General features: G+C 39.9%; 1 protein-coding gene across 1 annotated transcript; it reads right to left on the reverse strand.

Annotated features, from left to right (window-relative positions):
• Positions 1 to 15,711: 15,711 nt before the first annotated feature.
• Positions 15,712 to 57,237, reverse strand: tmem8b (transmembrane protein 8B). The gene is made up of 13 exons (XM_058637326.1): positions 56,888 to 57,237; positions 51,996 to 52,185; positions 51,417 to 51,624; positions 47,613 to 47,746; positions 46,895 to 47,163; positions 43,952 to 44,334; positions 35,157 to 35,253; positions 34,168 to 34,291; positions 31,524 to 31,666; positions 30,161 to 30,339; positions 28,784 to 28,930; positions 20,403 to 20,519; positions 15,712 to 16,879 (listed from the first exon to the last, which is right to left on the reverse strand). The coding sequence occupies exons 1-13, from the start codon at positions 57,183 to 57,185 to the stop codon at positions 16,544 to 16,546; spliced, it is 2,625 nt and encodes an 874-aa protein (XP_058493309.1). The 5' UTR covers positions 57,186 to 57,237; the 3' UTR covers positions 15,712 to 16,543.
• Between the last annotated feature and the right edge of the window lie 4,785 nt (positions 57,238 to 62,022).

Below are 62,022 nucleotides of genomic sequence, written 5' to 3' on the forward strand. Positions count from 1 at the left end.
CACATATGACTTGCATCACGGTATGTATTTAGTTATGGAATTGATGGTAAATAGATGCTGTGATTCTCAAGCAAAAGTTGGCTGGTCTCAGAACAAAACACACTGAAGTGGAACATGTGCATGATGTCTGCTTACAGAGGAGGGCGTGGGAGGATTTATCAGAACTGCAACAATGGAGGGTCGAGGGAATAAACAAATGCAAAAAAGAATGTTGGCATTTCATAACAATACAAAATGACAAGTGAATCAGACAGAGCAAATGAAGAATGACTGCAATGATATTTAGCTAATACCAGTGGCATGACAGTAATGAACCATCACATAAGAAAAAATATTCATGTTTTTTTTTTTGTTTTTTATCTGCGGGGGACTGAAGTCAATTCTAATATGCATGAGCCCATCTAGTGGCAAAGCTCAATCCAAATGATGTGCATACAGGGCATTAAAGAGACTTTGGGGGCCTGAGGCACCAAAGAAATACACCACCCCTACCCCAAAAGAAATACACCATATCAAACACAAAACGAAAGTCACTTAGAACATCTGCAATTTGATTACACATGCAGAAAAAAAAACCATTATGCTAACTAAACTAGCATTTGCATTGAATTATTATTAGAGTTCTCAACGGGCCTGAAAATTACAAGTCGATCCGACCCGGCCCCCAGGTCTTTAAGCCCTAACCCGACGCATGGAGAACGGTGATGGACTTGGCCATTTTTTCTCCCAACCGGTGCGCATGCCGTTGATGCACTGCTGCCATTGGTGCAGTATCGTTGGCATTTTGCTGGCAGTGATGTCTTAGTCGTTCTGCCCATAGCAGCACAAGATGTAGAGTTGGATATTTGTCCCCCTCCACTTCACGCTGAGCATCATAAGAGGGCTCCAAAAATGACACTAACATGCACAAAGTGTCGGGGGTTACGCACACAGCGGCGCCAGGTCGGCCCCTCTCCATCAAGCAGGCAGCCAGATTTACGAAGCCGGCCCGAACCATTTGCATATTTTTTCGGCCCAACCCGTTGAGAACTCTAACTATTATTCATCAAGAGGAATCTCAGTCCCCTGCTTGTCCTACCGTGTACCAACACCCTATGTGCTTAGCATCTAAAATATATCTACACTTCTGCGGTAAAAACATGCAAATGCTCTCTGAGCCATGATGTCACCTCATTCATATGCATACAAAAACAAAAGTTTATTTTACAACAGCAAAAATAATGTTTTAAAAATGTGAACTGCAAGTGAAGGGCAGCAATGAAGTTCATGGCCTTGGCTTGCTTTAAGACTGAGGGATGATTACTTGTTGTGGTGGTAACATGAACAGAAGAGCCTATAAATAGTGCAGCCTTGTAGAGTGACAATGTGATTACAGCTTTGGCAAGTCAAGATAAGAAAATTGTGTTGCTCTAAATAAAAGCTTGCTTTGGATTCACTTGCCTTGACCTAAAAAGTTCACTCTCCCACTCATTCAAACACTTATTTTCCCTCGAGATTACACTCTGAGGCAGCGGGTCCTTCGCTGTCGTCAAATAACCCGATACTCACAGTCTTTTTCACAGATGATGTATTTTTCTGGAACGACTCAGTCAGAATGTGAAGATTAGAGTGTTTTAGATGAAACTGGTTGCCAAGAGAAGATAATCTGTATACACATTTGTGCACCCCCTCAAGACATTCGACAAAAATGGTGGAAATTCATTTCCAGCTCAGGGCTCCATTTGAGTTCTGAGAAACTGAGACCTGACCCTACGGTTGATGGAGCCTCATTCTGCCACAGGACTTAGACGATTCTGCCGCTACATCCCCACCACTAGTCTACATCTGCAATGAACGTGTGATTCGCCTAAATAGGAGAAAGTTTGGAAATTCTGCATTTTAATTTGAAACCTTCAGATCTGTTTTAGACTGGATTAGCAGAAACAGAGAACTTTGAAAACAATAAGGCAGTTTCACACATTTTACTTGCTAATTGGTTCTTATCAGGTGATATGGCACATGTCACCTGAGATGAAAATAGATGTTAACACCTCAATGTAGGTTTCATAAATGAAATCACCTCTCAGTTTATGGAACTCAGTAAACAAATACAGAGAAGAAAATCTGCTTCAGTGTATGCATGGATTTTGTGATATGCCATTTTCAGCAATGAAAGTATAGATGCTAAAATGGGAGTCAATACCTTCATAGATGCAGTATCAGCTCTGATCAAGTGCAGGCTACATTACAGTTACGACAGTTATCACAGTTTACCAATGCTAAGGGTTTATTTTATTGCAACCTACATGACTGTCACCAAAAGTAGACTGCCACCTTAAAATCTGCGATTGATTATGTATTATGAGGACTGCAATGATGCCATGGTTAAAAGCCCTCCAACTTGGCTGGATGCTACAAGCTTTGGTTTGGTTTGGTGCAGGGCCACTAAGCAGCAGGTGAGGACACATTTAAAAAGCACATCAAAAAGTGCATTAAAATATAATTAAAGAACCAGCACCTTAAAGTGCATAAAAAAGTGCAAAGTATTAGCTGTAACTATTTTAAATAAAAATTTGTTTGTAATCTCAGGTGCATGAAAATCTAAAAGGTGCACAATATTAGCATTTGTTTCTCTTTGAAATGAGGTAAACCTGTGTCATATTCAACCCACAAACATCTCAAAGTGCCTTTAACAGTGTTTCTGGTGGAACCACAGGCTGGGCCACTATGAAGCTGGTTATGGGCCCATGAGCCACATTTGAATAGGCTGCTCCTAGACTGAGCTTTGAGTGGCAGTAATAAGCCTGCTGTAATGAAATGAGAAGACGTGTGGGCCTGACAGGCTCATTCAAGACATCAGCATGAACCAGTTCCTGGTCTGTAGGGTTGTTAAGTCCCAGTCGACTGGTCGATTTATGAGTCAATACGTTCGGGTTCGACTCAAATTCTGATTGGTCAACTTTTTCCTGTGTTAATTTCATACGGTCTATGGTTAATTTGATTTCATCTGGAGGAAGTGCTAATGGGGGTGTTTTCAGAACACCCCTGTTTCACAGGTAACAGCGTGTCTTCAGAGAACACCCCCCTTGTTTTCAGTATTTTGGATTAGCCCAAACCACAAGAGACTGATAGATTTAAGTACGTCCGGTGTTTATTTAATTTTGAGCGTTTCATTTTAGGCTATACAGTCAGTCCTCCTCTAACATCCATGTCAAAGACATCGGCAGTGTGGCAGCATTCGACAAAAATAGATGGTAGGAAAAAAGTAAAATGCAAAGTTTGCAAGTAACAGTTTGCACATCACAGCTCGACTACAAACATGGCATATCATATAAAAACGGTAAGCTAACGTGTTTGTTATGTTGCTCCGTCTGTTTTGAGTAAATGAAAATATCAGAATTGACATATTTCAATGTCTATTTGTGTCTCAGCCGCAAAGCTGGGCTCCTATGTTCAGTCTCGCTCTGTGCGAGCACATGCACAGAGCCAAATAATCTAAATATTCCTCAACAGTTCTTGATTTCTTGTGCCAAGAATTTCTTTGGTTGATTACAGCCCTACTTGTCTGACTTGCAAGTGGCAGTACACAGTTGCAGTGGCAGTTGAGAGTCACCTGAGATTGAGGCCTGCTTAGAGAATATTTGATGATTTGATGTTTGTGTGTATGAGTTATACATGTCTAAAAATAAATGTTTAAATGATGTTTTATAAGCAATTATGGTATTTTTACGAGGGCTTAGTACAGGTGATGAGGGTGGGGAGGGATGGTGAAGGGCACCAATAACCTTATTTGCCTGGGGCCCCCCCAGAGTCTAGGATTGCCTCTGCTGACAGCATGGAGTATGACATGAAAAGAGGCTGACCACAGCAAAGGTCATACAATCAACCCAGTTCCTACGGCAAGAAACACACACATTAAAAATTCTGTTAAAACAGCAGAAGTGAATCCATTCAGTCAGCTGAAGTGATCCCTAATGAGCTGTCGTCACTCACAATGACTTTCACCCTTTTCATGAACATATGCAGTGTTTCCATCATGGTATGGTACGGTTTGGAAGGATAAAGCCCTAGGTCAGCCTTGCATTTCAACTGAGAACAGTACCTTTACTTAGATTGCCTTATAGTATCAATGCAAGACAACAAACAGCAATATTGAATGCGACACAGCAGACGACAACAACACAACAGACAACAATGGAGGACATCCAGCAGGTAATTTTTTTCCTGCTTGGTTTGTCTCCACAAAACGTCAAGCTTTGAATGAGAATAAACTGCGGGCGTTAAAGAAACACCAGTCACAAAGGAGTGACGTTTTTCTGTCACCCAGTCAGCTGACTGTCGTGGGTGGAGCGGTCTAGCTCCACCCACCATACCAGACTGTACCATACCATTTTTCACTGGTACCTCAAGAGAAAGTGTGCCAAAAATGGAATGGTTGGGGTTGGTTATTTAGATAATATTCCTAATGGAAATGCAAAAAATACGTACTGTACGTACTGTACAAAGCTATAGTATTGTTTCCATTATATTGTCAATTCACAGTCAATCTGCAATAATTAATTAATAATTAATTAATTAATTAATTAATTATTGTTAATTAATTAATTACATATTAATTAATTATTAACTTCATTTACATTACACAAGATATCAATGTACAGTAACATACAGTATATCACTGATTTATTTAGGCAAACTTTTTTAATACTGTTGCATTTTTTTGTGATAAACACATTAGTTGATACACAGTATCTGTACTGACCATGTGTTATTAGATATTTTAATTGTTTTCATCAGGTGCCATTTCAAACGAAATGTCAAAGTCCACTTATCTGTCCCATTCAAAGCCACTGCAACTTTCCAAAACATGCGTTTGATTGAATGGGCAAGGGCAAAAGGTCAAGGTCACACAACAGTTTAAAAATAATATATAACTAATGCTTAGATACACCTGAAGACAATGTCATTACATGTAGCACAAACATTCACGTAGACTCAAGGATGACTTGACTTTGGTCAGTGAAGTCATCAGAAGAAAACAGTGATGTTAGGTTTTTCCCCTTATGGGGAATACAAATAAGCTAAACTACACCTTAACATTTGGCAAAGTAACAAAAAAATCTTTGGACACAGTAATTAACTTGAGCACAGGAAGTAGCAGAGTTAGCGGCCCTTGTGGAGTTGGTGGACACAACCGTTACATCTGTCACTCTCATTTCTACCATCAGTAGACAATGTGTCTAATTGTTACACTTCTACTTGTGAAGACACCATCTTATCAACAACTCCAGAGAATATTATTGTAACAGTTATAGTTCATTCCAAAGCCCCAACCATAAAAATAGCAACACAAGTCTCATTAAATAAAGCTTCAGCAGGTAACACAAACAATTAAATAACACAGGTCAATTCCAATGTTAAAGTAGCTGGTGTCTCTATAGGTTTGAAAGCAACTCATCGTCCAGGTAGGCAGCACAAACTAAAGAAATAGTGAGTGTAGCAAAGCAAGTCTGTTCCTAAAGTGCCAAACAAGATAATCATATGATATAATCAAAGCAGCAAACAACCAAACAGGCAGCAGGGCAGTCATACGAAGACCTGGAGCATCAGGTATGCCTGAAACATTGGTGTCACTGTGATGTCACATCACAGCTAGCATCAGAGAGAGAAGGCTCCCGGCAAGGCTAGCTAGTTTGGGAAAAGCAACAAGTGTGAGAATGGATGACGACCTCAAACACATCTGAAATGATGATCCTTGACAGACGGCTGATAGAGCTGGATAGTCATTTCCAGGAGGATCAGTATGGAATAATGAAGGCAGCAGCAAATTTTTTTTGTCTAAGACATTTGCACAGAAAGGGTCTCTGTCATCACCTTTCAGTTGAGGATGCTGCATTAGCCAATGTAATTTCCCCCCTCTCATTGCAGTATTGCGTTTGCAGCTGGTTTTGTAAGCCCTAAAAAGCTAGAGCTGTTGTTATCCTCATTTTCAATACTTCATATGTGCGTGTGAAGTGATTTCAAGTTAATTAATGGTGGTTTGTGTATTAATTGTTTCAGCCAGGCCTGCTGTTGATGGGCTACATTGTTTATTTTAAACTAATTGCAGATTGTTTCGCACAAAAGCTATGTGTTGTTAATTTAGCTGAATAGCAATTAAGGAATATGTTGTTCTTTCTTAATTCAAATAATGCTCTGCTGAGTGTTTTCATTTTTTGATTTCCTTTAACGACTAATTTGTGGAAACAGTTGCTTGTGCATTGGCTGTTGTTCGTGAGCTGACCATGGCACTGAAGGAGCAATGGCTGTAATGAATGCACGAGGGATAGCAGATGTGTGCGATTTATGTGTGATGTATGCTATCTCATGTTAACACCTTCTCTGCTGTTTGGGTTCATCAGCAGTGTCGGGCACTGTTGAGTGATGTGCTGCTAGTTCCGCCGGCCTGAATAAGACGCTGTGTACAGTCATTATGGACTGTTCATTGAGCATGTATAGGCATGTGTTGCTGTTGTTGCTTTTGCATTTTTCAACTTCTACTTTTACTTTGTCAGCGAGAAGATGGTCTGCCCACATTTCTACTGGCCCATCCAAAATATAATTTCTGCCAACACCATTACACTGGCCAACAAATCTTTCTAGACTCTGAAAACTCTCTCGCTCTCTCTGAAGTTTCCATTTGCCTCATTCTCTAGTGACAAATAAGTCATTTTGTGTTATTACACATCACGATAACAATCTTATACCCTTGATTCAATCTGAGCAGCTTCAGTTGTGGCAATTAAACTGTTTGCAAATGACAACGATGACAATAATAATTATAGTAATAAATGCATTTAATATGTTTAGCACATATCTAAACACTGTTAATAATAATGTACAACATGGGAATGAAATTAACGCATGGGTCCGAATTTCCCGTCAAGTTTGCTTTTTTATAAATCCCATGTTTTGCATAGAAAGTGGCATACTTCTTCTTTTGTGCATATGCAAGCTTTATAAACGAGGCCCCAGGAATTGCTGAGGTAGCTGTCATGGTCAAGGACAGACAGTTGAGGTTTACCAGGGGATTGGCAACATGTTCAGGTCAGAGGGAGGCAATGTCAATAACAGGAGATCTGGCCAAAGAGAAGTCCCGGGGACTCTTGCATGGAAGATACAAACTGGCAGAGAATTAATGAGCAGGAGATGTTTTTATGCTGGCCTAATTGCTGATGAGATGCAGCTGGAAGTACAGGTGAGTGAGATTGAGCTGATTAGGTGGGAGTGGCTGACAGCAGGCAGCAGAAGATGTGGAGTGGACTGTGACACCGATGCACCAAACAGTGGCTCAAATATTCACTTATTCTTCATCTTCATTACTTCATTAGATCATGGTGGATTGTCAAAATTCAGTGCTTAACAAATTAGACTAACACCCAATGTAAGGTTTATGTCACAGCTGCCCTAAATTAACAGAATTGGCAATTATCAAAATCCTATTTTATTTATTTTCTGTAATGGATAATACACCAGTATGTAGAAGTTCTTTAACCAAAATGATGTGTTTAATGCTGAAATATCATTATTATTTTTATCCACGAATTTTCGGTACTGTTTTATAATAGTTGATCATTTTAAACACAATTTTCAGGGATTTCTAAAATATGTATGTCTTGGCCTCTTAAACATTAATTGCAAGTCAGAAAGTGCTTGTTATGCTGGATGTGAGACTAAAAATGTATTAGTCAGAAGATAGTGATTTTTTTGTATGAATTACATTTTCTACTGTTTGTTATGCATCAAACGTCAAACTTTTACATTTCTGTCAGATGAGTACTTCCAGTGAAAGCTTGTACTTGATGAGATTGAAGTGATTAGTCACCCTGTTAGTTTTCTGTCTGTGAACCTAAATGACACCCACAGATGGCAACTGTTCCAGAGCTGTTTAATGTGCTGGTTTTTAATGACCTTGTCTATAAGCCTCATCAGTGTAGATTTCTTACGAGACTTGATGTGGAAATCTTGCTGCAGCAGTTGTTGCTAATACTGTATATGTACACACAGTACATGTGTTCTCATATACTTTTATATACCCACAGGTTGTGTATACTGTATACAATATAGTGTGAACCTTCTTGGGATATTTAACATGTTGTGTTTCTGATGTCAGACTTTATTTTCATCATTAATGTTGCATTGAAATCCACTTAAATTTTTCTTCACCACTCTGTTAGTCACACTAACTCGTCTCGGTGAAAAGGGCTCATCATTATTCTGAGTTCCCTCTATCAGTTAATGATGCAGTCCCTATCGTATTTTGCAAAGCACTCATGAGTAAAATGTGAATGTAGTGAAGTGAATTAAGGACGCACCTTTGGGGTGCACCTGTGTTCATTACCACTGCAGACAATGTGAACGTATCCTTTCTGCCAGCTTGTTTTCTCGCAGTCAAAAAAGGGCTAAAATCGAAGTTAACAAAGTGTCTGCATGTAGTTTTACTTGTTTAATAAACAGCACACGGTGATATCTGAATCTGGTAGAAACCTCCTGCAGAACCACAATTGTGGGTTAAAGCGAGTGAGGTTAAAGTTAATGCTATGGTTCCTAAGGCAAGAGTGAGTTTTTTTTTTGTTTTTTTCTTTAATCCTTCATCAATCAGCTTTTCTTTTACTGTTGGTTTGTCTTGTGAAAGAAGGATGTGCTGGATCCATGACATCAATCCATAACATTGATAATTACTAGTTATTCTATTATTAATGTGCTTAATGATACTAATCTTTTAACTTATCTTGACCAAGTTGTCTTTGTGCCTAAACTCGGAAAGAATTTCACCAAATTATTATTATTTTTCAACAGTCATTTTAAATGAGTTTTGACAGGAAAACATATTTTGGAGCATTTGTCATTAGAGTGTTACATCTCAAGAGCCCTTAAATGTTTTCAGATGATTCATTCTAAGAAGGAGCAATCCCACTGGAATTCCTTTGCCTGTTCAAGTTAGCATTCTACATGGCAGATCATGTTTCATAAAGAATTTTGCATCATTTGTGGTTGAATTAAAAAAATCCAAAAATCCCTCTTTTCTTAGAGTTAAAGGGACTGAACTGAAAATGAGTCTTCCTTGACATGATGTCTTACCGCTCCACAACATTTCGAAGGAAAAAATAATTGGCAAACATAAAAACTCCCATCATCTTTTCTGCAGTATCATTTCAGCAACAGCATCCTCATGAATTGGACAATGAGCTATTAATGAACATGTGTTGTCTTCATTTTTGTTTTTGCCTCCCACTTAACTCACCCTCCTCTGTCTCTTTCGTTCCTGGCTGCTATCCGACTTCATTTCCACCTGTTCTTTCAAACCAGATGTCACACCCTCAGCTAAAGTGTTTTCCAAAAAAACATCCCGAACATCTCTGACGGCCAAATCCAAGTGAACAAGGACATCAAGGCCTGCATGGGCTGATTACATGGAACAGACCCAATCTTTTAAATGTTTTGCTCTTTTGATGCCAAAAAAAAAGTTCCATATGTTTCAGCTAAAGTGGATGTTGTTGGTGGCTCAGCTTTGGCAAACTTCCAACTATTAAAAAACTGTATTTGCTCTCTATGAGCCTCTGATTTTACAGGATAACAGCATCATCTCCACTGATCAATAAGGAATACGACATGTTCTATATACACTGTACATCCTGTATCACAGCATCTCTACCAAAGGAACCACAAAACAAACTGTTCAGTGATTGACCCAACTTCCCAGGCTCCCTATATGCCATCACCTTCCAAAGCAATATTGCCAGTCCCTAATTGGGAAGACTGTTGGCTCACTGCAACGAATGAGCCAATCAGGATGCCGTCTTCTCCACGGGAGTGGAGCTGCATGCTGGCTGTGGAGCTTGTTAAGGCATTATTGTAGCATCATGGGAGGTTCAGCACACAAAACAAACACACACTAGCCATACAGTGCAGTTACACAAACCACCAGCTGTCTAGAGAGCACCAAGCCAAAATTGTGGTACATTTGAGGAAAGTACAAACACGTCATTTTGTAGTGCAGTAAACTACCTTCCAAATCTGTCAAATTAACCATATTTGGTGATGCTGAGAAAACATGCGGCATTGACTAAAGGTCAATGAAACAAAAGATAAAAAGAATGTTACAAGTGACAGTTGAAAGTTGAATTGTGGTTATATGAGGACACATATGATGTTTTTTCCACTAGTACCACCTCCCTTTGGCTCGACTCTACACTGTTTGGTTGGTTTTCCAGTACAATATTACCTCCTCATTGTGGACACACACAAACTAGTGACTAGTGAGTTGTAAAGCAGTTGTTTTGTACTGAATCATTAAAATCAGTTAATGAAAAAGATTCAGTACTTAATCCATGACCGGACACACTCACTGAATACAGCGTCAGGGTTTATGATGCGTCTCGCCACTCACGATCCGTCGCTAAATACACCAGACTCCTCTGTTAAATGATGAGATTTTAGACATTTCCATGCTAAATGTTGGAGATTAACCCACGATTTCAGGATTGTTAAGTCTTTTTGATTGATCTACAGTTCGGCACTGTTTGGTTTGATTCTTGTGTCGGACGTCTTGCTCATGCCTCTTCCTGTGATGGCACTCTGACCAATCAATGCACGGCAATCTGACGATGTCACGCGTAGTATGGGCTCACTTGGAAACTCGCCTGAAAAGTACCAGGTACCAGGTACTATCGCTAATGGAAAACCAAAGTAGCCACGCCGTGCTGTGCTGAGGCGAGTCAAGTATAGCACTAGTGGAAACACGCCAATATTCGGTGTCTAAAGCTCACAACAGAGTGTTGACACTGAGGGATGATAATTAAATCACTTTGTCCAGCAGCAGTCAAACATCAGACTAAACTACAAGGACAAGGATCTTACAGCGAGGATCATTAGCACTCTACAACCCAAGGCTTTTCACTTTTTTAAAAAGTCTGTCTTCACTTGACGCTGAATGAAGAATGTCTGTTTTAGACTACACTCTTGTATACATAGCCATAGCAGAGTTTATTCAATCTCTCAGCTCCAACACTCAACTGTTCCCTCTCTACACAGCATCTCAAATGTAGCATGACCTTTGTGGTCTCCTCAGACTGTTAGGCTGTCTGCTTGATGTGTTTGGGTCCACAAGAGTTGACAGGAATCCGGGGGATGAGAGGGACGCAGCTGAAACAGATATGTGAAGCTATTTATTTAGATTGGCCTTGTTTTGACAGTTTTCTATCCCTTTTCTGCTCTAAAAACACTGTGCTTCTAAAATTTCACTTGTCATTTAACAACCAGTATGTAAAATATTCAGCGAACCAATCACCCTTGTCCTATGAAGAATTTGTGATACCACTATTATATCTGAAAGACCCGTGTTTACGGTTTTATGTGAAACTGGTATCTTATTTTAGTTTTTGGTGCTTGGGGCTGATGCTTGAAGGATTCTAAAATACTATGTACCAATTGAATCATGGAATACTGTTATGTTGAAATGGAAATCATTGGAAAACGTCATTTTTAAAAATAAATAAATATATTTTTTATTTTGGGGTAGTCAAATCCAAATATTTTTTGATTATTTTAATTTATTTGGTTTCATTAATCTATAATCCCCCATAAATTAAGAACAATGACCTTAATGCCACTGTGGTTGTAGAGTGGCTCCAAATAAACAATTCTGAGTCTCTAGGGAGGGTTTTTTCTTGTGCTACCTGAGGGCCAGTGGAAACATGCATTATCACTCCTTCTTCCCTGGACATCAGTGAATAATACACAGAGTCCACATTTTTGAATATGAGGCGCACAGTCAGGTTGTATACAGATATTTAGTTATAAACTAAATTATCAAGCAACAAATTGTTGGTCCAGTTGTTGGTCCCAGAAAAATGTCTTTATTACTGACCAGCCAAGAGCTGTTCCAAATTAAGCCAAATTAAGAGTAACACATAGGTGTGCAGACACTTTTTATCTTTTAGTTATGTAAATTCCGCCACTTACTTGATTTAAAGATTAAGTAAGACGACAACTTCATGAGGAGGACACATTTCATTATAATTTGACCAAAATGTGTCTCTCTCTATATGTATATACTGTATATTTCACTGACTGAGTCACAATCTCAGAATGTATCCTCTAAGCAACTTATATCTGTGTAAAAAAAAAATCAATAAAATGCATGTTTTACTTGTAATATTTGAGTGTGAAGTGAAGGTCAGGACATGCAGACCAATACACCACGGGGTCAAGCTGTTAGCGTAGGTGAAAACTGAATAAAACATGCCCAAGAGACACATTTAGAGGTAAAAGACTTACTGTAGGGCAGATGGAATTGAATATACATGTAGCAGGGAGATCAGGAACACCAGGATTTAGCCATGGTTCTAAGATATTGATTGGATGGTCACTGATGCATATACTGTGTGGTCAGATTGGTGGGTAGTGGCTCTACATTGTGAAATTACTGCCATTAGTGATAAACGACAGGGCGGTGTTCACTTAAATTGACATCACGCTGTGATCCACTCCAACCATCCGAAAATCACAGTCTTCTAATATGTAGTTGATAGTATGATAGTTTTTCCATCTGCTGTTGCCAGTATGTTCACTGCTTCTTACCTGGAACAGTATTTAACCTGCAGCCCTGAGTTCAGCAGCTGAATTGAAACTAGAGAGTCTCTGAGCTCTTTGCTGTTGCAGTTTTTAAAAAGCCCCTCTCTGCCTCCTCCGACAGAGCCATCGCAGCAGAGTCTACATCATTTTTGATTTGCTTTCCCTAATTTTAATCCTTGTGGATCTTCACTAATCTCTCATTTATATTTATGTCCCAACCTTGTGCAAAATGTCTGGCTCATGAGGTAAATGAGCCTTGTTACTGTCTCAAGCTCAATTTAAGTGAGTAATTACACTGTTATGCAGGAAAAGCTCAACTCTTGCCACCGTAGAACGACCATGACCTCTCCATGACAAAAAAAAAAGAATAAGTAAACAACAATTATTGTATATTTCCTGTGATATGTCTTTCAAGATGTAACATATTCTTTATTAACTTAATCTAAACTAACATCATTATGGGACATTGTTTGCACCCTGAGGGACATCTGGTCTTATACAGTAACCTAATATTTCCAGGTTGCTATGCATTTGTGCAAAACAAACATTGGTCTCTCACTAGATGGATGGCCATATATTACACACATTATAAATGGACCAACATGCTTACAGGCACATGACAGAAATTCTAGCTGAAATACATCCTTCTTTTTCTTCAAATCTGAGTCAAAGGAGGAACAGAATATTAGTCATCCATCAGTCAGCCCGCCAGTGCATCTGCCCTTTAGATCAAAACATGCATCTTGGAGTGCTGGCCTTGGACACAAATGGTGCTAAGATTGCATGTCTGTAACAATTCACAGGTTTTGGAGACTTGATGCGTTATATGTGAGGTGGAAATTCAATTCTGAAGGGAATGCATTTCAAGGCTAAGCAGGCATGTGTTTGGAATAGGTTATCACAAATTTGTCACAAACATGTCTCTGTAGCACTCAGTGGTTTTCTGTTCAGACTGATGTTGTCTCTCTTTTTAAGTCTGATGATGAATGCTCACTCATATTGTCTCAGTTGTACAGGTATGTACTGGTAATATGTTTTTTGTGTGGTTTTGGTTGATTTAAATTCAGTCCCTTTGTTCACATTGTGTTTAGCATTTTGTCTCAGTGTTTAGTGCGTCACAAGTATTTATTGTAGATATGCTTTTGCTGTTCTTCTAAATGTTTTAAAACTTGCTCTGACGCATTACAATGAAAGCAAAACACCATATAGTATGTTTCACGTTATTGCATCTGTTCTCCTCCTTTCTGAAGGTTTTATTTATAACAACGTACAAACACTGAATATGTGGTGGCTGATGGTAAAAGACTTGTAAGTATTTATAAATAAATAAAATGTTGAGGTTATCACATTTTAAGACAAGATCTATCACTGTCATTAACATTCATACTGAACATCACTATCACCATCACCCCGAAAAACAGATACTGTAAATACCACAAGCTCAATGAATTGTCCCGTAATAGCTTCAATTATTTTAAAGAGAAACTAAACAACTACAAAACTTAACCTTGACACATATTAGATTGTTGTTGCCATGTTGTCTGAAGAAAGATGCCACCGCAGTTTGATAACCGGCAACAGCATCGCAGTTTATACATTGTCTCCTTGGACACTGTGGAGGACATGTTGGTGCATGTGCAGAATGCCAAGTCTGACTCCAGTCCAATTAAGAGTACACATGGAGGAGTAATCGGGCTATGAATCACATTATCCAGTTATATTAGTTTGACTAAGACTAGTTCGATTTTACTAACGTGTTTACATGACATTAAGAAAAGGGAATTATTGTCTTAGTCGGACTAAAGTCAGACTTTTAACTTTTAAACACACTGCATGGTGTCAATGCTGGCCCAAACATCTGGTTATGTAAGTTCACAGATGAGGGCTGTTGCCTGATTGCACATTAAACAGTTAAACAGTTTTTAACTTTATTTTCTCTCTTTTGTGCGTATAAAAGAAGGATTTTAGCAGTGCAGAGCAGTAGCATGGAAATGAAGTGCCTGTTTGGTAACATGTAGTTTTAACGGCCTATACTTCCAGTCTATACAAATGGTAGTCCAACTTCTTAGTGCTAGAGAAGGGAGTGTCTTTTCCAACAGAAATACTAAGAAATAACTCGAGAAAGACTTATCAATGTCCCTCAAATATCCCTACAGTAGCACTGACCATGAACGTAGCCTGATTTGATAGAATTGATAGCTCTTTTGCGTATTTAAGTTTTTTGGGTCATATATGTGACGTTAATGCTGTTGCTAATATTGTGCACCTTTTTGATTTTATGCCCTTTGAGTTGCACCTGAGTCAAATATCACTTTGAGGTGTGCGAAGGACAGGACAGGTATGGTGAAAATAGTTATTTTATTATTTTTTAAATGCACTTTTTGATGTTCCTTCCATATATTTGCGCTGGTTTTAAATTTGTCATCACCGGCTGCTTACAGGCGGCGGCCAAATGTCTGGCCCAGCTAAATTCTTTGGTTTGAAAATTCAGCCCAGCTGAGTTTGTAATTGAATAGTCCTGGACTACACGTTCTTTTATCTGATAATAGAAATACAAAAAAACAAATAAATAAATAACATGTCACTGAGAACAGCTTTGTTGGGAGTTCAGCTACATCCACAGTCATACACCAGGTTTTGACCTCTTCTCGTTTATGTGTGTGATGTCAAGGGCTCCGATGATAGCAGATGTTGTATGTACAGTACTTTTGCGAAAACAATGATTTATTTTATCTTCTCTGGTAAAATCTGATAAAAAAAAAAAAAGCCCCGGTGTGCATGCAGTGAGGCAAATATCGAAGGGCTGCTGATGGATCACACCTCATAAAGAAAGAATAAAACTAAGAGTCATAAACCTCTCAGCTCTGCTTTTCTCTTACATAAAAAAAACAGAGAGGATAGATATCAGTATGCACTGACACCACCTCCGTGCTGCTGTGGTGTAGGAGAATTATTTATCTCTTGCTCTATTCCTGTGAGGACGCTGACAGCGTCTCATCTCACTGTCTGAGTACTACTGGCTTCCATTAGGGCCAGGAATTGCAGTATGATGTCTTTGTAGGAGAATGCACCAGTTCCACTAGATTTAAAAGCTTCAAAAGCAGAAGTGACACTGAGGCAAAGAAAGAAAACATTTATTGTTTATGAATGTGGTGTCACACAGGTCCTGTTGGAAAGGAACAGGGAGGGAGGGAGGGAGGGAGGGAGGTCTGGGTTTGAGGTCTCTGAAATAATTCTGCCTCCCCCCCACACACACACACACACACATTCACACACACTCATCTCTTTCAACAGACAGCTGGACTTTGGAATAGTTCCCCAAAAGAACAATCAGCACACTTGTGTAAAAGCAGTACATTACAGTTGCAAAAAAGACATTCTACTTGATTACTAGGTTTTACATTTGTGACGCCCACTGTCGTTGGTATTGTTATAAAAATGTACAGAATGACATTTTTTGTGTCTCAGTGCAAAAGATATATTCCAAAATAATTTGAAAAAAAGCCGTGCCCTTGATAAATGCCCACCCACCGTGTCACTATGTCAGCCCCTGACCTGTGCCCCACAGTAAAATAATTGGCCTGTTCACAAGACCACCAATAAATAACCGACAGAAGCAGTTTTACAGTCACCGTCAGATAGCAGCAGTGTTTCAGCTTTGACTTTAAATACATATTCACAAACAACAGTGTGCCACTGTACACCTACGATTCATCAGAACAACTTTCACTATAGATAATAATAAGAATTACAGTTGTGTTGATAGTAATTACCATAACAATAACAGCAAAAAAAAAAAAAAAAACAACTCCAGTGTGTTACATACGCATTAAAGTATTTACATTGCTTTTTTTTTTTTTCAAGTTCTGTGGCTTAATTTCCCGTGTGTGAGTTTCCCAAGTAAAAGAAGGCAATGAAGTGTCTCTTAAGGTCAAAGGCTGGGAAATTATCAGCTGGTGCAGATGCTGTTGATGGAGATGATGGCAGGGTCCACCAGGCCAAGCTCCTCATGTTCATTCACACACAGCTGATAACCACAGCCCCGCCTACGCTTCAGTGGGGTCACCTTGGCGTCGGGCTTGGCACGAGGTGGCAGGAGGAAGCCCACGCTCCCTGCGATCAGCATGTGCCAGATGCTGTGGATGTAGAAGTAGTTCTCCTCTGTCTCCACGAAGGCATAGAGGGCCACAGCGGACGTGGCGATCATGGTGCCAGGGAAGAGGAAGAACACCCAGCGCTTCCAAGTGGGCGGGTAGCAACGCCGCCGACGGATGGTTCGCACCGTCTGACAAGCCAACGCACACACACACACACACACACAGAGCAGACAACAGAATGTGTTTCAACCTCAACACCGACAACAGCTTTAAATGACATTATTGATGGTTCTGAATGAACTCTGACACAACTCAGAGTTTATTTCAGTTTATATCTATATCAAACCTTTGATTTTGAATAAGAAAAAAGTCCAATTCAACCTTTCTTCCAAAGCCACACCTTTAAAAAGGCATGAAGGCATGTGTGAGTAATGGAAACAGCAGCACAACATCACTGTGGACTGTAAACTCACTCACGGTCAGAAGTAAAACAAGGGCAGGTGATCTTTTCATTCAAAATGAAAGTTTTATAAAGCCATGTAACTTGATTTTAGTAGCTGATGATAATCTGAAGAAGATTGCCTTTCCCGCCTTTTTTTTAAGGAAATTAAGGAAAGCCAGAGTTTCCTCTCTCTGTCTTGCTCGCTTTAACACTATGGAGGTGTTCACATCAGCTCCTGTGTGAGTCACAGCCCAATTCTCTGTACAAGCGTCTGAAGAAAATATCATTCTGACTATGATGTTTACACAAGTGGAGAAATGTTTCTTTTCTTGTAGATGTAACGTTTTCTGTTATATTTATTGTCACATAACTTAAAGGTCATATCTCTTACTTGGCAGATATTTCTTGTCATTTCTATGTTGAATGTATATCTTTCATCTGTTGCTAATGTCGCTTTTCCTGACTCTTATTCCTTGTTTTCTTTTGCTGCGTGATATTTTAGTTCCGAAGAAGCAAATGAAACGCACCCAAGCTCCCCTCGAGATCAGTAAAGTATTCTGATTCAGACATAAAGCTGATATTAGCGATCACACAATGAGCAGCTGTTTAAACGGCTGGTTCCCCGGTTGTTCACTTTGACAGAAGGAGCAGATAAATGGGGCAATTCTTTAACTCTCTGTTGGTTTTAAATGAATATAAATGCCTGTAATGCTGAAGCACAAAACCCATCATTATAATCATAATCAGATGGCAGTTGGTAAATTGCTCATCATTCTCCATTGTGCTTGTTTTCTTATTTATTCTCATGCTCTATTTAGTGCCTAATGGTCATGAATGTGTTTATTGGTTTAATGCAGATAATATGCTCATACTCTGTGTGTGAGGCTGGAGGTGAAGCATGGAGACAATGCACATTTTTAACAGCGTTTCAGTGTGCAGAGACTGCATCATAATTGTATCCACTGTCTATTATTACTGCTTTTTAAACACTGTTCTTTTCCATTACATATTGCATTGGGAGGGCAGTTTATGGACAAAACTAATTGCATGTTTTCTCGCAGGGATGTGCTGCAATTATGCCGTTCATAGTTTTAGGTCGACGACTAATAATATTTAAATAAATGTAGCTTTTCTTATCCTTTGGATATAGTTATTTTTCTGGCTAATCTTTATATGCATAAATCAATGGCTTAATTTAGTTTGGAGAATTAGTGATATTTGGCACAGAAAAAATGTGAGCTTCTCTTCTTCCCCTTCCTGCTCACACCACCACTGCAAAGCAGCAGACGATCCGTGACCTCTGCTTGACTGATCTAATTGTGTCTGGGAACATCCAGAATGCCAGGCTTTGCAGAAACATGACAAGTTGAAATGAAAGGGCTCTTGTAGAAAATGTGCGGCACTTAAACTCTGAGGCTCAGGGCCGAGGGGAGGATGCTGAAATGCAGAAATACACCGTTGGACTGCTGATAAATTATGAAATGTCAAATAATCAAAGCATGGGATTGGGTTTATTTTACAAGAATGCAACAGTTGCATGAGATCCAAATGATTCTCCAACTACAAGTAGCATTTGTAGAAAAGCTGCTATGCATAGTTTACTATTGTGACCTGGCAGTGTGTGGAAGAATTATCATATGAATGAATATGAATGTGTTTACAGCCTATTTCCCATTATGTAGATATTACACCACATGATGCATTTTATAACATGTAAAACATGCCAATAAGCCATCAGTAATTGAATTACAGATGTGCCACAGCTGAACGACAAAGAGCAGATGCCTGTGGCTTTATGAGAATCTGCACCGTCTTCCCTCATGTACATTATTACACGAACACACTTTGCACGGTGAATACCTTAAATATATGGACATCTAATCTCTACTTACCCAGACTGTTTGGCAACTGCACATATTTACCATATGTGAGTTAATTACCTGCACAGTCACTATATGTTATACAATAAGAAGCCTCTTGAACGAGAGGCAAAATGAACACATTTAGTGGCTTATTATCTGAACTCCTGAGACTGAAAACAAACTTTTTTTTTCATGACCCTGCCTACTAGTGTTTTCATATGCTTGGATTTTTACTGATTTTTTTTAGCTTTATTTGTTGTTTGTCATACTTTAAAGCAAATTATCTGTATGTTCAAATCTACTTGGCAGATAATTCAGATGTCTGAAGACTCTCACATTTGGATGATACACAGTGTTGTGCATGGGTTTTCAAGTCTTGATGTTGTTTTAAAAAAAAAAAAATAATCAATTTATGGTAAAATATACTGTTTCCTACCTTTGTTGCTAAAGGCAAAGGGTTTACATAGTGGAGTTAAGCAGCAGTTTTTCTTGCACAGTTTTTGCAGGATCCTCCAGCTCACAGGAAAATAACTCTCAGTACAACAACACCCACGCTATATGCAATGCAAAGCTTGGAAGGAATCCACAAACTCATGTCAGAGGTTTGGTGTTAAATAGCTTTTTTTGTGTGCGTGCAAAAACCTTGCCTGAAAGACTATTATTTTTTATCTTCCCAGTTCAGGGAGCACATTATGACTTGACGAAGAGTCACTGGAAGTACAAGCCGACTTATAATGGAACTACAAGCCATGACTAATACCCACAGGCTGAAAAACTTTTAAAGCCCCTTCAATGCTAACGTAAATATAAGTTCATTGGTCAGAATCCCACAGTTTTTAGTTAGCTTGAATAACAGATGAAGGTGTTTTTGCTACACTCACTGACATGAGGGACAATGGAGGAACAGTGTCATCCTCTTTCATCTCCAAAAAAAAAGCTGAGAAGTTGCAAGTCAAAGCCAACGTGGTTATTTCAGTAATTTCACTCTGTACATAATTTCCATTTTTTGGCCTGTTTTTTGGACATTGAGACAAAGACTCAAACATGTTATATTAAATATGTGTTATACAGTTTTCAAATTTCAAATTCAAAAACTACAGTGTTTATTTTAAATAAATCTTCATTGTTTTTCTTCATTTTAAATTGTTAATACACTATTTTAAAATGCAGTAAATTGTAAATAACTGCCAGATATTGAAAGTTGTTCTGGGCAAAAGCACTTGCTCACAGGACATTTTCTGGCCCTTTTATGATTAAAATAAGCAAAAAATACACTTTTTTTTTTTTTACATCTCATGTGCTGCAGAATGTGTGCAATTTTACTGCCAATCTATTATTTATACTTTTATAACCAAACACTGTGGAGTGTTTTTCCTACTGTGAAGCAGACGTGTGCATTTCACTTACCCATGCCACTGCCATGATGCCTAGGGCAAACAGGCTGGGTCCAAGCAAGTTCCACAGACCATGGCGGTCCAGCTGTAATGCCATGGACAGGGACATCGCCCCCAGGAGGTACAGCACCTTGACAACACAACAGAAAAACACTCAGATCAGTAAGTGACAGTAATTATGAATGAGAAAGTGTAACAAAATATTTGCAGTGAAGTGAATGGCACATACTAAACCACTGGGAGTTGATTTTGTAATTCCAGTGTGTTCAATACTTTCCTATTTTCCCTGCACTGTTCTGCACGTGTGTCTTGTTTTTTTGGCTGTGAGAGACGTACTTTCCAAACACAGCTGGTGCCATTGTGCCTTTGGAGGTTTAGCAGAGAAACATGGTATGCTACAAAAAAAGTACCACTAAGAGGCAGGAATAAGAAAGATAAGCCTTGCTGAAACTGGTGAAACCAAGTTCAGCAGTGTGACGGACACAGAACAGTACTTTCATGTAGGATTTATATACCTTGCCTGGACTAATGCACAATAAAATTGAGTTTGAACAGCGCTTTGCTTGGTTCTGGTCCGTCTATTCAGTGAGCTATTCAGAAATCCCTGATACAGTGTATTAAAGTTAAGGTCTGTAATTGTGAAAAAGCTACACAAAGCAGGTTACACAAAAATGCAGCTGATAACGCCCGTCCTCTCCTGTCAGCACTTTGATCAAAGCTCTGCCACAAAACACTGGAAGGTGTTGTGTGTCGTGGAACTAGACATTTTTTCTGTACTATTTTCCTGTGACTCGCTCATTAGGGGTTGTTCTCTAGCTTGATGCAAAGACTTCATTCATGCACTGTGAGAGCCTTTGCAGGGTGTGCGCAGTTTGGCAGTTGTTGTTTTTTTTGCTTTTTTTAAATTAACTTTATTAATGGCGGCTATCAGGAGGATTTTGTTTTAGTGATGATTTTACTGTCAAATACCAACACAGAGCCTGACTGTAAAGTTGGTCCTGCAGTCAGGCATGTCTTGTCCACAAATATGCAATTTGAACAGTAATTGCAATGTTCAAACCGCATTCATTGATTTAATATTCTGATTATTTTGAATGGCAAAAATTGTTCCAATTTGTATCTGAGGAGCTGTTATTTGTTGACGCTTAGTGATCATGCCATTAACCCTTAGGACACAAAGCATTTAGGCTGCTTTTCTTCCATTACCATGTTAAAATGTATATACAGAGGCTATAAGAATGTACAATATAGTGTCTTATATCCATTTTTTCAGCACAACCTAGTCAATCTGATGAAATTATTTGTCCATCAACTATACACACCTGAGCAAAAAGTACTCAAAATGTTTAAAAATCAGACTGCCTTTGTGAATTTTGGAAATACGTCACAGTTCAAAGTTCACTTGGTTAATTTTTGTGGACAAACATAAAATAAAAACGGTATAGTTTGTGACTGCTACTACTGTTTTTTTTTTTAATAAACTGTAGTATAAAATAAAAAAACAGATAAGAAGACAAAAAACACATTTTGTAAAGCCTAAAGATGTGACCTATGACCTCCCACCCTCAGGATGTTCATATAAGGAGTTGTGTACTATTCCCATGGCCGCGTGAGCACTAATGGTTAACAATGGATTGAAAGTATTGGCTTTATAGTTGATGACTCTGTGTGAAAGAGCTTCACTGTTGCTCTAGAACTGTTAAAAAGAAATATAATATGAACACATGACCACATGTAGCATCATCATCTGTTCCAGTGCAGCAACAATAAACTGAAAAATCAAATGTGTAATTATCCACAGCTGAAAACTGTCTCCCAAAAGGTGGTATTTTCTAAGGGGGCTAAGTACAACAAACCTGGCAGTAAAGTTACAATTTAAAGAGAGAGAGACAATTTGTTGACAATGAAAATACAGCGACAGCCTCATTGTGTAATTTCAGTTCAGAGAATAAGTAATACACTACTGAGCTTCCTGTATCTGAGTGGGAGCCACAATATAACAATGGAAACTGAATGCAAACAATAGAAACCCTTGTTACAAATAATACCAGTTTAACATTTAAATTATTTTTTGCCAAGCTCACAATTTGACACAGTCAAGGGATATAAAAGAGATGGAGTCAGAGGAAAAATCAATAATGCGCTGGGAGAACTTAAGGTTGCCTGGTGTCTGCATCCTTCTGTCTGCTGGAGGAACGCGGGGGAAAATTGGGGGATTTTTCGAGCAGGGCAGCGATGGCCCGTCTGTTGAAGAGCAGAACTAATTGGCACAGACCAAGCAGGGGAGGAGCAGTGTGGTGCAGCCCGAGGACTCTGTACAGCAGCAGTCATCAGTCATACTGCACCACTGAATTGTATACAGTAGCACCCAAGCATGCATGTATACATGTACTGTGTGTGGACATGAAAGCACAGAGGCTCACAGGCAGAGGTTTTTCAATGTAATTAATCACCACCTGTCATTGTGACGGACGAGCTTGCAGGAATTCTGGTCGGAGGTCTATTTTTATCCGCCACGACGTTTCATGCTTCAGAATGTACAGTCATATAAATACATACTGTCAGATACAAGATTAAAATGACTGAACCTGTGAGTAATTCACTCTTGATCTTTGAGAACAGTAAACGAGGATCTGCTAAACAGTTTTCAGAGCCCTCCAACACATCTCATGCTTATTTTACTTCCATTAAAGTTGAATTTTACAACTAGATATAGGCTAAAACATATCATTATTGTGATAAAATTGATGGCTGGTGATAGAAAAACAACACAGTTTCTGTAAATGTACAATTCCCCTATACAAGCCTTACTGTCATTGTGTTATTCTCTTGGCCAATCTAACACAGTTTTCAAATTGTGACTCTATTTACAGCACAAAGAAACTGCATCATCTATTGTGTAACAGTTTTCCCCTGGGATCTGCCACTACGACGGAAACAGCGGCTCAAACTCTTAAGAATAAAGATTACTTGCTAAAATGTATTGTAAATATTTTATGATTATTTGAAGCTTAGCAAAACTGAAAATGAAGTGCTTGATTATTTGTTTATTTCAATGAAAAAGTATGGACCAATTGCAGAACTTTCATTGACTACATTTTTATTATCACTTCTGCTGAATACTGCAAGGTGTAGAACTCTCCATGTTAATTGTTTACCACAGAATTAATTCAATCTACAGCAGTGCCAAGGAAGCATGTGCATACAGTTTGCTCTCAGTTGGAAAAGAAAAAGAGAAAAAAGAAAAGAATAGGGAACTTGAGTGACAAGTACGCAGTGAAGAAGTTTTAGCTTGAAAGAGAAAAATACATTGAATGCCACTCATATGTGCACAGCTGGAGCTTGAAGGATAAGCTCTGGCTGTCTGTGTGGACAGCAAAAACTTGAAAGATGATCCCAACAAAGGGCAATTAGCACCTCAAGTCATTCTGCAATGCAGCAGTAACACTTTACATTTACAGTAGTTGTATTATGAGAATACATTTATATTTCTATAGTAGTCACCACATAGTAGCATGGTGGTAACAATGGAAATTGTGTTTGGGACAGAAGAGTGGATGGATTTTTAACTTTATAACATGGTTATTAATAACTTTGGAAATAACTGGGTGGTATTGGAAGTTGAATTGTCTTTCAACCCTGAAGGTTGTGGGTTCGTTTCCCGACTCTGCTAGTCTACATGTCGATGTGTCCTTGTGCAAGACACCAAACCCCACGCTGCTCCTGAGGGCTGTGCCGGCAGCGTGTCAATGGCTATGAGAGATGAGTGAAAGAAAATGCGCTGCACATAGATGTGCTGAAAGTGTGAGTGAATGGGTGTGAAAGGGTGAATGGCAAAACTGTAGTGTAAAGCAGCTTTGACTGGTCATCAAGACGAGAAAAGTGTTATATAAATACAGGCCATTTCCCATGTTACCACCAATGTGAAAATTGCATCATATGGAATTAGCATTATCTCATTACAAAATTGTTACCAACATCACTTATGTGGTCATAAGAAGATAAAGAGCAAACACAGTCTAGATATTGCAATTATTGGGGGGAGGGGGGAGGGGGGAGCATGTGCCTTGAGATACGGGATGTTGTGTCTTTGCACTTGGTACAAGTTTAGACCTTTGAAGGGTAAAAGTCACATACATAAACACACAGCAGTATGCATGAGCATAAATGAAAAAAATAATACATACACAAAGAGACATGCACACACACACACACACACACACACACATTTGTTCCGCTGGCCAGTCCTAACATGTTCGATTTGATTGGTGACTGTGTACTGCAGAGCTCAGCAAAAACTAAAACTCTTGAGGACAGCAGATGTTCATATATTTACCCTCCCCCATCCTTATGGACACACACACACACACACACACACATCCCTGAGACTGCTTCATGTTGGTGTGCAGCCAGGGAGTGACCCATGGAGAAGGCGCACCTGTTCTCAATATGTCAACCACGAGATAATTTATGACCGCACATCAATGAATCTAACACGTTTGATATTGCTATGGCTTACAAAAAAAAACGAGACACAGGCAAACCTCAGCTGAAATGTCATTATTTCCACCAGAGAGTATCACTCACTAATTAGAATAACGTCACTGCAACGTGCATCCATTGTGATGCAGCACTATCGCTGAGCATATCCATCGTGACATGCCAAGATGAAAAAGTTGTTGGAATCCAACGAGTGCTGCAAGTTAATCTTTTTGATACTCAATCCAAAGAAGTAGGTCACACTGGTCTTTGTCCACTCTAAAATAAGATTTCTACGTCCATCATTCTGACTAAGGTCCCAAATCAGATGATGAAGGAGAGGACGGAAGCAGACACATTTTTTTACACATCCTGCAAAGCTGCTGTGAGGGAAAAGCAGTTCTGGTCTTTGTTTTGATTTTTTTCTTAGTTTAATACCATGGTTCCCAACCTGGGGTCCAAGCCCCTCGTAGGAGGGCGCCAGAGATCACATGGGGGGCGCAGAGCGTTGACTGCTCTGAGTTTGTGAGGTCAATATAATTATATTTGTGCATTTCAATCAGACACTCTACTGGATAATTAGAAGTCAGTATCACCCAAAGAAAAACTATATTTTCTTTGGTCCACCTTTCAATTTATTAAGCTATTTATCACCAACAGCTGATCACGGTAGCAAAGACTCAGCAGGATCAAAAAAATGTAATGGAAGCACGAGACAGTTTTTATCTATACACACTGTGAGAATAGGAACAAAAACCTACAAGTGATGTTTATTTTTACACATAAACTTTCTACTTCATTCTTTTTTTGTATTTGGGGGGCTGGTTTGTCCTGGACACAAGCAAGTTTGGGCTTCAGGGAAAAAAGGTTGGGAACCACTGGTTTAATGCATTCAATAATTTCAATAAGAGACAACTTCAATTCTCTCAGCAGCTCTCAGGTTGTGGTCGCCGAGTAAAGATTGCCTTGCGACAAAAAAAACAAACAAAAAAAACGTGTAGAGCTGCAACTAACGATTATTTTCATCATCGATTAATCCGTTGATTATTTCCTTGATTGATCGAGTAATCGTTTGGTGCATAAAATGTTGATCAGTGTTTGTCAAACCTGGAAATGAATCGTTTTTGTCCACAAACCAAAATGATTCAGTTTCAATGATTTCTCTGTTATGTGGAGCAAAGAAACCATAAAATATTCACATTTAAAAATCTGAAATCTTGTTTTAATGGTAAAAAAAAGCTTCAAACCAATAAATCTATTATCAACATAGTTGACGATTAATAATCGAGTAATTGTTTCAGCTCGAGAGAAGCTTGTTTCTTCTTTGCATTTTCACCCGGTTTTTTTTAGACTCTGCATATGAATGTCCCATTACACAGCTCTCACTCTCGCTCCTCTAATCCCTCTTTGACTCAGGGCTTGTGTCAAGTTGTTGCTCTACTGACAAGGAGCTCTCAGCTTAAGTGTTGCCAGACTGAATCATGTAGCAGCAGACATGTGTTATGGTCAGAGAATGACCGCTTTCATTAACATGTGGCGTTTTTGTGAAGAAAAAAATGGTGAAATGGTTGTTTGTGAATGGCTGCTCCACCTTGATTAGACACAGCCTTGTTTGTGAGGCAAAAGGTGGTGGAAATGGCTTGTTGTGTATGATTGAGTTCAAGTTAAAACCCCTTAAAAGAAAGCAGGGCAGTATGAGGAGGCAGGGTTGAGGTTGAATCATCGGAATATCCGAAGGCAGTTCAGTTACTTTAGTTAATTTGAGCCTTTTCGCAGTTATTGAGTGTTAGCAGGAAAAATTAGTCTGCAGTGTTATGAGACTGTTGGTACTATGTGTTTTGTTTTCACAGTACTATTGATTCTGCTTAGTGGTGTGTGACTGTTCTGTATAGAGAATCAATGGGGAGCACAAACCACCCCAGTGGCAGTCGGATTTTGAGTATTAATTATTTGAATTATTTAGCCATATCCGTTGGAAAGTTCTGGTTCCATCTGTAAACCGTGTCTGCTTGTTATCATCCAGGTCATGCTCTCAACATTTGTGGCCGTGTCTCCACTCAGGACTAAATCTGGAGTTCAGGACTTGATCTCCCAGCAAAATGAGACGTTCGGGTCGATAGATGATTTCTTGTTGGTATCACCGGCTTGCCCCGCCCTCACCGCTAATTTGCATTCCAGCACTTTCTGTGGCTCAGCCACCTGCATAAGTAAATCATTAGCATTGTCACCAGTGCACCAGGGAATCCTGGAATGGGTTGGCCCGAGAACAATCCACCATAGGATGCTTAAAGGTGACATCGATTGCTTGTATCGCACATATGTTAGTTATGGAGGTCTTCTTACATATATTAACTTGTTTTCATGGTTAAAAACCTCCTCGTCGCTGCAAACGAGCCGATCGAAATATCTCCTCACTGACGCTCTCGTCAGCCGCGCTGTTTCAGACCAAAATCACACCCCCAGAACATGGACTGTGTTGTGATTGGCCAGCCAACGAGAGCTTTCCCACTTGGCCAGGTACCTGGAAGTGACGTAATTAGCACGTCAGCTCTCAGATACGCAGCTCCCCCTCGGCACGATGGATGCTCTGCATCTCAGCAGCTACAGCGAGAGTAGTTCTTCTTCTTCTGCGGCTGTTTGTACGCAACTAGAGGAGCTACGGTGGTGAGCGGAGTGGTGAGGTTTCCTGATGACATCATCAGCAAACAGAAGTGCCTTTCCGCTTCGCAGAGCCCAGGAAAACATAAAACCCTATTTTCTCAGCAGTGGCTGAACTGTTTGTTCTGAAACTTTAGGGTTTCATAAACGAGGTAATGACACAGATACACACACAAAAGCAGCGTTAATTGGAGCTTCGGGTCTATGTCGCCTTTAAGGCCTGTACATGCTCCACAAGAACAGAGAAATTAGTTATTTTTCCCGAGGTGGCAAGAACAACAACAAAGTTATTTGGCATTTCATACTTCACAAGAAACTCAAGTGCAGAACTCCTCATAGGGATGACAGCATTAACTACACCCACTTCAAATTTCTAGCCAATCACACAATAGTTGTCGGACAACACACAAGAAAAAAGTTGTGCCCAGATGATGTGTCAAGAACAAGCTGCAAGAACTCCCAAACAAGGGCTGCAAGGAAATAATGACATCATTCTCTGCTCCCAGCCCTGGGAGAGAGAACACATTTCTCTATTCTTGCGGAGTATGTACAGGCCACTCGTCACTTGGGAGTTGGGGGACATTTGTCGGCCATGTTTGAAGGAGTATTTGAAATGGCACAGCCTAGTTGTGCAGCTGTGACACAAGGATACAGCCCCTAAACGGGGACAAAGCTTGTGTATACCTGGTTGTGATGTAGCTTCCACCGACACTCCGATACACCTGAGTTTTGTCATTCAGTCAAGAGCATGAGCCGCAGTACTATTTAAGGACCAGCAAACAAGCTGAATTCTGCCAGACTCTTAAGACAGTTTAGATGCACTTTTCTACTACTTTGCTTCTCTGCCTGAACCTAATTTGTCTTTACCGAGTGCCAGGATCACTTATCTAACAATATCTAGCCACACTCAGCCAGCTTCTCTCACTGCATGCAGCTTTGTGAATATCTGTCTACTAATGCACCTGGACCCTCAAACAATCCAAGCCAGAATTCTGTAATTATTTAGAGCCAAGGACTTCTTAATTAGCAAATAGATCAATTTACTGTTATCCTGTTGTGCATTAAAACCTGCTGAAGGTACGTCCGTCTCTGAATCTGAATCTAATAGGCTAAAACATGTACACTTTGAAACATGCAAAATTATGTTTAATTTAAGAAACATTTACTCAAAGTCTGTCTACACACACAGCTCTGCATCCCTTTACAATCTGTGGTTGTTTGATCCTGTGTAAAGACAGCGTCGCAGTAGGAATGTACCTGCTTTATGATGGACTTAAGCCTTGCCATAGCAATGACAGTGACCCACACTGACATCAGCGAGCCGAGGAAGTCACAGAACTGCAGGACATCATACTCCATGATGCAAAACACCACAATACCCGGCTGGTCGCATGCATGGTAGAACTGTCAGGAGAAAGGAAAATAATAGTTGGACACACAAACAGCAGATGTCATTTCAAAGTCAATACAATATGATCTTAAATAAATACCATGCTGACATGGCTTTCTAGTTACATCACTACATTATTGTGTTGTATTCCATGTCCTGTTAGCCTAGTTAAAGTTGGTTGTGAATGGTGAGTAATTTGATTTCCAACTATAGTGTTCTGGTTTTCCTATTCATTATTATCATTACACACCACATGTTTGGTCTGCTTCTATTTTTCTGCCGTTTTCAACATTTCATACAACAAAAATGTTGCACTAATTCAGACCAAAACATCTAACCTTGTGTTTTTATTCATGAAAAAAATTCCTCAATTTACTCAAATTAAGTAATTACATCCAACCAAAAGAACTGCTTTTAGAACTAACCTTCACTAAATATTGGTCTGTTGCATGCGTGATCAAAGCATTTTTGGATATGAAATGTCCTTCATATCCTCTTCCAACTAAAACTTTGCAGGTGTGTTATTTAAAGTAAAGGAAAGACTCAAATCCCAGTAGGAGAAACAATCTAATGCATTTAAGCCTTTCACACACACTGGTCGGTAAAATTGCTTTTCAGAGCGTGTTTTCTTGTAATATATGCATGGGTGTTGTTAGTAAAATTGCACATCCATCATCTATGTCTCATCCCACACACAGCAGGGCCAGGCTCCAAGCTGCATCAAAGAATTGTTGAGCTGCTCACAGACTCAGATCCTCAGAATACTCAGATACTCAGAATTGGTAACTTTTTAAATCAGTTCTTAAAACCCATTTTTATAGACTTTGATGTGATGCTGTCAAACTCAATTCTGTTAACTTTCCATCTCTATTTCTATTTTTATTGATTTTTATTTCTTCATTTACTCCCACTTACTTTTTAATAATGCATATACCCTGTCTTCCGTCTTCTTGATCTTTCCTGCATGCCTTTTGTTTGGCTCTGATGTCTGCTTCATTTTACTACATGAGCCTTCTGCTTTTGCTTTGTTTTATTGTCTTGGCTTTGTTGTCAACACATAAAAAAAAAAGCAAAAAGAAAACCTTTTTTTTAAAGGTGATACATGAACAAAGTCATTATCATTGCAAAACGGTTGGTGTATTTCTTTCTCTCACAATAAATGAAAAAAAAAAAAAACAGAGCAGTAATACAGCCAAAAATATTTTAGAGGTCAACTCTAGTGTTTTGCAAACTGTGGCACTCACAGTGGAGAAGAACATGGTGAAGATGTAGACTGAAGCTTCCAGCAGGTAGTGGCTTCGGATGGCGATGGCCACAGGAGGGACGAACATCAGGTTACTGAGGCACAGCAGCAGGGTGGAGAGCAGCTGGAAACTGTAGGAGTATGCCTCTGAGTTGTCTGTGCAGCCCCAGCCATCCCAGCCTTATACACACACACACACACACACAAAGTGTCAGCATGTTGATCTAACAGAGTACAGATATAACACAGTAGAAAGCTTTTGTGTTTGCATGCTTCACAGTCTGAGGGGGGAAAATACAGCTTTCTTAAGCTCTATATAAACTTTATAAACTTCAGAAAAGCCTTCCTAAGATCAACAGAAATCAAGTGGTTTGTTTCACAGAATTTACAGAATCCTTTGAAATGAAAAAAAGTTTTATCTCAACAAGTCAAAAGTTTCTTCAGCCCCTTTGGTGCATTTCTCTGTGAAAAGTTGTTTATCTCGTGCCCTCCAATGCTTTGCCACTCGAACTGGATCCTCATCAAGCAGTGGACTGGATAACATGACGCAGATTAAATATTCGTGGTATTCACTCTGCGCTGTGTGAGACGGACCGAGGGTGTGCTGAATGCTGAATGCAAATGCGCTGCCGGGCACAAGCAGTCACATATATGATGTATGACAATGGATTTAGCTGCAGAAAATCAGCGCTGATAAAGAAGATCAAAGGCAGGATTTCAATGAGCCTCAGAGGACGTGCTTTGTTTAGTTCCATAAGCTTATCTTTTATTAAAAAGCTGTTCGTAATTAAGAGAGTGCGTTATTGTCTTATATTAGATGATTATTACCAGGCTGCTGTGTGATTCATTAGACAGTGGCATCTACAATTTAACAGCTGTCCTGTGAGTCTGCGTCTGCCAAATGACCTGTGCCTCCCCGCCGTGCTCTGTCCACGTTCCTTGTCCCTCTGCCCGATATAATCTCCGACAAATTCAACTTAATTCTTTGGAGCAGTGATGACACAATTTCCTCACAAAACCTTTTATCTTGTGTGCAAAAGAGGCTTTTGACTGCTGCAAATCACTTCCAGTTATTAATTCATGGTCACGCCTTTTAATATTTATCAATTACTGATTAATAATTTAAGATGCTGCATATTTATGCAGAGTATTAATGAAAAAATATTTATCCATTGAAATCAAACAAATAGCTTTGTTTTGTTGTGAGGCTTAAGGAATGTGAATACACTTTGAAATTAAAAAACTGGATCAAAACACAAAGAGGCAACCACCATTATATGCAAGAAAATCCAATCAACAAATTAAGCAGAGGCTGGAAAATGCAACAAAATAGTTTGCAGTAGATTTTTTGAGTAAATTTCTACCTGCTTTGCATTCGCATGCAGCATAAAGGTAGTTGTTGGTGCGCAGAAGCTTGCATTGTCCATATGTCCCACAGTCGTTGATACATGGAGTCAGATATGCGCGCATATACACCTCGGCTGTGACGTTGGTGCATGGCTCAAACCTGAAAAAGGTCACAGGATGTTTGATGAACACAACGGAACACAACATTTCACCCACAAATTTGACAACTTCTTTTATCCATACAAACAAAACTGAGATAATGTCAGTCTAAGCGAAAACAGATAATGATTAACATTGACTTTGATGGTTCCATCGTCCCACGATGCTATGATTAACTTTTCCCTCATACACTGAGCCAGAGCTGAACCAGGATGAGACCCTCTGGTCTATGGAGGACTTCTGAATCACATCCCCAGCTACCATCGTTGCTTAGGAACATAGCTGCAGATCATTATATAACATTAAAAAAAACAAGTTTATAAGGTTCTTTTAATGTGTACATTTCGCTAGTCAGCCAAATTCATGCCTGATATGCTACTGTATTATTTTTGCTATATATATATATTTATATATATATATATGTATATATATATATATATATATATATATATATATATGTGTGCATGCTATACGAAAACAAATTTGTAATCCAATCAATCCTTGAATAATTATTGTTTATTTATGCAGACTCATGGCTATTAGACTGCAGCACTTGGTCCCAATGCTACACATTACAGACAGTTGAAAGGAGAACAACATTTCACTTATTAGTGTTCAAACTGTAGATTTCTTCCCACTGAGTTCTACAGTCAGTCACAGAGAATGAAATTCCAGGAGGCAACAAATGTGTTTTTCTCCCCCGTTTTCCCTGGAAGCCATTGTTGTTGTTTTTTATTGATACAGCTGCTCAACTTAAGTGTTACCTTAAAGAGCACCTGTCATTTACCTTCTCTTTTTCCTCTGCCAATTCCTGACATTGGCGTGTGTTTATATAAAGGGAGATAAAATACAGGGCATATAACTCTATTAATGTTTCCAATTCTCATACCTCAGCAATGCTCTCATGTGAGGATGGGCCTGTGTCCCACACCATCTGTTAATATGTGTTATTCAAATTCAATTGGAACTCCCAAGTGATGGGAAATCTGCTTAATTTCATTCTGTTCACATTTTTATGCCATTAAGGGTTCGGAAAACAGCTCCATCTGCTGAATAGCTACTACTTACAGGGACTCATGAAAAACACTGTGTTGGACAAGTTAATGGAAGCATTTACCCCACTTTCTCTTTATTACACTGATTTTACTCAACCCTCGGAGAATGAATGTGCACTTTCTGCCTTCATATGTGGATTAAACTGCATATGACAGCGCAGTGTATAGGTTTTCTACTAAAAGACCAGTGTCTGTCGAATAAAATAGAGCAGCTGCCTTTGCTAAAATGTTTTGTCAGTGCATTGTATGAAAGATAGACAAAGCCTCTGCTTTTCCGCAATAAAATAGTTTTTTGAATAGTTTGAATAGTGAGCATGATGAAGAAGATAATGAACAAAAAGACGAGAAAGAAGCATTTTGCTCTTTGACCTCAGAATCTGTATTAGAGGTCATATTTATGCGTTAAACGTTAATGAATTAAATCAAGCTGCTACACAAATTCCTGTTTTCAAATGACAAGCCTGCCTCTCATTTCAGAAAATATAAGATTTTTTTTCTTATATGCAAATGTATTTGTTGTTAAATTAGCCTATAAACTTTTCATATCTAAACCCCTTCTATGTCATATGCCAGTTGTGCACCAGACGCACAGTTTAACAAAGCTAATCCAGTATTAATTTGCTGGTTGACAGATGGGTAAGGATGTGACTGCATGAGGGAGGCTGTGCTAAATGGTGAGGATGTTGTCTTCATTAAAGAATTGAATTATTAAATTTGGCAAATAAAGAAATATTGAATGTCCTACTTTGCAATTGCGTTGCTGTAATCGACAGCAAATGTTGTCTCTGTGAGCAGGCTGCTGTGGGGGACTGGGACCAAGCCAAAGATCTGATAATGAGACTGCCATAGATTTACGAGCAACAGCCATTCAACTGGCTTCAGTGAATTTATTTCTAATTTCTTGGGATGTAAATTACGTTTTGCCGACATTTTTGGTTATAGAGCGTCCACAATTAGTTACACTGCTGTAGATAGTTCAGGGCCACACGGTTGGTGCAGTGGTTAGCACTCTTGCCTGGGTTCGCGGCCCAGTCGGAAAGAGGCAGTTTGCATGTTTTCCCCATGTTTGCGAGGGTTTTCTCCGGATTTTCCTGTTTCCTCCCATCCAAAAAAATGCAGCTTTGGGGATAAGGCAAAATTGACTGTGAGAGGGAATGGTTGTTTGTCTCCATGTGGCCAGGGTCACATTCACTCTCTATAGAATGGCAACACTTTTCATCCCTTTTTTTGCTTATATTGACAAAATGTGCCAAGTTACTCAGCTGCTGAGGATGTTGGTGTATACCCCAGAATATGTTTGATAATAATGTTACATCATTTTCTAAAGCGTAATAAGAAATTTAGGCAAAATCACACTTTTAGGAAGCAGCTTCTTTTAAAGAATAAACGTAGCTGAGTGAAATTGTCCAGTGTAAACATGTATAATTAACAATCAAGCCTGACGTACCCATGTTCAGTGGCACACAGGGAGCGCAGACTGAGGTACCAAGTGCCTGTCTGTGGATAGGGAATCCTCAGTTTGGTGATGTTAGCAGAAGCGTTCACAGAAAGGAAAAACCCAGCGACCGACTCTGCAAGAGAAGAAAACAACAAATCAGTATAAAACTAGAATTGAAATGTGCACTTCTTTGAAATATGGCTTTTAAAACATTTGTAAAAATGGTCAAAGTTTGAAACACTGAGCTGCCTTGACTCAAAATCCCATTTGCAATCAAAACAAAAATGTTTCTGCTGAATGTCTGCATTAGTGTGGATAGCGTGTCAATGAACTGGACCCGCTGAAGGGACTTATAGATTGCACTGGAGCTCAGTTAGTGAAAGCAATTTAAATGTCAGACTTGTGTAAATGACAAATTAGGTTTGGGGAGTGGATCGATGTCGACGAATTGAAAGAAATTAGCACCAGTCCAGGTGACTGAAATGAGGAATGAAGGTTGAAGTTTAAAGATAACATTTAATTGTGTCTAAACTTGTGGAACATTGAGTGCTTTATTAATTAGGGGAATCCAATACATGAGTCTACCTTTTAAGACCGGATTCAGATATGAACCTCAGAAAATAACTGGAAAATATCTGGAAAGGGAGATAGTCTGGGTCAGATGGGTTCGCAAAAGACAGAGATTGTCGGGAACATGCAAGCGGAAAGTGGCCAGTGGTTTGAGCAGCAGGAGGCAGGACACTCGCCCTCTGTGAATTATCTGAAGCTTTTCCTGCTGTGCTCTCACATGGATTCACTTGGATATAATCCACAAATTTAATGAGAGAGTTGGCAGAAGTTCTAAAAAGAAAAAAAAGTTCTGGAGCAGGGGTTTGGGTTCTCACATATTGTACAGCCCCTGTACAATATGTGAGAACGCCCATAGTGTACAATTTCAGGCAAATGTTCAGATTCCAGTGTAGTTCTGAAAGCTTCAGCTTCAGTTAATTGTGACGTACCTGATTCACATTTCAGGGATGAGTTGTCCCGTAAGAACAGAGGCATCCCGTGGTTCAGGCAGCCAAACACCGTGACATTAGCTCCTTTCAGCACAGACTGCATGGAGGAAGGACAAGCAACATGATTCATTCATTCATTCATTAATGCTACTATCAACCATCTGCTGCCATCATGCTTGTGAGCCAACACCACTCAGGTCTTATTTCCCCTCAGCTGTGAGACAGTAAACTTTAAAGCTAACAAATCAAGTGGAAGCGCTCTCCCTCTGTCTGCCTGAGGCACCTAACTGAAGATGTTGGCAGTTTATCTCCTCAGAGCATCAATTATACATTAACACGCTCATACATTAAAAAAATAAAATCCAGGAGAGAAGTACTTAAGGGTTGGAAACTATATGTGCTTTTAGTTGTTACTGCAGAAAGGTGAACAGAGGCCAATACAGTCCAATTTGGTGTTGGTAAAGGAGCAACAGGAGCATAAACAGCAGCAATAAATATTAAACATGTTCATCCAGTATGTATTGCTGTGTCCAGTTAAATTTGACTTTTCAAGTTTGAACATTTCTCCCAATTTATTCCCAGTATATCTTTCTTTGGTTAAGGGAAGTGAGTGAAGCAGAGCATCCAAAGTGTAAAACCTCGACTAAGTGAGAAAATCTAAAAACTGCAGCATTTTCATTTCATCCATTAGCTAGGTGCACTGGTGGCTGAAGCCTACCCTAGTGGTGATTGGTGAAGGACACTCTGGTCAGACTTTGTCTTACTCTGTATTCACTCCAGGAAGTATGTTCAACTTTACAAATGTAACCTACTAAAATGGCAACAATAGAATAAAGACCCTGTTTAGACCTGGTGTTAACAGCGGTCCTGAGTGAACCAAGCATGCACAGATAAGTGTGAACACTGTCACAGAAAGCACATGCAGAGGTGGTTTGAAGATGCATTATTTCATTATTTTTCCACTCATCGACTCATATTTATAAGCAGTCACTGCCATGATATTAGGCAAGGCAGCTTTATTCGTGTAGTACATTTCATACACAGGGGCAACTCAAAGCGCTTTATAAAAAAAACAAGAATAACACTGATCATCATATTATTTCTTTTTCTGTTTTTTGTATTTTGTCACACTACATAGTGATAGTCAGCCTTTTATGATTTTTTTCTCTGCCTGACAACGTGAAGAGGTGCTGCTCTTAGCACTTTAAAAAACAACAACTTTAAAGGTCTGCGAAAAGCTGCTCAGCCGACAAATAAAAGCTGATTTTATTTTTTGATAAGCAAACATCCATGGTGTAGTTCAATTGTTGTGTACTATTGTGTATTTTTTGTGTAAATGTTATTGTTGCTGTACTATGTGTTGTCATATTGTTCTGACCTTCCAATGGATTCCAGAGCTTTGGCTCGCTGAGCACTCCTCTCATCTCTCCTTCTCTCATCTCTCTCTTTCTCATCATAAGTGATCACAAGAGACGAATCCAGGAGATATTTTAATGTCAGGTACTGTATGAACAGCCCTAGTTAGCGCTGTCCACATGTGATTGGATCATTGGATATGTGCTTGATAACACTAAGAAGAGGTGAAACCTCAGAATGTAGATATATCCATGTTGAAGACACAAGTGAAGAAATGAGTGCATTTACTCAAGTGTCACGAATACATCACTGCCGATCACAGCCAAAAAAAAACAGTGCAGCATTTTTATACAGTAAATTCCTATATATTTGTTGGAGTAGTTGTTGTGTTGTGTTTGTGTGAAAAGGGCAATATAAACTAAACCGTTCCTGCTTACATTTACACCTATGAGCTATTTGGAGTCTCCAATTATGCAGTAAGTCTTTGGACAGTGGGAGGACACTGGAGTATGAGACAGAACGTTCTTGGTGTCAGACAACAGCACAAACCATTACACCACTGTGCCTCTCTCGCTCCAGCTTTGACAAAATTTCCATAATGAGGTTCAGCACATGCATTGTGTTAGTGTCCAAAGAGACACATAACTGGTTTGGACAACTTAAGGCAATTATTTCTTGCATATATACAATTTCTGTTGCTCATAGTGCAAAACTAAATGCAGGGAGTTGGCAAAGTTGTTTGTGCTTCACAAACATGTTGCCAGGTGCTGAGCTTTCAAGCTTCCTAAATTCACCATCTGTCCAGTACTATCTTGGAAGGAAAACTCCGTAATGCCCAGTGGCATTATTTAAGACTGTCCATCCCTCCTGTTGTCCCAACTCTTGCCCAGAGATTGAAGAATTAAGGATTAAGCAGGAAACACTCACAGATCAAGCTATAAATTACAATGTTATAATGAAAACTGGCCCCTGACCTCCTCTTTCAACCAAGGTGTACAGACGGAGGGAGTGAGAAACAGCTTCTGACTGTTGAACATTCCTGGCTGGTCAGACAAAGAGCCATGCAAGCAGTAAGGTAGTGGAAGTCTGTCTACTGATACTGAAATATTTCATGTTTTATGATAGGTGTTTTAGTGTGTATAGGGATAATCCAAGTTTTTACCATTGAATATACGTGTATTTGCCTTTCAGATCCAATACGTTTTGCCTAAATCTTCTTCTTCTTTCTCTCATAGGGGTTACCATAGCAGTTACCATCTGCCTCCATCTTGCCCTATCCCTTGTGTCCTATTCTGGTATGCCAACTGGGGATGTCCCGGTCCGATATCAGCCAAAAAAGTATCGGATTATATCGGACTGCGTCTAAAATCTCCGATATAAGTGCTCAGATACAAGAGTCCATTCCGCTCCAGCACTTCTATCCAGCAGCACCTGTTGTGATCACGAAGCTTTGTGTGTTGGATGCATGTAGTGCTACTGCACAGCGAGCGCAAACTAGCCGTTAGCACCACGCTATCTCATCCTGAGGCGAGCTGCTAAAACAATTATTATTATTATTTCATAAACCAGCGCCACCTGTCGACTTTCAACACCCTCCGTTTGTTAATTATACCCCAAAAACCAGCCATGCCAAGAGCTTTGTGTGTTTTAAATGTGTCCTGACGCTCCACACACGGAGCTAAGTATGTCTGAGGGGCCGGGCTCCGAGTTTACCTGCAGAACGAGTCACTCACCCTGTGAGGGTTGGGCTAATCCAAAATAGTGAAAACAAGGGGGGTGTCCTGAAGACACGCTGTTACCTGTGAAACATGGGTGCTCCGAAAACACCCCCATTAGCACTTGGTACTTTCCTCCTGATGAAATTAACCATAGACTGTATGAAATTAACATGGCAAAAATATCCAATATTCTTATGATGAAGGCTAAAATTGATGTAACCCATTGGTTAAATGGGTCAGTTTTTCTCATACATACTGTTGCTGACTATTGTTCTCTGTTTAAGTAATACCACTTGATCAAGCCTATTCTAACATTCCACAGTACAAAATAAGTAATTAAAGTATGTATGATTTGTGCTGGTATTGGATCGATATCGGTATCGGCCAATACTCAAGCCTGCAATATCGGTATCGTATCGGAAGTGAAAAAGTTGTATTGGGACATCCCTAATGCCAACTGTCCTCATGTCCTCCATCACAACATCCATGGACCTTCACTGTGGCCTTCTCTTTTTTCTTTTCCTGTCAGGCAGCTCCATCTTCAACATCCTTTTTCAATATAGTCACTCCCCCTCCTCGGCATGTGACCAAAACATCATTACCTTGTCTCTCTTACTTTATTTCCAAACCGTTCAACCTGAGCTGTTCCTCGAATATGCTCATCTCTCATCCTGTCCATCCTGGTCACTCCCAATGAAAATCTCAGGATCCTCCAGCTCTGCTTCCTGTCTCTAAGCCATACATTATAGCAGGCTTCAAGACCGTCTTGTAGACCCACGTTTTTTCAATCACTTCTATAAAAAAACAAACACCTTCTGTTGTCAAGGCATTGTTGTTAGTGTGATGATCAGTTGTTTTTACTTGTCGATATTTTTTTTGTGTGTGTGTGTGTGCACCATTTATAATCAATGCCTGGAATGTTTATGTTAATTTGTCTAGGCTTTTATTTATTGCCACCACTTGTAAACCACTTTGGAACATTGTTGTGAACATTGGGACATTAATCACATCTAATACTGTGATTTATATGCCTGATCTATTATGCAGCTGTAAGTTAGTATTGCTGAATGTGAGTGGTGGAGAGTAATTAAATCAGGTGCACTTACATGGCAAACAATGTGCTCAAGGTGACTGAGGGAAAAGTACTTACGAAAAAAAAAAAAACTTCTGAGAAAAGATCAATTCAAAGGATTTCTACAAACAAACATTTCAACTTCAATCACAAAAAAGAAAAAAAACATTTGATGGATACAAGTTTATCTCTGTTGTGTTCCAATGGGGCTTCTGTTTGCTGAATTTTCCAGGCGTTACACTGTTTTCAAAACAGGACACAACGCCACACTGATGCAAGAGCATGAATGATGCTGGCATTTAAAAAATAACCTCCTTTATAAGTTCTAGGGTCTGTAAATCTGGAAAAAAAAAACATAATAGCAATAGCAAGCTACATATTAAGGAATCAGGGAATCACAGGGGATCATTATCTTTAGTGGAACTGGGGATTTTTCTGTGTTATTTTTATGTGACTGCATCATTGGTGAAGCACTTGTTGAAATGACCGCAATTATGAGTCGTAAGAGCACAGGCAGCGTGCCTGCAGGTTGGCCGGTCACTTAGTAACATACTGGTACACCAGACAATAATTCAGTGCTGTCTGAAAGGATCTGCACTCAGATCACCATTTGTATCATATCAAATCTATTTTTTCCTTCAGTCTGCATCAAATTTAATAAAAGTTCTCTATTTACATTTATGTGAGCAATACTCCCCACAGACAAACAACTCGGCCACAAGTTAATTATGCATTCATATATTATATATACTGTATATATTCCCATATTTCCACAAGTATTACATAATAATAATAACAAAAAAAGATGATTTACATATTGTGAATGTGAATATATATAAATTCACGAGGATAGACACACAAAATATGTGAGATCTAATATGTGATCATTCCCTTTTTAAATGTATTACTATGTTGCATTAGTCTCAATTTATTAATTTACTTTTGATGTAGCCTGACCTAACCTAACCCTGACCCTGTGGCAGTTCATGTCAAAGAAGTAAGTATTTTATAAAATTCTGAGGAGAGCGTATTACTGTGTATTACCTCAGTAACATATTGAAGCTGATAATGGCATATCCACTAAGAGCATGTCAATGATTTATGATAACGATTTTCTTACAGACTGAAGCCCAACCCAAAGACAATTAGAATGGATCTAAAGCGATGGTCCACTGGATCAGTTCATCATGAGTGGAAATAAAAGCCACATGCCTTCAGTTCACACACTCTTTCACTGAAAGTCAACCAAGCAGCTCCTGCAAATGTCTCGATAAGCCTTGCAAATCGGACACAGTCCCCCAGTGGTAGCTTCTGACTGGATTCTGCACCGGTGACAAGCAAGTGACAGATCATCACAGAGGGGGTCGAAGTCTGTCTATAGAATAATATAGCATGTCAGTCTCTCTCAGGAAAACATCTTGTGCCTCATACAACAATCACAGCAACCTGGTTTTCACTCAGGCACAATTTCTCTGTGACATCTGCAGAGTCGATCAGATACACCTGTGTGTGACCGGACTAGGCTTGGAGTGTATCCGGGCAGATGTATGGCTGACACGCACGATAAAGTGTAATTACACTGTAACTACAATGTTGTAGTCTCGATGGGACTCAATGATGAAGCAAAAGGGGACATGGTTGCCATTTAAATCCAGGACAATCGTTTTGTGAGGTGAGCACATTGCACCATGTCACCACAACAACCAAGAAAATCAGTCAACAAAACAACAAATTAATTACTCCGTTAATAATTGTCATTTCCCTGAAAGTCAACCACTTGTGTTTGCCTCTGATATTTGGGAAATGTGGCTGTTTGCTTTCTTGCAGGGGGTTAGATGAGAAGATCAATTATCAATTTAATCTCTGTGTGTTCAGAGAGGATGAAAAATGTGTTTAACACAAAATCTTTCAGCATGGAGGCAGTAACTAAATTTGCGTACTGAAATGATGGGTCACAGTAAAGACATTCATTGATCTGACATTATTTTCTGAATTCATCAATTAATCATGTCTTATTTAATATTACTGAAAAACAAAAAAAAGAGAATTCAATTCAAACAATTTTGGCTATTTTTGTAAAAAAGAAAATGCATTTAGAGGAATTAGATCTTTTTTAGTGGCTAGCAGCCGAGTCTGTGGGCTTACATCGAAACTATGCAAGATCTAATGATGGTAGTTTCGTAGTCATTGTGATGGTTAAATGATGGAGCTGTCTCCACTCCCCCTACCGTCTTTTAACGGAAAACCAGCCTTGCAAGATTAGTGAAGTCTCAGGTCTGGTGAGAAACATGAATTGCTTTACGGCACTACACACACACACACATGTCCCTCCCAGCCAGCTATAAGCAGTGCTGTCGTTAAATACACCACACTCCTCTGATAAATATTGAGGTTTCCCCTGGTAATTGTTGGAGATGAACCCAGGTTTTTAGGATTGTTAAGTCTTTTAACGCATTTGATTCAGTTTGGCATTGCTCGGCTTGATTGTTGTGTCGGGTGTCTTGCTTATGCCTCTCCCTGTGACGGCACTCTGACCAATCAGAGGCCAGCTCAGCTCGTTTGGACTCTCACCAGAGCAGGTACTACAAAAAAGTACCAGGTACTATCGCTAGTGGAAGCGCAAAATAACCATGCCGAGCCAAGGCGAGTCGAGTCGAGCCGCGCTAGAGGAAACACGTCAGTTGTCTATTTGCACATGGCTCCACAGCTTGTGTGGCAAGAAGAGGGGAAGGGAAGGTGGAGCGATAGCGAGGATAAGTAGACACAAGGGGGAGCTCTGTAAAGAAAAAGGTGAAAAATCGACCAGACTTGCAAAATGGCGCTGTATAAGATTACCTTTCGATTACACAAGATGTAAACTGACCATTTTAAAACAATATCTTACAAATAATTGTCATTTTAGTAGCTGTTTTGGGGGATTCAGTTGTACCACACTACTGTTCTTGAAAAATGACTCTTACCACATGATGAACCAATGTTCAAATCATGTGGTGAGACTGTTGTGTGAATTTTGGAATTGTGGAAAGGATAATCATGTATTCCTCCTTGTTGGTGACAGCTACCCCTCCCCTCCAGTCACCATCCTTTGTGCTATGCTTCAGGTACTGTAGGCTAAAGGTTCCTTTGAACAGTATCTTTACTGATGATCTAGAGAGAGGAAACTGATAGCAATCAGGGTCCCTGAAGGTGGGAGGACATTCGTCTGAGCTGAATAATGACAGATATCTGTTCGGGTGTTTGGGCTTCATCCTCTAGTTCTTTCTACACCGGCTGCTTTGGTTTCCATTAGCAGTCCATCTGCCAGCCTGTGGCCCTGCTGTTTCTGGCTCCCTGAAGAAATCCCGAGCCGCTGCAGGTGCATTCTAATGCTATTAAAGGACAGTTTAACAAATACACATCAAATGCTACTTGGCTGATTTTGTATTTTGGTGGGGGTTTTTTTGTATTTTATTTTTGCTCACTCCCAATTATAGGCATATGTCACAAGCCCAAACATTGGTGTCTGTTTCACTGTGAACTTTTTCCGCTTCCAAGGCAAATCCTGCAACCATATGAGCATCCATATTTAGCAGGCTAGCTCAGCCAGACAGTCTGTGAGCCCAGTTATTCACCATGTAGATTCTCACTTCACTAACCTGCCTTTTATTTTTAGTCTTGATCATAGTCTGATCTTTTGCAGTAGATACTATCGCACGATACTGAGTCAAATGTCTTCAGCTGTCATTTTCAAAATTTCTTGACTGAATATAGTAACTCAACAATGTGATTTTAATCAAAGCTTTATATATATATATATATATATATATATACATATATGTGTGTAATCTGAAGCTAAATTTACAAACTTGGCAATAGTTAAAAACATGTCTTTAGCATATTGTGTGTTTGTCATTTGCTCATAATTAAAAATATAGTTCAGCGCATCCTATTTTAGGTTTTTTTTTAAATTGCATGCACTACAACACGTCTCCTCCCTCTTGCCACTGTTGCTAAAGTTGTGCACCAGAAACACTTTCTCTGCCATTTTTGCGTTTGTATCACTAACTTTTTGGCTTTTGTCTGCGCTTCAGTGGTGAGCGCCTCTATGGCGTGGGGTGAAAACTACAGTGATGTGCTGCAGGAGCACAGACAGGGTGTTTGTAGGTGGGCATGTTGGTAAGTGACAGATAGGTTAGCCAGCCATTGAGTATTGTTTGGACTACAGACAAAAACATTATTTATTTATATATTCATTTATTCATATAAAACTAGGGCTGTCAAAGTTAATGCGTTCATCGCTGCGATTAATACAGCCAAGATTAACGCGATAAAATAACACAAGTTTGTTGACTTCTGGTGTGCGCTTGACCTCCAACATGAAAGCTGTAAATTATCCGCACGAAACAGTCACTCGCCTGCGGTCAGTCAGATAGGAGAGACTGAGATAGTAGCTTAAGATGGACAGTGGTGAGATTGTTGAGCGGAAGGTTTCATTTTAAGAAGCTGAGCGACGGAACCCCCGCGATGTGCAGCAAACGCCGGGTAACACGCATACATAACCAGTAGTTCTGTGTTTAAAAAGAGATGAAGCATGAAGCAAAGGAATAATGTTCCACTGATTCTCTTCAATGGGACCAAACATCAAACAATAAAGAAACTGAAGAACTCACCATGTTGAGCTTGAGCTCCATGTTGAGGACTCCTCCGCTGTCTAAAACTGGCATCAGGTTGATAGCAAACACAGCCGCCCTGTCCGGTGGAATTGATATATTTGGACCAAAGAAGACGTAGAAGTGCACAGAGAAGGTGTCCAACTCGTTCCGCAGAGTTGGCCGAATGGGCCAGCACTTGTTGGGGTCAGCAGTGGGGGCGAGGTAAATGATGCTGTCCTCGGAGGTGTGCAGGTGACTGGCGTTCTGCAACAGGTCGGGCAGAGTTGCCATCGAGAGCGTCTCAGACAGCGAGAAACCCATCGCTGTTCCAAAAGACTGAGGCATGTTCATGGAGGAGCTGGGCTGGGCTCGCTCCTTCGACAAATTGAGCTTCGAGCAATCTGTTAAGAAAAGAGGGAAATACAATTCCAGATGGAAATGAATCAAACTGATTCGTGCACGAGCTGAACTTAGTGGGTGATTTTCAGTTTTACAAAATGCACCTTGCAAGATACTGTGCAATACTCCCTATCAATAAATCAAGCAACCAATGCCCAGCAAATCTCAAACAAGGAGGCAATTCTACGTGTATTATTATGCACGATAGGCAACTAAGTCTTTTGCAAATGTTTGAAATAATCCCCTTCGCCTGGCTTCCATAAAGTAAACAGCTAAGTTCGGCGCTGTATCATGAGACTAAATGAGATAAAGATTCACAGTAATTGCAAACAGTATGCTTTCACTCAACACAAAGCAACTCGCTGCAAAATAGTCTTTGATGGCAACTGGCAAAGTACCATTGAATATCATCAGTCCCCAAGAGGGTAGGATTTTTGTGTCTCAGTCTGCTTTTTTATTGTGTTGACTCTGGAAAGGTTTGAAATATTGTAATGTCCATTCAGGCAACTGAAACACAAATTTAACTTTGGTTGTAATGAGCACAATCTGCAAAATCAGTAAAGACCCAATTATACGGCACATGTTTACGTGTACTGTGTATATGTGGGTGGAGTGAAGAGGATGTGTTAATTTACTTTTATACAATTTCATATCCAAAAAAAAAAGTGATTCTTTGTGATTTGATACACAGCATGGCACATAAATGCTCTTCAGTGACTAAACATCTATTGAAGGCAAGATACCTGTGATGAAAAAGAAAATGTATAAACAACCTAGTTTTACCATTCTGTAAATTGGACTGAATTGGAATGAGGGCGTATTGTTTCAGACACCGTGCCAAACAATGACAGCCACTAACAGTGAGAAGGTGTGAGGAGGTGAGAGTTCCAGATGGTCTTTTCCTCTCAACCTGAGGTTTGCTTCAATTTAAATCCACAAAAGGTCAAGTAAGATTTGCCTGGCAGGCGGAGGGAGAGACAGTGTGAATAATTAGTGTCTGTGTTGCCATGGTGACAAAGTGCACCGTATAGTGTTGAACAGAGGGAGGGGATCACTACACAGGAGTGGACTTCCCATAGATTTGTGAGCTATCTCTGTGGAGTGTACATAAAAAATATCTCAGTCCTCCACAACCCCAAAACAGCACTTAAGCACAGTAACACTGGCCTTTCAGACCTCCCATATGAATCCCCTTTGTTTGGCTCTTTTCTTGAATAAGCCTCTTGATGGTGTCTCGATTGTGTCTGAGCAAAATCACATTCCCACCTCACATATTATGTGTAAGACAAGTGGAAACACTTATAAAGCGCACGCGCAACACAGAGTCCTTCTTTCCAAGATGGAGAGCACAAAGTCAAATCCACATTCCTTTGTATTTTGAAAGAAGACGCTCTAAAATACACTTCGCACGCGGGAGGAAGAAGGAAAAAATTATGAACAACACAACAGTCGATTTGAATTCTCACAAAATCTTCGGAGACAAGAGACAATCCCATGAAAGCTCAGTGAAACACCAGAGGGAAATGTTGCAAATGATTTGACAATCCTGAGCAACCATAATAATACATTTGACAGTAATTATCAATACTCTGTGAGACACCAAAAAGATTTTATGTGATGTGTAAAGAATGTTACTAAATGGAGGAGGATATTATTATGTAGCACTATGTAGGATATTATTTAAACATGCAAACTAATACTGCACTGACAGATTATTATTTCTCATTCTTGACTTTTTGCTCCTTTTATGTATATACTATATATATATATATATATATATGTATATTTATAGTTTTAACTTACACTTTGTTTTAGTGTTTAATATAACGTGGACATTTTTGACAAATTGTAGTTTGAGTGTTTACTCTAAGATGTTGGTGTCTCAGTCTTTTTTTTTTGATCACTCTGTAAAACACGGATCTTGGCTAAGACATCAAGCATGATGCATGCAGACTGCATGACGCTGACACCTATTGAATCATCGGCAAAGACACAAGTCATCAGCTGTGTGATGCGAGTTGGCAATGTCATTAGGAAGTGCCAGTAGTAAAAAAGCAGAAGGTGAGTGGCACTCTGGCAATTGTTGTGTTGGTGTATGCAGAGAAATGACACATACGAGATGATGGATCATACACACATTATCATTTATATGTTTCCTCCATTGTATTTGCCTGCGTCACGCTGGTTAATACATCATTTCATATTGCATTTTCATTGATCAGTCAGTAGACATACTGTTGTAGTAGTGCACACTATGAGGTGGTCACTCAGATATTTCTGACACTGTTGGAATAATTCGGTCTTTGAACCTCTCTCACAGGCACAACACCATAGAATGCCTACCAGTCTTCAGACAGTAAATCTCAGGGAAACTTTTCCACTATCCTATGACAATTTATCCAAACAGTAGCAAAAACTCTAAAAAAAGAGTAGTTCCATCTACACTTGTGAGGATTTGACTGAAAATCAATGGAATGGAGGGGGAATACAACCAGCAGCAAGTAACATTCAACATAATCTGATTTCATAAATAAATATGGCTCAAGACATTTACACACTCACCTGTGACCTGCACCCCGATGCGGAAGTAGACGTCAGAATTACTCAGATATCTCTCCACCAGGATGTAGTACCACTGCTCCCAGGCAGGAACGACTGTGTCTAATTCACAAGGGTTCCACTCTCTGCAGTCGAGGGCACTTGAGTTATGAACTGGTGGTGCCCGCGCTCTTATCTTCAGCACCACTGGACAACTGTCGCTACTCTTGTTCTTGGTACTGCAGTTTACCAGCTGAACCTTTACCTTTGATATATAATTGGGGATGAACACCCTGTCAACAAGAACACACACACACACACACACATACACACACACGTTACAGGAAAGAAAAATACCAATGTAGTGTAGGCTGTACAGAACATGGATGGATGGATGGATGGATGGTTAGATAGATAGATGGATAGATAGATAGATAGATAGATAGATAGATAGATAGATAGATAGATAGATAGATAGATAGATAGATAGATAGATAGATAGATAGATAGATAATCCGAGTCAACACTATACACATACAGAATTGCATCCATTGTAAAATGAAAATGCAGGACAGGCTTATAGAGAGGACCCGGAGAAAATCACAATGTATGTAAGAAGCAGATGAGGAAGTGGACTGAGGAGCAAGAAAAGAGAAGAAACAATTTCTCTGAGAATGATTAAGTGATTTCACACCATCCCATCCTGACCTTTGGTTTTTGGAGGCTCTGTTGGAAGACTTACTTATAAAGTGCAGATCTGTTATGGATGGGGATCATCTGGTCAATGAAGTATCCAGGGTAAAGCACTGAAATCCCAATTAGCCTCTGGACAATGAGCTGAGGTTGGAACAGATACTGGCATTCCTCCGACAGACCCTACAAACATAACAACGCAGTTGATTAGATTGTGTTATAGTGGTTAACCCCAGTAAAGAGGAGACTGGTTATCATTCAGACTGGCTGAAAATTCCTAATGGACTGTGTGCATAAAGCCTGTCATCCTTCAGGATTAATATCACTCTGTCCTCCCACCGCCTGCCACACAGTGCAACACACAGCTATTGTTTCACCCGTGTTGTTCTGAGCCATTAATGCTCGATGTGCAGTTCTCTGTGAGATGAGCCCAGGCGCACAGTGATTTAGAGCCAGCAGACTGTGCATCGTCTCTACACATGATCTGCTGTAAAATGTCTTTTGAAAGGGGCTGGAGGCCTTTTCCATCCACTTCAAAAGGACAGGTGTGAATGCCAAATGAGGTTCTTCATTTCTGTCAAGTGATCACTAACCCATCCTGCTCCAGCCACGATTACTGTGGCGTGTCATTAGTCCGGGAGCCGCTGAGGTGACCCTTTGATTTATTACCACCCATCGGTTGGACCTGCACATGTGTCTTCTCGAGCAAGACAGGTTTTAATTAGGGTTCATCCAATATGAGATGGTGAAGGCCAATGTTTTTACTCTCTATGTACAGACAGCTTTGATGGTGTTCAATGCCTTGAAATAGCCCATTTTTAATGCCAAAAATATTAACAAATATTAGCCCACAATTTCAGTCAGGACAGGAAGAAAGGCAGAATTTATTGCAGGGATAGAAGGCATGAGATTGTAAAACTGTAAATAATTAACTATAAACAACAGTGTGTTTGGTCTTGGGATGAATAATTCTAATCTCCGTGTTATCACAAACACTGTTACTCAGATATGAGTTCATCCTGTACAAATTTGTAGACACATGGTAGATGGACAGGATAATATTAATCCATCCATTGTCAACTGCTAATCTGAGATCGAGTCACGGGAGGATAATATTCAATATCCTAAATGACTCATCATCTCATTTCCTCATTTACACTAAGCTTGTATGGTGTGTGTGCAATGGCAAAGTCAAGGTACCAGGTACATCCCGATCTCCTGGAACATTATGTTGCTATTTGTCTTATCAGTTTAACTAAACACCCTCTTCTGCAGCTGACTCTGCCCAATGCCTGGATTTAAAAAAGGCCAGGTAGTGGGCTGAGACCTGAGTGAGGGAGAGGAGGGGAGGCATGAAAGAAAGAGTGTACCAATAGAACATAATATGTATAATTTGACTACTTAACTAAGCTGTACTAAACTGGGAAGATTTGTACACCTGGATCAACAAATATTACTACTACATACCCATGTATGTTGGTTTTGCCCTGAAATAAGTGGTTGAGGGGTTTAGTTACACTTTTGCAAGTGAAAGTACATGAGAAAACAGCAAAAAAACAAATAAAATCAGAATTTGTACATAAATGATAGACTCTGGAATTTGAAGCTAATGTGCAATTGTCTGAAATCTGTATTCTCTTTAACAGACATCAGCGAGCAAATTATAATATCACTTGATTTATAACATCAGTAAACATTTTCCAGTGGAGTTAATGGTTGCAATCACTAAATGTAGGTCTTCTTCAACACAGCGTGATATCAATTTGGTGAATTATGGTCCCATTTAGAGTCGTATCGATGATAGATTATGCTTTAAGGCATGGCTACGGTGTGGCTGTCCTCACACTCTCAGCAAAAATCCACCCTTCTCTTCTTCCACCCTCACATCCAAACATGGTCTCTTCTTGTTTCCAAACACCAAGATTATGTGTAGATAGTTTAAAGTGTAAAATTCAAAGATTCAAAACAGCAGCTCACAAACAATTGGCACTGTGGCTTGCTATTTGCTTTCTTGTTGCTTGAGGCGTTTTTTCTTTTTTTTGGGGGGGGGGGGCGGCTTCATTCACCTGTTCCGACTGTGATGCATCCTAGCATTGTCCCTTGCGAACAGGATACATCAAAAGAAAAAAAATGATAATCCTTAATAAATGAAAAGGTTTCATATTTCATGTGTTCAGTGTGTCTCATTGAAGCTGATCACATTGTTCTGCCTTTTGTGTGCTGTATTTTTTCCCCCAGTGCACATGAAGCAGACCAATCTGTTTGTACATGACATGCTGATGCAACTTTTGATGACAGTTGTGATTGTTGCTGCACTTATTCCAGCCAATTAAAAAACTCCGAAATGGAAGCACAACAGAAAACCTCTTTGTGAAATAAATTGCCTGAAATGGAATTCAGCAGGTGTTTATGCAGACAAAAGGGAGAACATGATAAGATGACAAAAACTCTCAGACACCGTTCTGCCTTTTCAAGCTCTGCAGCACAAACTGGAATACTAATCTCAAACAATTCCTACATCATTTTCATTGGATTTTTTTCAATCATGATGGGGAGTTAGGTACCGATGAGGAGAATGTTTTACATGTTAATGACACTAAAATCACATTACATTACACAACCATAAATAAGATTCTGTATTTCCATTCTCTTTTACACAAAGTTCAACAATCATTTTATGCAGATTCTGTATCAGATGTGTGTCTTTGAGGTTGTGTTATTGTGTTGACAGGAAATGAAAACAGACATATACAGCCAGATTTTGTTTTGGTTCATTTCTATTAACTATAAAAGAATTTAAAAAAGCCAATACATTTCAGGCAACATGTTCCATCTCTTTTGGTCTCCACACTTGTTGTTTACCTGCAGGAAACCTAAGCTTAGTGATCAAATAAGAAATGGAAACCAGGAGATGAATGAATAGTAACTCTAACGATTTGCTGCCTTTTTTTTCTGGGGCTTACTTTGAACCTGGTATTTGTGATTTTGGGAAATGTCTCAACAACTACATGCATTTATTTGTCTGCAGACAAATAATGCAACAGCTTTGGTGATCCCTTAACTTTTCATTTGGCACCCACACCAGATTTAAATATTTATACTTTAATAATTAAAAAAGGTAATAAAAGTAATTTGTAATACAACAGCAACCTACCACCCACTGGTCTGTGAACTGTTTGAAGCTGGGTTTTACTACCACAAGAGACCATAATGGGAATGAGAAGGGAGGGTGGAGCTGGGGAAGGAGCAAGGGGTGGGTCTTACTGAGAGCTTGTTGCCCCTAAAGTCACAATGCGTGACATTTGCTGTTAATCACACCATAGCCACCCCCAAAGCATACCCCGTTTTAGAATCTGTTTAACTCTAAAAGTTACCATTATTTATGAAAATTGAATTGGAGCTGCCCCTGATGGCCATTCAAGTGAATGTTTCAGAAACCTCCACATTTGGCTTTGTGTCCTGAGCTGTATTTTGTGTTTAGAGCTGATTATATGCCACCTCACAAATAGTATTTTGCACTCTGTCAAAGCACCACTCACCCATCCCAGTGTGCCAAACCACCAGCACAACAGTAGTTTCAAGATCGTATTAAAGGAAGAATATGGTTATTATCTTAAGCAGTTCAAGTGAGAATAGCTAAAAACTAAAGGAAAAAGTGTGGGTGTTTGTATGTATTTTGGAACTCTGTCACTGAGCCATTACGATTTACCTATGACAGGACTAAGTGTCAAGATAAAAGGTCTAGTGTGGTGCAAAAAGAAAAACAGTAGTATACTGCCATATAAACAACCCACAGGTTCAAATTTCGATATTATACAATTTATAATATTTTGTGATAAATGCTCAGGCTCACCTTGACAGAGATCTTGCCTTCATCCTTCGGTAAATGTGCTGCTAGGAACCAGTCTCCGGGGAGCGGGCTGGTCACATTGAATGCTCCTGTCGTACGGTTTGGTAGAGTCCAGGTCAGAGTCACAGCAAAGGATCCTGGGACGACCGTGTCCCGAGGGAAGCGGGTGTACAGGGGGTTGATAACTGGTGGAGCCCCCGACCTGAAGTACCTATAATATCATAAAATTCAATGTCATAATATTTTCAACAGCAGATATTAATTCATCGCAAAAAGGTGAATTTGAAGGAAATAAATAATAAAAACAGGCAGACGAAATTAAAAGCTAAAAGCAGCAAACGCTTTAACAACACTTCCTCTTTATGTCAAGGCTGCCAAGTAATAGCTGACACTGCTCAGGGCTAACCAGCAGCTATATCCTTTTTCCCCCTGAGGTAAAGTATATAATGTACCTCCTATTATTATCTACAACCTACAATGGAAGCAGATTCAAACTTCAGCAAGTGAAAGACAAAACAAAATGCTTTTGGTTTAACCCAAGCATCATCAAGAGAAATTAAATTTATTTGATTTTTTTCTTACACAGTCACATTGCGGTTTGGGCAACTGTCCCCAAACGTGCCCCCTTGCTCCTTGAAGGTGATGAGGTTCCATACGGCCATCATGGTGTCATCAGGCACATTGAAGTGGAACAGTTCCACACTGGCAAACGAGTTGAAAGCATTGAGTTTACGAGGCGTGCGGGTAAAGTATTCAGTCACAAAAAGGCAATCTGTGGGAAGAAGAAGAACAAGAGATATGTGCGAGGATGAACACAGGGGAGTTTCAACAGGGTCAGCAAAGCAGGGAACAGCCAGGAGGACCGAGCTGGGAGGTGTCTCTGAAAACACTGATTAGGTGATTGCAAAGACAAAATGGGTCCCAAAGTCCTGTTGAATGCACAAGGATGAATGAAAAGAAAGGTCAGAGGCTCTATTCAAGGCTCTCCTAGTCAACACACGGTTGTGTCACTAGACAAAATGGCATGTAAACAACAATCTCTGGGGTTTATAGAGAATGGTCTGAAAAAGAGCAAATATCCAGTAAGCAGCAGTAATCTGGATGAAAATGCATTGATACCCTGGGTAAGAGGAAAATGACCAGACTGGTTTGAGATGACTGAAAACTAACAGTAAGTCAAGTATCCACTCATCACAAGAAGAAGACCATCTCTGAATGCACAACAGATGAGCTACAGCAGGAGAAGACAGCACTGGGTGCAACTCTGCACATACAGTAGGTGCACTGTATGAATGAATGAAGGTAAGTGTTCACTGTTCACATGAGATCACCTCATTCAAGAATGAAAGGAATCATACATTAAGTCTGCAGTCACGCTTGGCACACTCAGGTTGTTGCCACTGCACCACTTTGAGCTAAATGCTGACATCAGCACTCTGACATGGTGGTATTTAATCTTGTTCTAGCGTCGTTAATATGCTAACATGCTAATTGTCTAAAGGTTTCGCACTGCACGGTGCCACCGAGATTTATGGATATGCCATTAGTTTCGCAAGAATCTAGTAAAGGTAAAATCAAATTTAGACCTGATGATGGTGCTGCATGAAAAGCAAAGGGATCATGAACGCAACGAGGTGTCTCAACAGTCAAGTCCACGACTGTCTGCAGTCCATTATTTTGCCAGTAAATCTACAGGTAGATGTTGAGATATTCCTCAAAGAAAATATAGCTCAGGGGGATGTTATAGAAAATAAGTCGTGGTATCACTGATGTCTTTATAATTAATCCTCTGGAGACCATGATATCTGGCAGCCCATCCAACCGCTAAACCAATCAACAGACAAATTGCCATCCACAGAAATACATTTCTATCAAAGAGATAAGATGAATGAATGTGCTTGTAAAGGCTGAATCCTCAATAGAAACATCTTGTGATTCTCGTAACAAGGGCACAAGCAGACCCTCTATAGGAACACCAAGATTCTCCTTGAACCCAGGGAGCTGCAGAAAATGGCATCATTTAAACATATTAGCACAGACTAGAACTCCTTTTAAATCAGCTGAGGAGATGCATGTGTATGCAGCTTCACTCTCATAATGTTAAATCCTTGGATTACATCCATTGAAGGCTCTGCATATAAAAGCAGCAGAAAAAAGTGACAGGTGTAATCTTCCATATTACCTACGCAAGCTGTGCTGGCAGCCAGCACACACAGCGGGGGGGGGGGGGGGGGGGTTGGGGGGGGGATGTGTTAGTTAATTGCAAAACAAGGACATACTGCATCTCATCGATAAGTGTTATAAATACAAACATGAGTAGATAACAAAGAAACTGCAGAATTTCACGGGAATAGGTGAAGACATTTTGATATTTCACTGGGGGAAGAATGTTTTATGTCTCTTATAACACACTCCGTCTGTGTCCCGTAGCATAAAAATCTGTTGTTTCACTGTGTTTTAAGAACAATTTGTCTCCTCCAAAAGTCGTAGTCGCACAACACCATTTAGGAGAAAGCAATGAAGAACCTGTGCCACTAAAACAGCGTGAGCCTAATTGATCTGAGTTGTGGGTAAAGCCTCGTCTTCCAGAAAAACGTTGCTATTTTCCTTTTCCACAAACCACTGGAAACACGAGGGTTACATTTTGTACACAAAGATGTTTGACATGACGCTTTCATGTGTCATGTCGAATCTTTTTGGAGTGATATATCTGTCATGGAGGTGAGGAAATATTCTCACACAGAGGTGGAGGAGCCAGTGGTGGTAACATAAAACATAATGTGAGAGTAAGACGTCTGCGGCACAGCAGACCACGGTAATTCAAGGTCAGGGCCAAACATTAGTGTTTTCTTTTACCCTGTGACAGATGGTGTTTGTGTCCATTTTACAGGGTTATGAGGACATTGTAATCTTTCCCTGGCTGTTACCTGGTGCATTTTGTGTCTCCGCCGAACCACATTCATAAGCAGCAAATGGTATCATTGCCCCAGTTTCCGCCAAAAGCAGTTAAAGCACCGTTTGTTTGTTTGATGTACATGTTTGTAGAAATGTAAAATGCATCGCTGCGGTTCACAAATATGAGCTCACACATTTCTGTGGTTTGCAGAGGAGTGCAATAGCAACATGGTGACTGGGCTGGTGAGTACGCTCACTTTAATAATGCTGTAGTTTTCATGACATGCTAATGCCTTCTGCTTTTCAAATTGATGATGAAACGGAGTAAAGAACACCAAGTGACCCTTTACAAGGGGAGGAAGTGCTGAGGCGTGGGTGCAGTAAGGAAAAGGCTTTCTTAAATGAGCATTGTGTTCTAACGTGTGTGTTCCTAAAAAAGAGGGGGAAAGGGCTCTGCTCTGCTCCTCTTCCCAAACACTATTACCAGTGCTCAACACTCGCAGTGGCTCTCACGTATGGAGGCAATCCTGAATACTAAAGGAGGAAGAAACAGAGAAGAATGAGGCCGTCTAGCTGTCAAGGAGCCGACGTCTAAAACCATTCAAAGCTTCCAGCCTCCATCTGGTCCAACACAAGCCTTCTTTATTTTTTACAAGTCTTCTTTTGGCATTTTATTGCCTATGATTGATGCTGGGAACAAACTTCCCATAAACACCACTGGAGTCTACGTTGATGAGAAAAATGACAGCTTGAGATCCCAAAGAAAAGTTAATAGTAGTTGATTACCACAAAATACACACTTGGATAAAAGACCGGACGTGATTGGCGCTTACACCAATAATAAGTCTTAAATCCACATGAACTGTGGTAGAATGTGACCATTAAAGAACTTAAGTCCTGGATACCCCAGAGGGAGCTCTGCGATGGTTATTATTCAGACTTTCTTGTCAGACCTTTTCGAAAATATTTCTTGTTTTAGCATGTAAATATATTTAAATAGTATTTAAAATATTCACCCTCTCACAACTTTAACACCTGCACACTGTGGGATTTGCAAGTGCACACTACCTCAGGTATAAATGGATCACAAACAAAATAATATCATATCATTCATTTCAAATCCCACATGTCAATTTATCAATAAACAGCTCGGAATGATAAACTCGCATATTGACTTTCATACATCCAAAATGTAGCCAGTAAACAATCCAGCAGCCTCATGCAATAACTCCATCTAAATATGCTTTGTGTTTGGCAGCTAAATAAAGACATTTCACCTGAGGATTAAGGCGTCAGAATGCTTACAGGTTTTCTTACAGCACAGTTGTGAAGTCTAATCTCTTCAACGAGTGCCTCTTTACTGTTTTACCCAGCGGTTAGAGGCTTAATATAGACATAATCCTGCTTTATGTCATCTCAACAACAGATTTATCCTTGAATGTTTAGCTTTAAACTTCATTAAACCTCTGCTCTATTGCCTTTCCAATTATGTTTTAGGATTTTAAAATGAACCATCATGTAACGGTAACAAGGATTTAACAACGATTCCCATTCTGTGTGATACAGAAAGACCCAACACCTCAGACGCCACACTCCCCACCTCACAGACGGCAAGACCAGAGTTGTCACACAATCATCCACAGTTCAAACTGACATTCGGGCTCTATATTTGTAGAGAGGATGAACTGACTTCAAGCTTAAGACCAAAACAACAGCCAGTCTAACAAACGTCTTTGACGAGGAAAAATGTTCACTTCTAATATTTCTTCACACCCAAGTACATTATTTACCTCCTTCCAAAACATAATTACAAAACTCTATGGTGTGGGGGGGGGGGGGGGGGGGGTAAACTGGTGAACTGGAGCAAAACAGCAACAAGTCAATGAGGGGACTGCAACACAGACCTGATCACAGTCAGTGTAGTGTGTGGTGTAGTGGGTGGTGTGGGGGGTGGGTGGGGGGGAACAAGAGAAAAACACTCATCGTATTTGATGTTCTTAAATATAAACAAAGAATAATAGACTCTTGTAATGTATTGTAAATTAAAAGGATTTTACTTCAGTATTGTCACGCTATCCTATTCAGCCTGTTTCAATTCGATATATAATTAACCCATTAAATGCAGGAAATGTAATGGCTTGACTTTTAAAATGCTTAAATGTTTACACTAAACACCTTTACACACTTCTTGAACAAAGCAAAGGCAATGACAGACACTGACATACAAACAGCCTAAAGGAAAGACAGCTGTGGCAGCGTCCAGTCTGCTGTGTTGTCTTGTGGCCACATTCAGCCTTGAGGATCTCAGCCTATGGAGCCTATGGAGCATATCTGTCAATGTGTTAATTAACCACAACCTTCCTCCGGCGCCACGGAAGCTACAGTGTGTGTCCGTGAAAAGCGTCTCGCTTGTGGATAAAAGCGGGAGCGGTGGATGTTGGTGGAGGCTGGATGGATGGATTTAAAGAAGGGACGCGGGGATGCGACCGCTGCTGCTGCTGCTGCTGCTCCGAGAGCATTTCAGCACCACGACAAAAGGAACAGCTCCCGTGGAACAAAGTGAAAGGAGAGACACTCACCTCCGAGCGCGCAGAAGAAACACAGCGCGGCGCAAACACGCAAGAGAAGCCGCGCAGGGCTACATCCTGAGCCGCGACGCTCCAGCTGCCACATCGTTAAAAGTGAAATGTTGAGTAAGAAGGGCTCCAGCCCGGGTGCAGATCTCAGCCGCTGTACTGCTCTACATTTTTTCAATTTTTCTTTTCCTTTTTTTTCCCTACGACCAGCTGTTTGTGCATGACGTAATCGAGACGACGTCGGGACGGCGCCTCCTCTCTGGCTTTGATTTGACAGTCTCAATATGGCGACTTTTCTCATTGGACCCTCGGCCCTGTCAGTCCGGAGGAAGGTGCAGACGTCGAATGCACCACGGAGCTCGTCACCTCGCTGCCCGGACCGCCACACACACACACGCACGCGCGCACGCGCACACGGGGCCAATTTAGGACTACAGAGACCGCAGCTGCCCCCTGAGGCTGCAGCTTTTTCTATGGACCTCAAGTTAAGTAATAAATAAATAAATAGTGATCCCGTGTTGTAGCATTCACATAAAATAAAATGTTGTGTGATGTCCTCTCTGGCTTTAATTTGACAGTCTAAGAAGATGACAGTATAAGATAAATTAGTAAGAACATGAATAACACTCAACACTCAAAAGTGGTTGGTTTGGGGAGATTAGCAGAGTTTGTATTTATATAGTGCTTTTCTAGTCTTGATGACCATTTAAAGCTGCTTTACACTACACCCGTGCACTCACACTTTCATGCAGTGCATCTATGTGCAGCACCATGGGGTCAACATGTAGGGGCCACATCGCGGCATGTGGACTAGCAGAGCTGAGGATCAAACTCACAACCTTTAAGTTGAAAGACAACTCGCTCCACCACTGACCTACCATGTCACCCATGATGTCTGTCTATGTTGAGTGATATGTGATATCCGCCCGGTTTGTCATTGATGCATACATGTGATTTGGTTGGCCACGTGGCCTGTGTTGGAGAAATTGAAAAGCTTGAAAAGTTGAACATTTCTCAACCGTGGCCACGCACAAGGCGAGCAAAGTGAAGCATCGGACCAACAATGCAGTGCAGTGACGCCTGACTCTCCTCCATTCAAAGTTACAGAACCCCAGACATTTCATGGGATATTGGTATAATGTCCATCCATCCATCTTCTACCACTTTATCCTCCACATGAGGGTCGCGGGGGGGCACTGTGCCAACCTCAGCTGACATAGGGCGATATGCGGGGTACACCCTGCAGTTCCCAGTCCATGTCAGGGACACATAAAGAAACAATCATCCACTCTCACATTCACACCTACGGTCAATTTTAGAGTGTCCAATTTACCTAATCCCCATATTGCATGTTTTTGGACTGTGGAAGGAAAAAGGAGAACCTGGAGAAAACCCACGCACATACGGGGAGAGATATAGTCAAAGCGAGCAATGGGATGGACAGATATAGTGTGATTGAGTTTTATTTTAGATTGGGAATGAGTTACAAAGATATTCTCAAAAGCCTGCCGTTGCAAGGAATCATGATTAGCGAGAGGCATTTCAACAGAACAGCAACGTAACCCTGCCTCTGTCTCACTGAATGCATGCATGCTCCCACAGCAGGGCGATACAAATCATGTCGGGGATAACTACCTTGGCACGACACTTGCAATGCCAGGCTTTTGAGAATATATTTGATAACCTCTGGTAGACTTCCTCGCACAGTGCGCAAACTCAGCAACGCGCAGGCTGCGTGTGCAAGCCAGATTTTGGAACTGTGCGCAAAGAGCGTGTTGGGTGCGCGTGGACAGCCAAGCAGAAACGCCAAGCAGAAAAAACATTTCAACAACAGAAGTCGTTGCCAAGACTTGTACCGCCACCCGATGGTGAAGTCAGATACTCCGGCGATATGCAACGCACACTTCGGCACACGGAAGTATACCAGGGCCTTGAGCCAACTTGACTTCTGCACCTCTTCTAGTCTGTTTCCAGCTTTGGGAAAAATCTGACCTATGAGCAGTTTAGAGAGAGAATATGCTCCCATCGGGTGTTTCTAAAAGAAAGACGGACAATAGACACAATAAAACACGTGTCAATATGGACAAAGACTTTTGGAAATGGAGATATTGTCTCATGTCATGTTTCGCATATGAAACGTGCATCTGTCCATGGTCATCTGGTGGGAGGGGCTCCAGACAGAGCCTCCATCACAATTCACGACCGAAAATCCAAATCTACATTAACAGAGATTTTTAAATGAAACCTGCAACCATGTTAGTCACAGATTCACTCAAATGACCTGAAAACCTGCCTACTACAGCTTTAAGTGTCAAACTGAGTCCAATTTTACATTGAATAACTTTAAACTTTTTTTATTATTATTTTGAACTGCTGGCATGTTGTAAATGAAATGAAAATATGAGACAGGAAGTGACTTCTTGAATTCCAGGTGAACCTGTAGCTGCAATAATGGAAAACAAAACAGGATTTCTATTTGTACGAGTGGTGTTGACTCACTTGGTTCTTACTCCTCAGTATCACATATTTTATGCTTAATTCATAACAATTTGAAACCCAAATAAGAGTTTAAAACTGGTCACTGGTTTTAATTTACGGTTAAGTGTACCTTAATTTAATTTAAGGCACGGTGCTCAACAAACTATTTAGACCTCCTCATTTTAGAAATCTTTCAAAAACCTATTTATTTGGCAAATAATAAACTGAATCTACCTATTTATACCGAAATTTGAGCTGACTCACCGGGCTTCTCTAAAAGGTCAAAAATGAATAAAGCATAACATTCAGCCAATAACACTATTTTTTTCTGTTCAGGAATGCAAGTGAATAACTATAATTTGACATCTTACTCAAGAAATAATAATGTGACTACTTTTTTCATTTTTTTTGTAAAACAGCAAATTTCAACCAAACAACCTGTATCACACAAAAATACGAGACATTTCCTTAATTGCTATTTGTTCATCTTCTACATGTCACCTTTTACAATTTTTTTTTTTTAAATATTCCATATACTATGTGACATTTTTATTATCATTTTTTATAAAGTCCATCCACATTAAAACACAAAAAGCTAACTCTGAAGCGTTTAAATACAATCCTAATGTATGGGAGGGGGAAAAATGCCATTTTTTACCAGTGTTTGCATCAGACAATAATCCATTTCCCAGGAAGTGAACATTAACACTAAATCTTCAGTCATGATTATTTTTAGGCTGTGGGGTGACTTCATCATGAGTCATAACTGTCCATGCAGATCAGTCACAGCGCGGACCAGCTCCTGCATCAGTCGGGTACAATTTAAAGGATTTAAAACGACTGAATGAATCAGAAAACTAGATTGTGTGCAGATCATGATAACAGTGGATCAATTTCATCATCACACATTTTGTTCCTGAACTCAAAAAAGAATCCTGTCTGCAACACATGTTTCTTTTTCAAGGTGAATTAGTTCAAGTCTAATATTCAACATTTAACTTAAAAGATCAGTGAGCAAATATTAACTGTGAAAGGATACAGTAGTAGAGTATTAATGCCCTGCATTCAAATGGAGGCGTTTACCGTGTTCGCTTCTCTCACACACTCAGTCTATTAACTCTCGCCGTTAGTTTACAATGAACGATGAGATTACGTACAATGTCGATTCAAAGTATGCACAAATTGGATTTAAGTTGTTACCAGTGAGGTGAATAGCACAAAACCTGCACAGACGTGTAGTTCACATCATTCACTTCAGTAGTTTTAATTCAAATATTTGCACTGGGATATATAAAAAAAAAAAAAAAATAATCACATGACACAATGCAGCGAAAATATTCAGATTTGAGATTATTCTAAAGTACTTTGTCATAAATGGATACAAGAGGAAAGGTATTGGGCTTGTAACCGGAGGATCGCAGGTTCACATTTCCGGTCTGGGTTAAGGGCTGAGGTGGCCCTGAGCAAGGCACTGGGCGCAGATAAGTACTCGTGTGTGATGGGTTAAATGCAGAGATCAAATTTACCGTCACTCATTGGTGTGTGTGCAAATCAAACTAATTCTATGTGTGCAGAGGGCATCTCCCTTCAAACTGTAGGTTGCAATTACAATGAATGTAATTAGCTCTAGCATTAGCCCGAGGCCAACAGTTGCTGGGTAAGGTGAGCGACCACAGATAAGCCCGTAATGACACTTGTTTGGTTTGAACTACAGATGCACTAATACCAATACTAGTATTGGGTATCAGGTCCGATGCTGCCTTTGTGTACTCCCATTTGTTTTTCGTAAAACTACTTTGATACCACTTCACGTATCTTCAAGTGAGCTGAGCAGCAATAACCGGATGTGTCACAGTGTGGAAATACTTGAACCCTTTAACATGCACGCACACTTTGCATTACCATAATTACACAACGGTTTGTGCGGTCGGAAGAATTCCAAAGGTTTCTGAAAGCTGAGAAGTTGCAAGTCAAATCCAACATGTGGTTATTATGGTAATTTCACTCGCGCTGTTGCAGGAACCTGCCAAATCTGCATCTTTGTCACCAGAGAGGAAACAATTAGAAAAACACCTGTTCATAGCTTCCATTGTTTGGCCTGTTTTTGGACATTGAGACAAAAACTCAAACAAATGTTATTTTGTCTGAGGGAAACGGTGCGACAGCGCGATGGAACATCATGGACACATGTACAGACACACATGGAGTCTGAGTTGACTGTCTAGAGCTAGACTCTCTGAGTGCTACCGGATGCTGAAAAAATATTTCTTTGTCAAAATGTCATTAAAAAAAAAAAAAGAAAAGGAAATGAAATGTATGATGATAATGGGGGCGGGACTAGTTAAGCTTTGCTTCTCCCGCTTTCCCTTTCGGTTATGTATATTGTGTGAACTGCAATGTTATGTGATGAGTGATCTAAATGTCATGACCGAAATAAATAAATAAATAAATAAATAAATTTTACATACGTATTTTACTGTTCATTGTTTTGATTTTCTTCATTTTAAATTGTTAATACTTTACTTTTTTACTACTTTAACATGCAGCAAATTGTAAAAAACTGCCAGATATTGAAAGTTATTCTGGAAAAATGGGTAATGGACATTTTCTGGTTAAAATAAAAAGTCCATGACGGACATTTCGAGGCTTCGCTGTTAAAA

Source organism: Solea solea, chromosome 8 (assembly GCF_958295425.1).
Source record: "Solea solea chromosome 8, fSolSol10.1, whole genome shotgun sequence".
Lineage (NCBI taxonomy): Eukaryota > Metazoa > Chordata > Actinopteri > Pleuronectiformes > Soleidae > Solea > Solea solea.

Excerpts from the sequence above, each read along its gene's own strand:
- tmem8b (XM_058637326.1), bottom strand. The coding sequence starts at position 57,185 with ATGAGAAAAGTCGCCATATTGAGACTGTCAAATCAAAGCCAGAGAGGA. Across the intron at positions 51,625-51,995 it reads CCAAACCGCAATGTGACTGT|GTACTTCAGGTCGGGGGCTC; the intron begins GTAAGAAAAAAA and ends ATGATATTATAG. Across the intron at positions 30,340-31,523 it reads TGCATGCGAATGCAAAGCAG|GCTGGGATGGCTGGGGCTGC; the intron begins GTAGAAATTTAC and ends TGTGTGTATAAG.